Here is a 72089-nt window from a genome sequence, read left to right on the forward strand (position 1 = left end):
AACCACCAGCAGGCACCTTTGACTACTCCAAGTAAGAGATAGAAAATCTATTCTTTCCACCTGGCCCTTTTTTTTTCTTTGTGCTTCTGTCTTTCTACTGGTATCTTCCTTTGTTTTCTCTCTCATTAACAAGGTAAAGGAAAATTATGTGACGGATTTGTATACATCAGCACAGTATTTCAGTCTATCATGTTTCTTCACATTGAAATCAATTCTGCTTTTACAGGAAATTATCCAATCAGATTAAGAACAGGTACAGTGATGTTCTCTGCCTGGACCAGTCACGAGTTCGACTCTGCCAGCTGTCTGATGATGAGGATGAGGTAATAGTTGATTAATTGATTAATTGATTAATTAAACTTCAATTTTTCTCCTATAATTATTTCATGCATATGTTTGAAAATATTCCTTAATGACTTTGTTGATGATAGGTGATTTTATAAATGTTTGCTGCTAAATTATGGGACAGAGTTGCCAACATCAGTCATATTCACTTTCACACAAAAAGAATGTATTAAACTATAATGTTATATGTTGCATATTTTTTTCATAAGTAATTAATGGTCAGCACTGAAGTGATCAGCAAAGGATTGGCTGTAGACATAAATGTGGATTTGATGTTGCATTAGCAGTTACATTAGATTACAAGACTAACATTTGTGTGTCAGCAATTGGGTCTGTTGTTTATTATGTTTTCACCTGTGCTTGTCTGCTGCATCTGATATGTGTGATTGGAAAGTGGAGCCACTGGCAGTATTATACACAGTGGCTTTTATGTGGTTAAAAGGAAAGGCCTGTTTTTGGCAGCCCGGATCTTATTTTTGTAAAATGAGCACTGTGTTATAATAGCTAAAACTATAAATATAAGACCCATGTTGTAAAAAAATCCTTTAGAAGAATTAAAAAGGTTATTTGGCTGTAGAGCAAATGTTGAGGTTGGCAAATGAATGAATCTCATTAAGTAAAGATTGACTGGACCCGCTCTGGATTCATAATGCATTGTATATAGTAGCATTTTTGCGTGACTCCAATCTAAATGTTTAACCATTTACTGCAAGTAAGTGGCGGGCATAAAATGTAATTTTACAGAGAAGTCAAAGCTATAGTGATGTAAACATATGTCAGCCCCACTAATAAGACTAATGTTGAGTCCTAACATCTAGCAGCGAGTCTCACCACATCTCTGCTGTGTGTTTTTGCAGACATCCGATTACATTAATGCCAGTTTCATGGATGGGTACAAGAGGAGCAACGCTTACATCGCAACTCAGGGTGAGCAGCTGTTGAAACAAACTCTTAATTATCTTTATATAGTCCTTCATGCACATTACACTTTTTCTTCTCCAACCTCACTCAGTTCTCCTTAAACCATAGTAGGGAACAATGTGGTGTTACCACGATCTGACTGACTTCTGTGTCCCTCAGGTCCTTTGCCAAAAACTTTTGGTGACTTCTGGCGTATGGTGTGGGAACAGATGGTACTTATCATTGTCATGACCACCAGGTGAGGCTTATTCACCTGTGATTTCAGGAGTGTATTATGAATTGAGCCGGGCAGTCACTGTATGGATTAAGTCTGATTTAACCCTTAATTGGTTAAATCAGATTCATGAGACATGTTAAAGTCGCTCAGTTGATCCGTACAGTGTGGGCATAGAAGTTAAAGGTTCTGGCTTTGCAGAAAGGCAGGTAAAAAACGTGTAGTGTGAGTTAACACTACGTACAAGATTAACAAAAAACGCACAGTGTCTGTCTAGCTTTAGAAATGCACAAAGAGTGTTTGCATAGAATAAGCAATAACATGATGGGGTGATGATGAGATTAAAAGGTTGTGATTTGTGTTGTGTGTCTCAGGGTCGTGGAGCGTGGACGTGTCAAGTGTGGTCAGTACTGGCCTCTTGAGGAGGGCAGGACCGAACAGCACGGATACTTCTTGGTCAGGAACACACATGTCCAGGTGTTCCAGGATTTCAAACTCTCCCATCTTGAACTCTACAACACACAGGTAAGTCATGGTGACCATGTTAGTACCTGAAAATTTCTTAAACTAGGTCTGTTAATCTAATATAATAAAATGGACCTCAGAGTATCTTTGATGGCTCTAGAGGTCTTTAAAATTGAACTAAAGATAACTTGATATGTGACTGTGAAGACTTTAGATTGTGGGATTGCTTTTCTTGGTGGAATCTTTGTAAGATTTCATGCAATCTGCCAAGAATACTTGGCATGAAAACTGTCCCACAGGCTCATACATGCCAGTTGAAAGGAATGAGCCTAAAGTGTAGCTCTATTCTTCTTCTATGAACCTGTCCGACCTTTTGTTAGTCTGGAGAGAGACGGGAGGTGTGCCACTACCTCTATGTCAGCTGGCCAGATTTCGGGGTGCCCAAGAGTGCTTCTGCTATGCTGGACTTCCGTGAACATGTACTTCAACGGAGGGAGGCTGCAGTTCAGAGCCTGGGATCCAGCTGGACGGGGCCTCCAGGAGGCCCCCCTGTGGTTGTGCACTGCAGTGCTGGCATTGGCCGCACAGGTAAACACAATATTAAAGGGTGTGAAATGTTGTTGAATGCGTCAAGTTCAGCTCAAATGTTCTTTTTACTATCCATTTAGTTATCTACTGTCTTAGATGCACTTTACTCCACCTTCCCTTTGAGTTATATAGTCTTTTCTTGTTATACAGACAGAATCTAGAGATGGAGTAACTGTTAAAATAAATGGAAAATTTGCCAAGACACATTTGGCCACTGAGATTGTTGTTTAAGGTGGGTTAGTGGCTCCAATATGTTTTTGAGCCTGTGCTACTAAGAAATCAGACAGCTCTGAAGGAAAAAATTGATCTCAGAACTATATAGGTTTACCTGACACATAGACTAGGAGGGTAAGAACTCATTTAGTTTTCCCCTGTTGCTTGTTTGTTGTTGTAAGTCTTCCTTATGTATCTTCTCTACCTTGCTCTTCTTCCCTGCTTTCTGTATAGGCACATTCTGTACACTGGATATCTGCCTGTCCCGGCTGGAGGACATTGGCACAATAGATGTCCGTCAGACGGTGCGGCGGATGCGTACACAGAGGGCTTTCAGCATCCAGACCTGGGACCAGTACTACTTCTGCTACACAGCAGTCATCGAGTATGCCCAGCGCCATGGGAAACTGAGCCCAGTGCAGTGGTCTGATTCAGACCTAGAGACAGACAGCGAGTGAGGGACACATGGAGGCATAACTAGACAAATGGGATAGCCAACCTAAACCGAAGTAATAGGGACGAAAGACTGAGGAATGACATTTCAGAGTAGAGGAGAAAGATGACTCTTCTGCCAAAGAAGAGACAAAGGATGGAGATCTTGTTTTGGCTCTTGATGTAACGACACGGACTCCCACAGTTGCTCTTCCTTTACACGAGTAGATAGACGGAGGAGGTGAAGAGCTCCGGAAAAAAATACAGGGAGTGGAGACTGTACGTTGCATCACTGATTAAGCAAGCTGTCCTGCCAATTTCCGAGCCCCTTTTTATTTAGCAAACTACAGGGGAACTTGGCCTGCCCTGAACCTGTCTTGTTGACGAGCGTTGTAAGAGTTGTAGCATTTTTATATTGACTTGCACATGAGGAATGACAAACTTGAACTTTACCCCTTGAAGCCCTCCAAACCCTACTCTTTTTTCCTCTCTGTATTTCTGGTTCCTTTTCAACCCTGAACAACTCTGTGATCACAGATAAAGTGTGAGGGGTATGAAAAGGTGAAACTTGAAAACTTTTTTTTTTTGCTTTGTGTTTGCTCATTTTTTTTTGAGAGGAAATGGTTCTGTGTGAGCATGTGGCCATAAGTGATAGTTGATCAGTGTGTGAGCCATTTAGTCCATTTCTGTTTTTACTTTTATTTTCCATGTCCTTTTTTTCTATGGTGCATTTTCTACATGTGTTTCATATTTGTGCATATGTAGACTAACTTTTCAAAGCCAAAGTCCTCACCTTGAATGCTTGGATGTACTCCTTAGTGAAATATTATAGACTGAAGCCCATGTATATTCTTGTAACATACATTTATACATTAGTGTGCATTATAACAACCTCTGAGAGAAGAGCAAAAAAGCCGTTTAATATAATTGACCTAACCTTGAGAAGAAATATCTATGTAGCGAGCCAGGCTATGACAAAATATTGAAAAGAGTTCTGGTATAAAAACTGATATCGTAATGCAAATCTGTGTGATTTGTCAGGTCTAACATCATTTTTACTGTTGGAGAGTTCTGAATGGTGGACGATCTTAAGTAATTTGGCCTTAACTTGATTCACTGCCTTGTCGTTCTCAGACCTAAACCATACCTGAAACTGTAAACTGTTTTATTTCCCCTTTTGTTCTTTCCTTGTTTGAATCTTACTCCCTTGATACCACAACTGTTGTGTTTGATTCTCGAGGCATATTCTGCCTCAGATAATTGTGCCTTCAAGTTTTCCTTAGCTTAATGTCTCGCTAGTATAGTAATAACACCCAAAAAACTAGTGCACTTGCATAGTACACACTGACTATGTGCCACACAGGACACCCACATTTTGCCTATAGTCCTGTACATAGTACACTACTTATCAATAACATAAAAGTAGTGAGTTATCCGGGACTAAGCTCTGGTTTGAGACATGGCTATTCTTTTATCATTTGACCTCAGGGGGTAATTCTAGTGTTTTTTGCCTAGTGTCAAAGATCCGTTTCTGGGTTTGCCTCTGGTAAATTATCATTTAAGAAAAAACTATATCAACTTTATTTTGTATTTTTTACTGTATTGTATCCTACTATATTTATGTCTTTGTAAAACTTCTACAATATTGAAATCAGTGAATGTTGGTACGATGCTACAGAGAAAACAAAACCAGTTATTGCATTTGATAAGCTGAACAAATCAGATGGGGAGTGAAATATATTTTTTGTTGTTCACAATGAAACTTTAGTGGAAAATATCACTTGCCATTGTATTTTCAGAACTGACTTGTATAAATTGTGACTGTTCAATTCTAGGGCAGGGAGGGTTGGGGTAGGGGATGTGGGTGGGTAATGTGGTAATGCTTTTAGAGAGCTTATTGTTAAACTCTTCAGTAACAATGACATTAATGTCTTACTGTCTGGTACCCAATGCCAAGGACAACGCAAAAAAAGAGCTATCAAGAGGGAAAAACAAGCAAAAAAGACAAGTGGCTGACATTTCTGTTCACAAAAAATCCAGCATGGTGTCAATGAGTTAAAAAAAGAATATATATATATATAGAGAGAGAGAGAGAGAGGGAGAAGGGTTAAGGTTTATCAGCATGATAAGAGAGCCTTGAATGTTTTTGGGGTAATGGTGTCCAAGCAATTTTGTCAGACGTGGATATTATTGGTGAATGTGGACCCTGCATCCCTCAATGCCAAAGGCCCAGGCTCACCCAAAAGATTTTTTCCTGTCACACATCCTCAACATCCCACTAGCATTGACCTACCAGTGCAGCCTTGCATCCATGGACACAGACTCTGGAGCAACACGGGAACATTACTGAAGATTATGTATAGCTACAAGATGGGAGAGTGTGTATGTAAAAGAGTCTTGGTCCCCATGCTATTTTTAATTTGTTTTTTGAGAAACAGAGAATGCAATGTGCATTGTCATTGGTGTTCATTTACTGTTTATTTTTGTGCTTTAAGTTCTCGTGATTGAATTATTGCCTTTTACATGCTGTCAGCCCGGCTGTCCCATTAAAGCAATGGTATTACTATCTTGAATGAGTACAAAGCTAATGCGATCTCTTTTTGACTGAATGGAGTGGTGCAAGTGCAGTATGAACATGTTCACCATGTTTTCAGTTCTGTGGGAATTCTTTTCACACATAGTAGATGGGCAAGGAAGGAGAATTGCTGTTTTTTCAGTGTATTGGCAAGTTTTTCTGCCCTCAGTCAACAAAAGCAAACAGCTTTAGGCTTGTAGATTTAGGTTTGAGTCTGTGGACTTAGTGCTGCACTTATATTCAAATTTGAGGCACGTGTACTTCTGAGTTGAGTGTTTTTGGTGCCACTTTCTGCTTCCATTCTACAGTACTTTTTACTCCACATTATTTTCCAGCTATTATTTAGTACCAATAGCTGTAACTTTACAAATTATGACTTTACATACAAAACGTGATGAGATAAAATATGAATCTTTGTTATAGATGAAACTACCCAGTGTTATATAACAAAGCTAAAAAATTAGATCCACCTCAACCAACTAAAACAGTAAAATACTTCTTAGCCTACACGTGAATGCATCAGCTATTAAAAATTAGTAAGATATAGTAGTGTAACAGTCAGAGGAGGCATTTTCTGCATCTAATACTTTCACGTTTGATAACTCAAGTATCGTGTGTGGTGTTAATGCATTCACAGTATTCAAGTGAAGGATCTGAATTCTTCCTCTGTCAGTGCCTGGCACACTCAGACTTTCGGCGGCGTCTGGCAATCTTTTATACACTTTATTTTGTAGAGGAAACAAAGCACACATGAGAGCGCTTATAGAACCTTCAGCTTTTTCCTTAGAGCTGTAATAACAATACAAACTGACTAGAAAAATCCGTAAATCATATGATAGAGAGATAATGCTATCAAGCCAGTTACTGCTGCTGTAAGCCACATGACCAGACATTTCTTGGATGGCTTCACAGTGCCATATCAAATAATAATATAATTGAACAAAAACTTAACATCTAAATATAAATCAGTATAAACCCGATAAGGGTTTGATAAATTTGTCAAGGAACCATTGGAGCCTAATTGGATTGACCAATAAAAGTTCTTGTAAATTACTCCCTGTCAAACCGCAACTCCTCATTTTTCAATTTTTATGTTGTAGTTATGCAGAGTTTATTACTTATGGACGAAGCCAGGATAGCAGTCACCTGCTTCTAATCTTTCTGTTAAGATAAGCTAACCAGCTGCTGGCTGTAGCTTCATATTTAGTGTACAGATATAAGAGTGGTGTTGTTCTCTCCTAACTCTAAGCAAAGAAGAAAAAAATTGTTTGTTTTTAAACCTGATCAAGATCAGGTTGCCGAAAGTAAACGAATAATAATTAGTGTTTCTGAACTCATGTGTAACTAGTCATGTTTTCAGCATTTAATGTAAAATTGACCATTTATATATATATATTTTTTTTTTTTTAAGTTATATTTTTGGGTATTTTTTTGCCTTTATTTGGACAGTACAGTGAGACATAGACAGGAAATTCAAGGAGTGAGAGAGAGGGCATGACAGTAAAGGGCTGCAGTTAGGAGTAAGGGTGAGCCACTGAGGCGCCCCAATTAGACAACACATAATTGTTGTTTAAACTTCGCCAGATCCCCATCTAATATTACCCTGTGATATGTAAATACTGTACATACTGATCGGTATCATCTGAGACCAACTCTCTTACAATTGATGCACAAGTTCTCGACAAGTCTTCGTCTGTGACAGCCTTTAACCCTTCTCACTATGTTAAACAGATGCAATTTGCCAATCTGACCATCCATTAAAGTGTCTCTTGATTTAATTACGGATCACAAGACCACCGCTTCCTAAGTTTCCTAACTTCCTATGGCCAGTGAAGTCAGTTGCATGGGGTGTGACTAGTTAGGCTCAAACCACATTTTGAGACTTTTTTTTGAAAAACAAAGATGCCATCATGTCACTTTCATGAACAGTGTGTATCCGCAGTGGCATTTGGCAGGGCCTCTGAGACTGTTTGCTGATTCAAGTAATTTTAGTAACCTCTGCGATAATACAACAAGAAAAGCTGAGCACCAGAGGTTATACACTTTTTTTTATTAAGAATAAATATACAATATAAGTAGATCACCAAATGTGACCAGTCCAGTATGAAAACACTCAGAAAACACAAAACCTATACAAAGTGAAATTCTTAGAAAGTGAGAATTTTGTGACTGTGTTTCAGGCTATTTTCATCCAGTTTGGTTTCAAATGAAACAGCACTTCAACAGCAGTATTCATGCTGTGGTGAGTGTATGGCCATGTTCACAAAATAGAAGAAGCCGGTTGATTACCTGGTCAGTTAATCTGTTGCAGAGTGAGTGACGGAATATTCAACTATAATCTAAGCACTGAGGCGCTCTCCAGACAGAGCTAGGTGTCCTGAGGCAGCATCACCTGTGGATGTGGTTCTTTTCAAATAAGTTGGGGTATGTTTTCTCGGCACGTGAGCAGGAGGTGCAGCACACACTTCTGTAGTAAGGGTAAATGCAGAGTCGGGCTTGAACCACCACCATACAGTTATGATACTGGTCACTGCATGATGGATCTGGGAACAGAAAAGAGAAACAAGGTAGAGAAACTGAGAAGAATTAAGGAAGCAGAGCAAATTTAATTCTAGGCTGATTACATTGTGTCTTGCTCAAAGCAGAACTGGATTTAGAATCGTTTTAATGGGGGGGGGGTTAGGGGTACAGTTTTGAATAGGCCCCTCTTACATATGAGCAGAAGAACCAGAGAAGACAGCAGTGTCGTCTGTGGTTGTCGTGCATCACTTTGTAGTTGTTATGTATCTTTTTATAGTTGTTTTGTGTCTCTTTGTGTTCATTTTTTATTGTAGTCATTTGATTGACTTTCCAACAAGAAGAGAGAGGCTCTGGTACAGGCGGCCTGACTCGTGCCCATTCAGTAATCCATTCACAATATTAATAAGCCAACGATCACCTCCTGACTCTGGTAGGGGGGCGACATAGATGATCAATCAGATTTCCCAGGCACAGGTCTCCCTCTCGCCTCCCTCTGTCCCCACTCCTAGTTGTAAGTGTTGGCACCAATTCACAGACCTCAATACTCAATAGATTCACCAAAGTGATGCGGAATCTGAATCAGTCTTACGGTCTCAGCACTGAAGTCAGAATCAGAGACCGAGTAATTCCCACACAATAAATTCTCACCAATACATGGCAGTATCAGTACTGCAGTATCAGTACTGCAGTATCAGTACTGCAGTCGTGTTGAGAGTATGACAACATGTTCCTGCTAAAATGAACCGAGAGTAAAATTCACTTTGTTAACTCTAAGACTGAAAATACACATTTACTGATGTGAAAATGAAAAGCGGATTATTCTCATGACAATTATCTGATTGCCTGTAATCTTTCAATAACTATTAAAATCAAAAATATTTTCTGATGCATGAGGGAGGATTTGCCAGTGTGTGATCTCACACAGACACAGCTCAGTGTTGTTTGTTTTAGCTCGATTAAACTGACATATAGCTCCACTGTTCCGTCACCATAGTGGTGCATCCATGAACCAAACATTGCAGAGCAAGTTGGTCAGTGAAAGCCTGATTGATAGAAGAATCACATTAATATGTTACAGGTTATTAATTAAATGCTTACAAATCGTGGTTCAAACACTTGAAAATATTTTGGCATATGGAGCTGCTTTCAAAGGTACAAGACTGTTTTTTCATTGAAAATATAAGGTCACATATCTCACTCCATCTAGGTCCTCCCTGACCCTGGTGCGTGAACTCAACTATACCTGCCTTAGTGCAACACTACTCGTTAGACTTACTTATCTCAGCTACACAAGGTTGTTTGTTGCATTCTTCTCGACTCTCTGGGGTCGAACTGGGGTCACACCGGTCGCTTGGGGCAATGTTGTCGGCAAGACAGCGCACCTCTCTCACACGGTAGCCACCGTTGCAGGAACGAGAACACTGAGGTGATACAAAGAGAGGACAGAGGCAGAGGTAACGGATTACACTCACGACGTAATCTGAGGATTGAGAATGTGAATGAGGACACCATTTAATCACCTTAACTCATATCATATTTATGAACTTCCTTTGAAATGCCAGTGTTGTAGCATCATACATATAACATAAATATATTCTACGAAGTTGGCACTGGTTTGTCTTACTAGGCAGTCATCATTTTTAAAGGGTCCACCGAAATTCAAGAAAAAAAAACATATTTTCTAATATACCCCTAGTGGTATCCGGCCATGCAAGTAGTTTCAGTTTTATGTGTTGAGATTTTGAGACATTCACCTCTGCAATGTCTGTTTCTGCCCCAACACAGTTGAACTGAATTTCACTTGCACAGTTCAATACAATGAAAAATTACATTTTGTAAATCTCAACAGCCACATATCTTTCTAGATTGTCATGGTTACTCTAGATAATCCGCACACATCACTGAGAACAGTTTTCCAACTAAGAATAGTCCCTATGAAACTGTTCAGATTATGTTCTGTGGACTATCCAGAGGTTTTAATATATTAAGATTTGACAAAAAAAAATCGCAATTCAAGGTTCACTACTATCTTCTTCTAGGAGTGGTCTTCCTCAGTGGATGGAGTTTTCTCTGTTGTCATGGAGATGGAAGTGTTGACATGTGAGCTAAGCAGCTCTTATGTTTTCATCATTAGAACTTTTAGCGACTGAGTTTTCATGTCAACAGCAGGTCCATCTTCATGACCCTGAGCAGACTCTATCCATAGGTAAAGACTATATGATACTGTTAAAAGCTCTTGAAAAGCTAGTAAGCAGCCCTTTAGTTGGGATTGTTTTGTCAAATGCTTATTTTTGTTGTTGAGGTTTTTTGTTTCAGTTATTTTCAATACTCTTCACTGAGTATCTGGGTGAATTATGGAGTCTATCTGCATGGCTAGATGCCACCATAAATAGATAAACAAAATATGTCTTTTTGTGTTTTGGGTGAACTGACCTTTTAATACCCCTGTATGTTATAATCAAATGTCCCAAATACTGTGATTTATTTATGTGTCTGACAACATGGGTTCATAACATGCATGGTAGACGGACAGAGAGAGTTTGGGACACTTACTGCACTCCACTCTGTGACATACCACTGTACACCACATGGCTTCAGTCTGCAGGTCTCAGCTGTGATTGGCTGGGGCAGACTAGAACACTTAGACTTGTCCATCACCTCCATGCGACCATTGTCGTTGAAAATACAAGCCACGCTCCTGGTCTGCGTGCCATTCCCACACTCTGCAGAACACTTAATTAACCCACACATGTAAGGTGAATGAATGGTGTTTGAATGGCGTCTCTGAGTACTACATGCATGTATATATGTGGATTACCTGACCCCAAGGTCCTGTATACCACTCCAGCTGGTTTTGGCATGGGCCTGAGTCACAAAATATCAATTCTGGTGGGCGTTCCCCTTCACAGTTGCCCAATGGGAGATCAGTCACATGATCCATCAGGCATACTGCTGTCCGGGTTCGATTACCCGTACCACACTCTGCAGAGCACTGAGGATTATCACACACGTACATGGCCAATCAGTGCAATGTCAATATCTCAACATGAGTTTACTTTTTTTTTCTCTGTACACACACGCACGCAAGCACAGACACACACACACACACACACACACACACACACACACACACACACACTCAGGTACACTGTATTAATATTTTCTATTTTACCCGTTGGCTCCAGAGGGAGGTGAACCAGCTGCGTGCACAGGCTCCCATGTCACAGTTTTGCAGTGTGTCTGGCTTTAGCTTCATGTTACACTCCTCATCCTCCTCCACATCACCCTGGTTACTCAAACACACCACCTCCCTGCTGCGCTGGCCCACCCCACATGGCACTGAACACTGGGGGAGACAGACAGAGGGAGAGAGAGGTATATTATGGCATTGGGTATGGACGGAGTAAAATAATGACCAGAGAATATCAGTCAGTGGTGAAAAATAATTAAGTAGATTTACTCAAGCATTGTACTTATAATCTGTTTGGAGGTACTGAAATATTACCTTTTATTACTCCACTAAATTTATTCAACCACTGTTATTAGTTACACACAGATTAGTTATTGCAGATTAAGATTTTTTGGACAAAACATATGATCCTGTTGTTAAAATATGATCTGCACCTGGACCAGTTATAACATTAAACTGTTACTTTAAATCTAGGATGCAGACTTTTTATTGTAATTTAATATTTTTACATCGTAGTACTTCTCTTACTACTACTACTACTACTACTACTTTCTCTTACTTTTACTTGGCTCAAAGATCTGAAGACTTTCTCCGCATCTGATTAAAGTAAAGGTCTATTAGTCATCATCGTGCATTATAATACTCAGAGGTATGTGTGTGTGCGTGTGTGTGTGTGTGTGTTTTCTCACCGGGCTCCACTCAGATCGAATCTGCCACTGGCTGCAAATTTTCAGCTGACAGGTTGACTTGGTCACTGTTTTATCAGACGACCCACACAGCTCTGGTGCCACGGTAACGGAGGACTCCCTCCCATTGGCATGGACGTGAGTGACCTGGCGGCAGATGACCTGGCGGTGCTGAGTGCCAGGTCCACACTTCCTGCTGCACTCTGACCACTCCCCCACATCCCAGCTGTGAGACAATCAAAGATGACACAGAGAGAGAGAGAGAGAGGGTGAGCAGAAATAAAGAACAGCCTGCGGTCCATCACAAAAAAATGTGGTGATATATGAGTTTTCAATGACTTTTCTCAAGCATGTCCCAGCTGTCTGTCTCCAGTTTGATCACAGTTTTTGTGTGTGGATTACAGGAGGCATTTTAAAGTCTGTTGTTTCCTTAAAAAAGAGATCATAGAGGAGTCAAGCAAAATAAGCCAACATGTGCTGCACAAGTTCAGATGTTTCTCCTCCCTCTGTTACCACTGAAGTTTCAGTTTTTCAGTCCTCTGTTGCTGCTGCATTCCCAGTGGAAACATATTTATTTCAGATTGACAGCAATCATGGATCACCGACACTCTGGGCGAAATATCTAACAGACCCACAACCAAACAACACAGTCAATGCACTAGCACCCTGCTACATCTTGGCAATGGTAAGATCTTGTGGTATTTGCCACAAGACATGAAAATCAAAGCCACACCAAAGTGAGTCAGGGTGATTGACTGTGACTGGTGACTGACTTATGGCTGAAAAGTGTGTGAGTGACGGAGGTTTCACCCTGAAAGTCAACAGCGTCACGTGGAACTAATACAGTGTACATGTGTGTGTGTGTGTGTGTGTGTGTGTGTGTCTATGTGTGTCTGTGTGTGTGTGTGTATGTGTGTTACTCACTATGCAGTGCAGGGCTGGGTGTTGCAGTCTTCTTCCCGGTTTGTTGGTTCAAGGGCAAGGTCACAGAGGTCAGCAGCAACAGTCATCTGTGAATCCTTCTCAACACACTCCCAGAACACCTGACGCCTGCCTGGCAAGTGCACACACACACACACACACACACACACACACACACACACACACACACACGCACACACACACAGAAAAAAGACCAAGCAAGTCAATGTGTGTTTGTCTGCAAACATTTGACTGTATACATACACGTGTTGACAAACAATAAAGTTATTTACATGAATTGTACTGATGTATGAGGCCCATGTATTTTGCCAGCAATCTTGGCCCTATAGGTGTGAAAACTGCAGTGAACAATTACAGCTTTCAGTGACATTTATGTGTGTCATCTCTGATTCTGTAACATTTTTACTATCATTTGTGTTTCCTTGCTGCAGTGTAGAGATCGTAGATTCTGAATGGTCTTAGGTCTTTTTTGCATTGGCAAGTATGGATAAAGCAAAGCCCCAAATATTTATTTAGCATAAACAAAAAAGTGCTAAATAAACAAGTATACGAAGTAAAGATTTGGAAAGCATTCATTCAGTGTGTGTACACCATTTTTTTTCTTTGTGTTGTACATGTTTCCTCACCAGTGCCACAGGTTGTACTACACTCTGTGTGCCCACTCTTTGTCCAGGTATAAGTGGGCCGAGGGTCAGAGTCCCCGTTGTGGTCAGAGGAAACCTGTTTGGGATGGGGTGTCTCCTTGGTTATGTCATTGTTGGTGATGTCACCTTGGTGAACTTCCTCACCTGGGTTGGATGGATCTACTGCCTCCGCTACGAGAAAGTGGTAGTTTAAGGGGTGGAGCAAGAATGTTCACAGGCACTTACGTGAAGAACGGCAGTGAAGTAAAAGTAAAGAGATGGAATGAAGCATGAAACAAAATTCAGTAAGCGTTAAAGGCCCAGCACACCCACACAGGTGATTTCACTTATGGCTGATTAGATGTGTTTTCAGGACTGTGTGGGTGTGTAAAGGCTGTTCTAAATCCCTACCTACATCCACTAATTCTAAGCAGATGAGTAGCGTGTCCACATCGGTCAAAAAGTTTACTCAGTCAGCATGTTGACTTTTGAGTGTGCTGTTGATGTATGATGTATGCTACTCTCTGGCAAAGCACAAAGCAAATGGAAGAGTTACTTACAGCTGGAAAAAATCAAAACTAATTGTGGATGTTGGCAAAACAGCTCCAGTAACACCTCAGATCATGTCCAGCGGAGCACATATTGTTTCATTTCTTGTTGATATAAAACGTTTAAGTATGTTGATTTGTTGTATACAAACTGGAAGAGAGTATTGTACGAGAATATTGTACATAAAGTATACAGTATGTACAGTGGGTGGGAGAAAATAACTCCTTTATATTCTTACCAATACATGGAGTCGGATGACCAGCATCTTCCAGCACAGTTCCACCCACCTTCAACCTTTGCAAAGGTCTAATCAGCCAGAATATTTGAAAACGCCTGTGGGGTTGTGCAGGGTCTTTAAGAATATTTGCAGTTTCTTGAGATAGATCAGGAGATTTATTAAAATTAAGTAATTATTTGCCAGCGTCGGCGGATGCAAATTAGACTGCTTCTTTAATCAAGGTTAGATATTAGGTAATGAAATGAAATGTGGCCCAAATGACCAATTATTGTCTCAGAGCGTGGTGAAATGCTCTTTTCAAATGCTCTGCCAGCATAAGCTTTGGATTCCTATCTGTATCAAATTTGATCAAAATCCTAATCAAATTTTGCAAAAGGACAGTTTCTCTCAAATGTACCTGCATGAGGACACAAACAGAGGCATGTGTTATTATCCTCGCAGGCAAACTAGAATATTTAGTGTGTTATTGTGAGCACTCACACAGGGGAAGTATATCAGAAGGTGTATCTGGCTCAGGAGTCGGGTGTGTGTTTTGTAAGGGTTCACTGTATTCATAGTATACACCGGGACCTGGTTGCTGGTAGATCAACTATGGAAAAGAGAGAAAGAGATGAGTGGTAGACCTTGGTATGTTGTAATATTGTTTTTGTATTGTAGTACAATGTATTATGTACTGTATGTATTTATGCATTTGAACAAGATACAGTTCTCACATAAACATGCAGGTCCTCAGTCAGCGGCCCAGGTGCAGTGATGGACTCTCCATTGCGAGAGCGGATTTCATTGGGTCGTCGGTAGATCAGCTGTGTTCCTACAGCAATGAAGATCCCAGGCCGGTCAATCACCCAGTTTCCATTGATGATGGAGACGCCAGTTTTGGTCTGCAGAGCTGGAGGAAAACCACACGTTCATCCATCACTGTAGTGTTTGTCATGCTGAAAAAATGTTTCTGTTGTTAGATACAGTATGTGTGTGTGTGTGTGTGTCTGTGTGTGCGTCTGTATCTATGTGTGAGTGTGTACCCAGGTAGTTTCGACTCTTCACTGTCTCCTGTATGCTGATGTTTCGTGCTCCTGCAGGAATCTCTGCAATCTTATGGTAGCCAACGCGGAGGAAAGTACGAGAGAAATTCCCCTTCACCACTTCATACTGCTGCCAACACACACATTGACACGCTGTTATGCACACAAAGCCACCGGGCACAAACACTGTATATGCCCGATTGTGTACATGCACGGACGCTCTCTGCATGCTCTCTGTACCACGGTTTCACCATCACAGGCATGTGTTTCAACAGTACAATCATAAATTCCGCTGGATCACATTGCTGCTCTTTTTCTCTCATTTTCACTCATCCATCCTGCTCTCCAACTCTCTCTCTCTCGCTCTCTTTCTCTCTCTTGCTGGAAATCCCACAGCTCACTCAGTCCAGTCCAACAGTTGGTTTGAGTTGGGGAACCTTTCTGGTCTTCCTCTCCATTCCTCCTCTGCACAGATCTCCATTTTGCAAGTTTACATTTTTACCTCTTCTCTTCTTTTCACGTCATGTCTTTCTCAATGGGCCTCTCTTTTTTCTTCCCCTTTTGATGCTTTATCTATAATCTGATATAGCTTGATCTGTTAGTGATTAGTTTCCCTGAGTGACAAAGATAGATATAATCTATAACAAACTGGTGGGCTGCCATGCAGTTGTGTCCGTCTGCCAGATTTTGGTTTGATTTTACTTGTACTTGATTTGACAACAAAACAACATTTGTAAAACACTGACATGGCTCTTAAAAAGTTTGCATAAATGATTAAATTACAGCTTCAAACATTCATCTAGCTACATATGAATATGAATTACATTTACACTTCTTTCCTTGACTGTGTGGATTTCTTACCTCCAGAGGGGATGGGCTGGCTTTGGTATCCCAGGGAAGAGCACCTGAGGGTGGGTAGAGAAGACAAATAAAGTGGAGGAGAGCCAGAGCTCGACCCTGCCGCAGGGAGCTGCGCTGCTGCCACAATCCAGCCATGGAGAAACTGAGGAAGGACACTCACACACACATATACACACACATGTTTAATGGGGGAGTGTGTGTCTGTGAGGTGGGGTTGGCTTGAGGGGTGGGAGGGAAAAAAGACAAAGTTTGGGCGGGATGTAAGGAGAAATGTTGAGAGAAAGTGCTTGAAAAGTGTAGGCACATTTTTTAAAGTTATTTCAAGTTGAGGTCACACCCATCTTGCACCTCAGTATGAATGTTGTGATAGCTCATGATGTGTGTGTGTGTGTGTGTGTCTGTCTGTCTGTGCCATGTGGATAGGCTCCTGTAGTGTATTCTAAAGCTCATCCAAAACCAATATCTCTGCCTGTGAATCGTCATGCAAGATTGTGAGGCTTTGGACACACATCACTCTTGATCTTGCTCTGACTTCTCCACCCACTTCTTGTTTTTTACTTTATAAGGCTCGTCTAGTTATTCCATTTTTCATTTCAGCAATGATGGGGAAAAAAATGAAGGCTAAAAAGTCTGAATTAAAAATACCAATGTAAGAAAGGGCTGGATTGAGCATAATCAATAAAATATGCTGAATCTATTCACAGTTTATTAAATTCTCTCTCTGTAGTGAACACAAAACTTGGAAAGTACCATTTTTCTCTACAGTGATTCCCAGTTTCCCTTCATCAGTGATTCACACCCAAAAGATGCCCACCACCATACCATGTCGGGGAGAAATTCTGATTCAGAAATTACTGTAAATCCACTGGCAAGGAATCAAAACCCCAAAGTTACACACTCCCAACATCTTCATCTAGCAGGGGTATAATAATATTTGCATGGACATAAATGATTTGGTGAAGATCAAACACATATGGGTGCAATATATTCCCCTGGCTGAATGTTTTAGTTCTGGGCACAGGACTGTTTTATCCCTGTAAACACACAATGTAGTGTAGCTTGCCTGGCTCTTTAACTTTCCACTGTTTTATGTTGGAGAGTGTGGAGAGATACGAGTTGTAAATATCAGAGGCTACTTTAACTGCCGACTCTAACTTAATGTCATGGAGAAAATTAGAGTGATGGAGCAGAGATAATATGTTTTTCCCACCTGTTTCATGCCTGTATTGAGTAGCACAAACCACAATTAAATTCTGAGAAAGAACTTTTCCCATAGATTGCCAGCTGATCCGCACCGCAGCTGTTCACAACATGGGGGTGAATTTGCCAGGACTGAGAATTTCACAACTCACAACTTTGTGATTTTGTGTGTGCTTGTGTAGGTGCATATGTTTGCATGTGAACTCTACAGAGGTATACGAGCTACATATGTGTGGATAAAGCACCATGATGCAATGTCCACAGTGCACCGTGAATCGATCAAGTGAGAAAGACAAGTTTGACTGTGATCCTGCAAAGCTCTGCGAAGCCTCACGAGGACACTGGAAGCAACACTGAGAGAGATGATGCCAGTAAATAATTTCCTCTGTCTTTATGTGTCTGTCTGCGTCTGTCCATGTGAGTGTTTGGCACTGTGCCCTTTGACCTGAGACACACAAGGGCACTGATATACTGCAGCACGAACCAAGATTATAAGCATAAACCTACACACACAAGCTGTGCGTCGTTTTTCTTTCTCCCCCTCTCTGGTGCATAGCCAGACGACGCTCCCTTACAGTGAATGCTTGGTAGTCACGTAGCAATGACATGGGCATTCTGGGAGGCTCCAAAATTCTGTCAGGAAATACTGGGAATTCTGTGCAAGACGGTCGCTGTTAGGGCTACAACGTCTGTTTTCCAATGTGACAGCTTAATAGCTGCCATGTCTGATTACTCACACACACTGTGAGGCCCTGAGAGCAGCTGGAAGTGGCACAGCAGCTACTTAACACACTGATATGCTCAACGAATGACATGTACAAGCATAGAGCCACAAACACAGGCACTATACAGATAACCTTATGCTTCGTCAAACTGATAACACACATGTTAATACTGCAACATTTTCTAAAGATGATGTGGTTATCATGTTTTGCAGCTATTGGCGCGATTATATTGGGATTTAGCTAAAGACGCTGACATGCCCGACTGCTGCGGTTCAGTTCTGAGGCTTGTATATATGAAACTTAACTGGCAAAACCTCAGGCCCTCATGCAGTCTGTTAAAACCATTGACTGCAGCAGAACTTATCCTCAAAAGCATTACAACAATTTATTCTTTTTTTTATTCATGAACAAAAGAAAGCATTTCTCTTGAGTCGCATCTTATAAAAGGACCCAGAGGGGGGAACACCCACTGGCTTGCAGTTTGCTACAGTACATTGAAAATATGTTTCAATGTGCAGTAAAATGTGAGCTCATGCAGATTTGGGATTTTCTGTTACTTTCCCGAGAATCAACCATATTTGAAATATGATTTAGTTTGTGTGTGTGTGTGTGTGTGTGTGTGTGTGTGTGTGTGTGTGTGTGTGTGTGTATGTGTGTGTGTGTGTGTGAATACACCTGAATACACACTTACCCGTGCAGACTCGTGTCAATGTGGGGACAAAAATTGAGGTTAAGACTTGATTGAAGGGCTAGAATTAGGTTTTGGTTAGGATAAGGGTTGGGGTTAGGTGATTAGTTGTGATGGTTAAGGTTAGGGTAAGGGGCTAGAGAATGCATTATGTCAATGCATGTTCCCCACTGGGATGGTGAAAAAATGTGTGTGTGTGTGTGTGTGTGTGTGTGTGTGTGTGTGTGCATGTGTGTGTGTGTGTGTGTGTGTGTCTGTGTCCAGGCTGGCCACACTGGCCACAAAAAATGAAGAAGAAAAGAAGACAAAATGGTAAAAGACAGAGAATGAACAATACAGTCACCAGAAATTTAGCTCACCACTGAAATCAAAGATTTCTCTCCCTTACATTCCCTTACTATTGATTTTCCCCATTTTCCTCTCTTCTCCATGTCCCTTTTTTTCTTCTCCTCCCTTCCCTTCTTCTATCCTTTTTCTTCTGTCCTCACGCTCGCCTTCCCCTCTCTTTTCTTCCAGCTGTGGGTTGTTTGATGTCCCTCTGTCCCGTCCTGGCCAGCTGCCCCAGAAACCAAATGAAGGGTTCTGTCATCCCGCTGACACCTGGTCGTCCCCTAACCACCGGTTACTTCCCTAACGACCAACTCTTTCCCTAACGACCATGAGAAACACAGGACGACCACTGATCAATCACTAACATTCCTCTGCAGATGACTGTCCATGTTGGCTAAGTGTCAGGATGTAATATTTTCACTCCATAAACATCTCATACGTGACTTGGATGGCCTGTTCTGTGAGCTTAAAAGCATCATGTCTTCCTACTTATTAGAAATTCTTTAGTTTTGAGTTGATCTGTCTCTAATTGACAAGAATAGGCGCAGTTAAGTTGTACCATGCCAATGCATTCAATGGAGGACAGTAACTATAGATAGAAATAGTTACTGTGGCATTGACAGCACAACAAGTAAACTGCGACAGTGAGAGTGGTTGTATACACTCATTACAAATGGCTGACAAGTAAGCAGGGGTCTGTTAACATGCATTCAGTGGTCTTTGTGCTCACCTCTCACCTTTTCATAATTACAGGCTTGAGACTAGTTCAGGTGAAGACACACACACCTTCTGACGCCATAAATACACCTCTTTGGTCAGCTACTGCAACTGCATACCTACAGGGTCAAGCAGAACAGTTTTTACATTACAACATAGAGAATGCTTTCCATCCCTCAGGTTGTGTATACCTGCCCACGAATGCACATGGAAGCGTGTGTGCAGGTAAATCTTATAACTAACCACTACCTTTTAGAAAGGTGTAACTGTCCATTTGCCATATGGTAGACTGCTTTGTTTTATTTCATTTTTAAATACCCCAGTCAAACAATGTTGCACGGAGGGTGTACATAAAGGGTTTATTTCTTTATAAATGACTGTCTGTAAGAATGGATGTCTTGCTACATACTACATATATGTCAGTCTTGTGATTTACCAGCGACCTGCCTGCAGACCATAAGGGGGAAAATAATGGATGGGTGAATGGAGTATACATGTACATTTAGAGGCAGGTTACAAGACAAATGATATCCTAATAAGGTATTTGGCCACCAGAAGCTAGATGAACAGATTCAGTGCTCTTTGATTTATATCCTACAAGACTCTACTAGAGGGATGAGCATGTACCTTTATTTGGTTTTTTGATGATGGCGGGGGAGAGCGCTGTCTAACATACATATAGTTGGGTTGAGATCTGGTGAATGATACACATCATTTTGATACTTATAAAACCATTCCATGACCCATAATGTAAAAGGCACCCTACCCCTCCTACAGGAGCCATTTTAAAAGTCTTTGTTGTTTTTTTATTAATAATAATAACAATAATAATAATAATAATAATAATAATAATAATAATGATAACTTGAATTTTTATAGTGCCTTTCAAGGTACCCAATGCTGCTTTACAGAGTAAGAACACAAATAAATAAATAAAACTAATAAATGAAAACAAGACGAGACAGAATAAAGATGGCAATGATTGGAGGAGATTGTAGGAGATGAGTGAGCTAGAGGCCATAGGTGGGTTTTCAGCAGTTTTTTGTAAATGTCCAGAGATGAGGCCTTTTAGGTCTTTTATGTCTCTTTGTAGTTCATAACTTTGTAGTAATTTTGGGTCTTTTTGTAATTGATATGTGTCTCTTTCAGTGACATTTTGCAGGTCAAGCCCAGGCTGACCCCCTGACCTTTGGGGTACCTGGGCCTGTGCCCAGTAGGCCCACTCAGTAATCCATCTATGATAGTATATAATTAGATATAGGCTAATATACACTCATAGGAGCCATGTCTCTGCAATGAATACTGTTACTTTTTATACCTTTTGATAAGTCCATTTTCATTAAGCCTACTTAAGTATTTTTACAGTTTGGTATATGTGCTGTTATTTGAGTAAAGGATCTCAATACTCCACCAGTGGAGAGATGTTTCTAATATTTTTCCACCCAATCTACATTGAGTGTAGAGACCATAATGACCACAAAATCACCACGAAGGTGACTCAACAACTCTGCAGCGCTGTTTTGTTTTAATGGCTGCAGTAACTGTTATTCGCCACAAGGGCGCGGACGAAGCAACAAACGGAAACAGGAAATGCAGTCAACGTCGACGTACGAAATTCAAACTTCTGTAACAAAACATCTCTGTCAGAGGGCTTCTCCATATGGTTGTTAACTGATTTTTACCAAATTCCTTTCCCGTTTTCACACAAACTCAGGTAATGTCGACCATTTAGCTCTTAGTAACACTGCTTTTACTAAGGGTACTTTTGTTTTGTTATTTGTGGTATTAACGACTTATGTTGGTAACAATTCTGCGTTAGTTGAGCTAGCTAGCCAGAAAATGTTTAACGGGCAGAGTACAAGTTAATGTTAATGTTGAACACAACACAAGAGTTTTTCAGTCAACCGAGTGTCTTAGTGAGTTGAGTGCTAACGCTGCTGCTACAAACCCTTTTCCCTCGCCGCAGAGAGGTTTTTCGTCGTGCGGCTGAAACAGGGAGGATGCCTGTGGAAAGGACGGAGCACCGCGGAGCCGATGAGCTCTACAGATACTATGAGGTTTACGAGACTATCGGCTCAGGTAACGTCGATATTAATGATTAATTTACAGCTTTCTGTCAGTGTCGTATCCCCCCGCGGTTTGAGTTGTGAACCTTGTGTATTTTTCAGGAGGCTTTGCCAAAGTCAAGCTGGGACGGCACATCCAGACAGGAGAGAAAGTTGCTATTAAAATCATGAATAAGAAAGATTTGGGGGTGAGTCAGAAAGAGACAACTTCACTTACCAGGCTACAGAAAATTGAAAATAAAACATCTTAAAAAGCTTGACATCAAAGCAACAGCAGCAATTATTTTCATTACAAACAACCACTTTTAGAGATTGCACAGATTGTTTCTAACAGTTGATGACATTTCAAAGTTGTCTTCAGTTAGCTTTCCGTTGAGTAACATGCCGATAACTTGAGACTCACTTATTTGCCATCATCACTAACTAACCAACTAGTTTATTAATATTTATTTAAATCTCACTTTCTTACCACACACTTTGGAATGTTGATAGTAATTCTGAGGTCTTCATACAATAATAGTACAAGAATACAGAGAAAATTAAAATCCACACAGTAGAAAAAGGCATACCATATATTACAATCATTACCAAAATAAAATAAACTTAATAGCTACTTAACATAATGAAAAAACGTGTGTGACCTCTCTCCCAGGATGACCTGCCCCGTGTAAAGGTGGAGATTGAGGCCATGAAGAACCTGAGTCATCAACACGTTTGTTGTCTTTATCAGGTCATAGAGACCTCCACCCAGATCTTCATGGTGCTAGAGGTAAGCACACATACACAAAGAAAATTTGTTTGAGTGTGTATGTGATAATGTCATATTCATCCAGTTGGCTCCTTTGTTTCCCTCCCTCCTTTCTCTCTTCTCTCAGTATTGTCCAGGGGGGGAGTTGTTTGATTACATCATAGCAAAGGACCGTCTGTCAGAGGAAGAGACCAGGGTGTTTTTCAGACAGATTGTGTCTGCGCTGGCTTACGTCCACAGCCAGGGATATGCCCACAGAGATCTAAAACCGGTAAAGGCAACCACTCACTGACTCAGACAGGAAGTGCAGTAAAATGTGTCTACTTTTCTGTGGTTTTATATCAATTAAATCTCTGCTGCGTGTTTGTCTCTCTGAAATGTAGGAAAACTTGTTGATTGATGAAGACCACAACTTGAAGCTCATAGACTTTGGCCTTTGTGCCAAACCTAAGGTACAACATCACATTCCCTATCCCACTTCTGTGTGTATCAAAAATATTTAACTTTTAAGGTATTTGCCCAACTAATGTGAAAGAAATGGAAAATTATGAATAGAAAAAAACATACCATATTTTTGGTTAGATGCAAATCTAAGGGGTCAGTCAGACAGACAGACAGATTTTACACTGAGAAATACTGGATCGATCATCTCATAGTCTAGACTGTTTCTCTGTTTCGAAACATATTTCTGTGACCTACAGGGTATAATAGAGACAAGCTGATACCCAAAGAAAAGTGTATACATAGGTAGTGGTTACTGAATAACAACAAAGTATGTGCGTGCATGTTGTGTGTTCTGGCTATCATGTGGTTGTCTCTCTCCTAGGGAGGTCTGGGTTATGAGCTGATGACATGTTGCGGCAGCCCTGCTTATGCTGCTCCTGAGCTCATCCAGGGAAAAGCATATATTGGTTCAGAGGTGAGAGATGTATGCTGTTTACATCTTTTACAACCAATGGGGTTGCAATTTCAAGATGTGTCCTTATTTAAACCCACAAAACCTAATTTTTTCCCCACTAAGGTTGATGATTACCTGCCTGTTCCACAATTCTGCTTTTTCATGGTGTCCTGATCATATTTGCTGGTGCATGACTCCTGGCTGTAACACTTGAAGTTGAAAGTTGCTGTGTGATGTGTAACATCCAGGCTGATGTGTGGAGTATGGGGGTACTGCTGTTCGCTCTTCTCTGTGGATACCTGCCTTTCGATGACGACAACTGCATGGTCCTCTACAGGAAGATTACAGTAAGAGAACTGCTGTGTTAATGATGATTTAAGGTTTTTCTGAAAATAATTTGAGGTCATTCCTCAAAGTTGTTGTGTGCCCTTAAAATCATATTCACTGTTGAAATATTACCACATAAGCAAATCCATAAACTGAGGAAACCTTTATGTTTGTTCGTGGTGTATTTTTGTTTAAAGGTGTGTTTGTCTTTTATATCTTCAGAGAGGTAAATACGACAACCCCCAGTGGCTCTCTCCAGGTAGTGTTCTCCTCCTCAACCAGATGATGCAGGTACATATTCAGTCATCCAGCTTTTATCTATTTGTTGTTTACTCAGCCTCTTGGTCACCAAAGTTTATCACTGTAGTGGATCAGGATTTAAACTTTGAATAAAGGTTTTATTATTATATAAATATATTATATTTTTATATTATATTTATAAAAATTATATTTAAATTGAATATGATTGATTTCTTTTTTGTACAACATGTGCAATATGTTTTGTGGAGTGTGTAGTCTTGTTGCATGTTGAGTTGTAGTTTCTGTGTGTGTCCTTTAGGTGGACCCCAAGCGGCGTCTTACTGTTCGACAAATGCTGGACCATCCCTGGATGATGAAAGACTACAACAGCCCTGTGGAGTGGTACAGCAGGCAGCCGGTACACTCACACAAACACACACACACCTATAAACTGTTATAAATGCATACATAAACAAATCAACAGAACCGCACAACTAGAAGCACTGCAGAACCATATACAACTATATGGTGCTGCAAACATGCAATAGGAGGTACACAAACTATATAATCCTCAATATCAACATTATTTTGTGAGGATTGTGATTTTAGTGCTCAAACATACAAAAGTAGTGTCAGTGTTGGATTTTCTGTTAACAGTCTCAGTCTTGTTTTGTAGCTTGGACACATAGATGAGGACTGTATCACTGAGATGGCAGTCAACATGAAGCGTTCGAGAGAGAGCACCACAGCACTGGTGAAGGAGGTGTGTGCCATGTTGTATGCACATTAGAATGTTAGCATTGATGTTTATTATGCTGATCAGTTCTTTGTATGTTGTTTTTGATGGTGAAATTCCAACAATTCTATTATGTGTAAATATAATGTGTGACAAAGTTTCTGTTACAGTCTAATACATCTTAACTTCCATAGTGGCGGTATGACCAGACCACAGCCACCTACCTGCTTCTGCTGTCAAAGAAACGGAGGGGAAAGCCTGTCCGCCTGTACCCTGAGCCAACTGTCTGTGAAGACTCCTGCTCTCCTCTGCACCAGGGACTTCAGGTCAGACATGGGACCACAACTCCCACAATGCTCTGCTCTCTTTCTGGGGCACTGACTGTCTGTACAGCTATCCTGTCTCGGTTTTTACACCTATACCCTGAACCTTAAATATCCACTGTTTCCCAGTACCAAGTGTTGTTGTGGATCTTTTTTTCTTGTTGTTTTTTTCCATTTCTTATTTTCTGTCTCTCTTTCAGTCTAGGCAAGCCCTTCATTTTAGCGAGGATGAAGATGCTGTGATTGTGGGGTCTTTGGACTTTTGTTCAGAATACATTGATGACTGTCCGTGGATTTCAGTCACACAACATACATCCCAGGGGGTCAGAGGTCGGCCAGATGGAATCGCAAACAACAAAGATACGGTATGTGAAAGTTAGGATGAATACACTTTTGCTGTGTTTCGTGACCATATAAAAAGAGGTTCAGAAAAAGGAGAATGTGTAGGGTTTTAGCAGTGAAGGAGAAGGTCTATGACTCTTTCAGATAAATATACTCATACTACATTTCACCCTTCCTATTAAAGAGACTGGCATCTCCATCAGTGGAGAAAAGATGTGCTTATACCACAACTCCAGAGAGGGGGCGAACGAATGCACAGCACCGCCAGGAGAGGAGAGAAAGAGACCAACACCGAACCAGTGAGAACAAGGAGAATATTGCTGTTCAGGAGAAAGATGTTGAAATTTTTGCATTGCCTCCTCCTCGAACTCCAGTGTCCAGCAAGAAGAATGCACGCCCCAACAAGATTGTGTTGACCACACCAAATCAAAATGCTAACGTCATTAGCAGCAAACCCAATGCAGTGACACCTAAAGGTAAAAATAATCTCTTGGTTACTCAACAAATGGCTATTTGTATACTGTAATTGTTTTGTGTTAAAGACAAAAAAAAAAGATTGAGGTACAATCTCTATTAGATTATTTGCATTAGCCAATTGCCCCTCTCCACATTGCTTTTTTTCATTTATCTGTCCCTCTCTCTCAGTCTCATGCAGCTCTCATAATCACAAGTGCCACATCCACATGCCACACATTTGCAAGTAAATTGTCTTCTGGTAATAAACTCATTTATGGGGCCTGTTTTTATCCCAAAGCCACTCATATTTCTATGATTTAGTTGTCATTATGCCACTGAAAATGGACACACACACACTTATCACTGTCAACTCAAAGGTGAGGTTATTATCAGGAAAGCTAATTCTATTCACTTATCTGTAAATGAAGGACACTAATATGAATGGAGAATCATTAAAGTCTTAATTATTTGTCAAAGTGAATTCTCTGCTCAGATGTCCAGCCTCATTAGTTTCCACTATAAACTCGGCCACAAGCCGGCTAACACGCTGCTGCCGACCTAGTTGGTGTTAAACCCTCCTGGCTCGGTCCTGCTCTCTTTACAGCCGCCTGCTCTCTAAGCTACAGTGCAGACATGCTGCTTCTGACATACTTGTCCACACACGCGTGCACCGTGGTCTGTGTGTGCCTGTCCCTTGGCGTGTGCTGTGACAGGTGTAGCTGTCTCTTTCCTCTGCTCACTGTCCCACGTGGGCTGTAGTGACATGTGTTCTCTTGCCACTAAAGCCTAGCTGTGTGTGTGTGTGTGTGTGTGTGTGTGTGTGTGTGTGTGTTAGACTGCTTGTCTTTGTGTACACCAAAGCCTTTGTGTTCACAACTTCAATGTGAAAGCCAGCTAGTTCCATGCATAAGAGCAAAGGGCTGTACCCATAACCTTGTACATTTAATCCCATCCCACACCGTTTTTGTTTTTCAATTCCTCTTAAGAGATGCTCAGGTTGAAAAAATCATTTGTATTCCTGTGTGTCTTGCAGGTGAAGGCAGTGCCTCTAGAGAACACAACAAGAAGAGAACAGCAGAGAACAAGGAGCCTGCAAACATTGAAATACTGACCTTCAGTCCTGAGAGAAGGTGAGTGGCCTGCAGGATGGGTAATACTCGGAGCACACTGCCTACCTTGTGTGTGCCTGGCAGCTGACTTGTTCAGACCAGCTGCGTGTCTGCTGCGTCGCTCTTTGAACATTGAGTTTGCCTTGAGTTTTGTTTACCTTCGTTTCAGAGCAACACACACACACACACACACACACACACACACACACACACACGAAATGCACTGAAATGAAAACCAAGATGTTCCGCACACGCCACGCGGGCAGTCTGTTCCAGGCCTAAGGCTCTGAGGTGAAAGAGAGGACGTAACTGAATAGGGTAACTTACTGCTTTTAACTGGGAGGGACAGGTGAAGACGACTTAGATCAGATGCCAAGCTAGAGCGATTAAATGTGAAACCCCATTCGCTCGGCAGGTCTCGGTCTCTGGACATGGCCGTTATGGGAGACAGTGGGAAGAAGAAGAGAGGAGGGAAGATGTTTGGTTCTCTGGAGAGAGGTCTTGATAAGGTGATCACCATGCTCACTCCCAGCAAGAGACGAGCCCTGCGTGACGGCCCACGCAGGATCAAGGTACATGCATGTAGACCTCATCACCTGTTCTGTTTCTTGTATGTAGTATAGTGGTACAGACTAACTAGTTAACTATTGTTTTCATCGATTCATTAATTGGTTGATTAATAATTTAGGCTGAAAAAATGTCAAAATGGTTTCATAATGCGGATGACCAATGTTTTTAAATTTACAAAAACACAGAAAAGCACTAATCCTCACTTTTGACAAACTGGAACTGAAAAATGTTCAGTATGTTTTTTTCTTATGTCTTAATTAATTGATTATCAAATATTCTGTGGTTTTAACATTTCGGCAGCATTTCTGATCAGTGTCTGTGTCTTTCTGTAGGCACAATACAATGTGACTTTGACTAGTCAGACAAACCCAGACCAGGTGCTTAACCAGATCCTCTCCATCCTGCCAGAGAAAAATGTCGACTTTACACAGAAAGGGTAAGAGCACAAACCTTTAATCATTCCATCTTTCCCTTTTCCATTATTTTGACTAGACGGCTCAGTCTTCAATCAAATCCTCATGTTTGTTTTCTGTTTTTGTTTTTTTTTCCTTCGCCCTGCACTCAGGTATACCCTAAAGTGTCAGACCTGGGGCGACTTTGGGAAGGTGACAATGGCGTTTGAGCTGGAGGTGTGCCTGCTGCAGAGGCCAGAGGTAGTCGGAGTCCGCCGCCAGAGGCTGAAGGGAGACGCTTGGGTCTACAAGCACCTGGTTGAGGATATCCTCTCCACATCCAGTATTTAAGTAATGCACTTTTCTGACCATGTCATTTCCTGTACAAAGCGGACACTGGCCAGTGACTTGACACCTCTATCTCATATAAAGATTCTTAGCATTTATGATCGGTCCTTCACAAGGAATATTCAAAATTGTCCTAAGGCCAGCCTGCAATCCCTAGAGTACATGTTACATTGAATTTATGAGCATTGCATGTCAGGATCTTTTACACAATAGCTTGTTTTATGTAGATTGTTGTTTTACTTTCCTTTTTCATAATAATTAAGCTAAATAGGATCAGTCAACCCTCTTGAGATGAATGTGTGCGTGTGTGAAATGTATTTATAGTATACCTTCTGGCTGCTTATTACCATATTTATGTCATGATGTTGTTATTCTCCCCTGGAGGTGCAAAACTTGATGTAATAACAAATAAGCAGAGGATTACTAATTTACTGTCATTGTTTTTTTATGTATGTGTTAACAGTTATTCCATCATGTTTTTACATGGTTATATGAAGTGTCTGCTTCTATTTCTTATTGGTGCTTTTCTTGTTTTCATTGTCTGTCACATTGTGTCTGTAAGATTTTTACTGACGGTGTAAAAGGAGCAAAAATAAATGATTTCTGTTAAGTGTAACATGCCTGTATTTATGGAGACAGATGATTGAGGTGGATTTGGGGACTTGGTTGACATCATTGGTTTTTACATTCATATGGCAGATTGATGGAGCAGTGGTGTGTTTAACACTCTGTCATCATCCTTATGTTCATCTTATAGTCTTCACTCCTCTTCAGTAGAGAGATTGATGGTGATAGTTTGTCTTAGTGACTGTGTTTCTAAGCATTTACCACCAATAAAATGAGAAGTGAAAGGTGTCACTGTTTGAGATTTCAAACTTGTGTTGCTCTCTTGTTGATTAGACTCGTTTAAATAATAGAAACTAAATACAAACAGCAACAACGTTGTGTTTTCATCATTTTTATGTTGTAGGAAAAATTACAACTTATAGTCATTGAACTACAGGCCTTGGATGTTCTGTGTTCTGAAGTAAATTAATAACTATACTGAAGGGTAATGGATTAGCTTTGATGCTCAAAATGGTGGATGATCATTGTTATGGCACAAATGGCTGTAGGAGTGTGATTGTTATGACTGACTGAATGACTAAATAATGATGATCATTGCCTGCAACATCTGAACAGAATAAAACGGAAGGGTCTGAGGGCTCCCCTCTCCTCTTCTCCCCTCCCCGTTCCAACACAAGATGCCACTTTGTCACGACAGTGTTGCAGCTGATGGGCATTTATTTGTGGCAGGTTCTCCTTGGCGTCTCAGCAGGGAGGGGAAGGGTAATGGCGGGTTGAGGTGGTGATAAGGGGGGGAGTTTAACCTTAATGGATTCTGAGACAGGGTGGGGGGTGGGATGATAATAATGTTGGAGTGGTAAAAGAAAAATCCTCCTAAGCCCATATCCTCTGTATTATTCCAGTGGTGGTAATGATTCCTGCCAGGTTGGACGATCGGAGCTGCGTGCGTGCGTGCGTGCGTGCGTGCGTGTGTGTGTAGTGTGGACAACAGCTGGACAAAAAGCAAGCTCTCCTCTCCTCCAACTAATTGTTCAGCAAAGCCATCAATCCTGTGACTTTTGCTGAAATATTTTTGATTCTGTATCATAAAGTTGCTGTCATATTTTGTTTCATTCACTCTGTCCTCTTAGTGGAAGCAAAACTAACCAAGTAGGTGAGTTACTCGAGTTTTTCACTTTTCAGAAGAACGTCCTAAATCCTGTAGTGGTCTGTGAGTCACGACATGCAGCATCTAAAATGATTGCAGTCATTGTTCCTCCATTCAAACAGGGGGCACTGCAATCCCTAAACTCAAAGTGTGTAGTTCAGTCCATGCCTTTGAATACAAGAGCAAAAGAGCATGCCTTGCACAAACTCCTGAAGAGCATTAATGAATTAAAGCTGAGGAACTTTTGCAGAATGTAAGGCAGTGGGAAACAAAGGTGGAAATTTTTACCTGTATCAGGAGCAGACACACGGTACATCCACTTTAGTAGCAGTGTTGGGTGAGTAGAGATGTAGGTATTTGATAAACTGCTGTCATCAAGTTGATAAATTGTACAGACACTGCCCTGCAATCACATGCAAATACTAGAACGGATTAGAGTGTATTTGTGTTCACTTCTTTGTTTTTTGGTCCTCAGTTTTGCGAGTGTAGAGGCGAGTTGGAGAAATGAGGCTACTGCTGGCAACCGCTCTCATTCTCCTTTTCCTATGTGAGTATTTGTTTCTTGAGAAGTGCCATTACACTGATTCCGTCCAACAGTTTTGCTTGTTGTTTTTGTGAGGTAGCTGTATGACACATCCATTTCTTCCTTTTCTTTTTTTTTTGTTCTTCTGTCTGCATATCTGTACATTGCTCATTTTTCAGGGCTACACAAGGCGCAGACATCCAGTGATGCATCGCATGGAAATCATTGTGAGGTGAGATGATGAAAATATATGAAGAAAGTAGTTGGGTCCACATACAGTACAGTGGTTTCCAACCTATGGCTCTGTAGCCTGAGGGGGCCTAAAAAGTAAAAAGGGACAAGTATGCTTTGTGGCTGTGATTCATTCAGACATCTTCCTTTGGAGTTGGTGGATACCAAAAAAAACACGAAGCTAAAAGACTGTGAATATTGGACTTAAATTTACCAGGTAGCCAGAAACACAACTCTAAATGAATGATGATGTTGCTCTGTAGCTGCAGGATGTGTAAATAAGCAACTGTTTGCGAACAACTTTGATTTATCACTTTGTTCCCACTGTTGCAAAGCAGCCAAAAAAATTAAGTTTCTAGTTTAAAGTTCAAAGCAAAAAAAAAACAAAAAGGAGTTGGGAACCACTGCCATCAGTTGTGCCATTAATATCAATTCCTTCCTTTCTATATATATATATATATATATATATATATATATATATATATATATATATATAATAATAATATCATAATTCTCTTTTTAGGCTGTATCCATGTGTGAGGCAGCAGTGTCTCTCCTCTTGTCTCCTCTGTCTCTGTACTCCTGGTTGACGTCCACGCTGCTCAGACTCGTCCTGTCTGCTCCGGCTCTTGTCCTCAGCTCCCTCCATCACACCCTCCTGCTGCTCCTGGCCGGGCCTTGGTGCGTCGCCACTGTCTTCACCTCGCTGCTGCTGACCTGTCTCCGCGTAGCCCTGTACCTGCTTCACCTGGCCCTGGTGGTTGGGGTGGTGGCCATTTTGGCCCTCACGCAGCACAAAATGGCTGACAGTGACACGGCTAATGAGAAAGCGTTTTACCGGCAGAAGACACTGGAGCGACGTCGCACCAAAACCAGACTGAGGATGTTTGGTCGTACAGTTGAGCATCAAGAGTGAGTTCTCCTGTTATTGTGTGTTTCTTTGAGTAAAATTTCATCTCAGTTTGTTTGGACCTGCTTTTACCCTCATTTATCTAATGAACGTACAACTGTAGTTGATTTTTACATAGATTCTGTGTTTAAATTGGTTGTGGGGTGAAAAAAGCACTGATTAGTGTGCGTCCTTGTGACCTAAATGAGGTTGAAAATACATCTGCTAGTTGCTTCTTTTACATCAGCCTGCCGTTGTCCACTTATCTATCTCTCTCATTTTCTCCCTCCTCTTCTTTAAATGTGGCCCCCAATTATCTGTGGATTGTTGTGCTGTTTTCTTCCCATCTGCAGATGTTATCATTAGACATGTCCGTCAAATGTAGAGGAGCAGATAAGAGAAAAAGAGAGGCATAAGAGAAAATCTTGTGCATTCATTGCGTCAGTGCTTTTAAATGTGTGTGTGTTTATACAGTGCCGTCCAACAGTGCAAGGCATGCAAACCACATTCCTGAAAAACACTAATAAAGGGAGTTAACAGGGAGAGAAACTAGATGTGGTGTAGGCGTTGAGCCAAAGCGGCGATTGCTCGGCCAACCAGTAAACAGTATGTGCTGACATGCTTTGGCTCTCAGATCTCAGAGAAGCATTAGAAATTGCAAGAAAAAACAATTTTATCAAAAGTATTAACACTCCAACCGAAGGGTGTAGCTATAAAAAGTAATGGGTGAACTTTCTAGGCTGGTGTGTGTGAGTGCGTGTGCTAAAGAGACAGACAAAGAGACAGAAGGGAAATGAGGCTGGATCATAGAGATTTATTATATGGCCGTGGCATCCTAATTAGCATAAAGACTGGACCGGCCCACTCAAGCAGAGAATTAAAAACCTTAATTGTGCTGTCAGCCTTCCTCTCTCTTTCTCACTGTTGACTCTACTTCATTCCACTCGCATTTGTCTCCTCCCGCTCTCCGCACCCTCTCCTCTCTGCTTATGAAGTAGCCTGCGTCCATGCTGTTTAATTGTTGGTGATAAATGGGAAGTGGGATGTTTGTAATTGTCTCAGAGATGGGGAAAGGACGACGGAGATCGTCTGGAGGGAGGAGAGGAGGAGGATGGGGAGAGTTTTCCTATTTTGAAAGTGGAGAGCGACAAGGCCATTTATCAAATGTTTGTTTGAAGGAGGAAAATTAGCTTGGCAGACACAAGCGAGGAAGTGTTAGTGGGGATTTGATCACAGGCCAGACTGGAGCTACATATGGAGCCAAGGTTTTGCAGTATATTGCTGTGTTCCTGTTTTTAGGACTTGCAAACTTTCCTGTTATTAAGTTAAGACAATTGTATGATTCTGCAGTTGGTCAGCTGAGGGTTAAAACCAATGTAATTAACGGTATAGCACCATTCATTAAATTTGTCTTTAATGACTTGAACAACTGATTTGACGTGATGATGAGAGGCATTCTGTATTTTTATTATTAAGTGCCAATTTTGAGCTTTAAGAAAAATACAACTTCCCTTCTGCTAATTAGGACTTGAAATTGAATATAAACACTAACAAGTTAGACACTGATTTACGTTAACTCTGACAGGACATAAATACAGCACAGATTGGGGGGAAAAAAAGTCTAGGATTACGGAGCTCAGTATCAGCATCATGTAAATTTATTTGATTGTTAAGTGTTTTTGTTTTTTGTTACCAAGCTATATCATGTCGTTGTGGCCTGGTGTTCAGGGATACTGAGCCACTGCACCAGCAGACAATTTCTAAACTGGGAAGAACTCTCAGGACTTCTGGTTGTTTTGGGGAGTCCTTGTGAGATAGTCCAGAATAAATGGGGGTAACGTTTATGGAGTAAAAAAAAAAAAAAAACGCACCAAAGCCACTTTACGGCATTCACCACTTTGGTTGTACCATACAGTCTATGGGTTGGACACATCAGTTGAGCAGCTGCCAATTTCAAAACAATGGCATTAATAGGAAGTGGGCAGACTCTCCATAGAGGGGCTCTGGCACTAGTTTAAGATAAGATTTTTGGTGTTGCTGTGGTGTTTTTTAGACTGCATTTCCCAGAGATCGCCAGTGTTATAGGCAGCACTGGACACATTTTCTTTTTTCTTTAAGTAGTTTTCTTTTTTTATGTTCTTCTAGGTCTGTGCACCTAGGTTTGGCAGCTGCTGTTAATGCTAACTTACCCAGTTCTTCTTCTGCTGACAAACCTGCTGCCGCCACAACCTTACAGCATCACTGTCTGGCTCACAGGAGGATTTTACCTAATAGAAACTAGACACTGTCTAAGAAAAATAATTTTTGCGCCATCACTGACAGGTGTCACATAACTGCAATTTACATTTAGTAACATTTAATTAAGGCAAAACATTGCATTGTAGGCTTTTTAGCAGTACATAATAAAACATAAATGTGCTGCACTAGGTAGAAAACTGGCAGCGATTTCAAACACAGCAAGTGTGGACAATAAAAGGTGTCTTCAGATGTCTGAAAGCTGCATCACAAGACAAAGACTAGAACTTAAAAAAAAATTATCCAAGAAAAATAAACAAAAACGTGTAATATTGCCCACACTCTTTGATCTAGGTGGTCTCTGGGAAATTGAGTCCAAAAGCACCACAGCGAGATCAATAGCAACAATCAGTCACCGATGCCTATATTAGCAAACACTAGTACATTTAAAGTGCCATTCAAACCTAATGTATTTGCTCAACTTGGGATGGGAAAAGAGTCAGGTTGCTAAAGTATTAAGGACTACAGAATAATCAGCAAGAGGGAGGGAGGGGGGACATGTGGAACAAGGAGCCCGGCAGTGAAAGGTTTCTGTGGAGGAGAAGGAGGGAGGGTTTTTGCGAGGGTCAGTCCTGTTTGTACGTCTCTGCTGTCAAAGCCTCTCCTGCAGCAGCAGACGAGGTTAAGACTTAAGAGGCCGGCCCCTCTCAAACTGCCTCTCCCTCAGTACTGACAGCTCGTGCACACACACACACACACACACACACACACGCACGCACACACACGCACACACGCACGCACACACGCACGCACACACACGTAGACAACAATACTCCCAACATGCATTGTCTTAAACTACGCACTTTACCCCAATCCTTCTACCTCCTTTTTAACCTATCTGCCCTTCCTCTCTGTGTCTTTCTCTCCCTTTGCTTCTGTTTCTTTTATTGTTTTTCTGTTTCTTTCTTTCTTTCTTTCTTTCTTTCTTTCTTTCTTTCTCTCTTTCTCTCCCTCTCTCTCTCTCTCTCTCTCTCTCTCTCTCTCTCTCTCTAATTGGTCTCCACTAGGTTAGCTTAGACAGGCCTATTCATCATAAAACTATCCTCAGAGACGAACCCTCAGGGAGCGAGGGGGAGATAGACGGAGTCAGACGGGAGGGCGAGAGGGTCTGCCGCTTGTCAACCCACTCCTCTCCTCTTTTTCCCCTCCTCTCTCCCTTTTCTCCCCTCCCTCATCTCTCTGCTCAGTTTATAGATGTCAGTTTTGCAGAAGGGAGAGGTGGGTGAGGGAGGTAAGGAGGGGGGAGGGAATGTAGACACATTAGTTAGGCTATTAGTTCAACAAGCTGCTTCCATGCCTGTCAGTGGTCTGACCTACACTCACACACACACACCATCATGTCTGACATTTGTTACATGTAGTATCTGTGGGAGAGAGCGATTGTGAGTGACGGGCCGAAGAGGGAAAAAAAAAAAACTTTACATGGAACTAACATGTCTCGTCATTTCTGGTGTCCGGGGGCCTTAATGAGTAAAACACAGCACATAAGCACTCTGTACAAGCATCGCTCATCTTTACCACTGTCACTCTGTAATGCATCTCTGGGACTTCAGTGTATGTGTGTGTGAACATGGACACTGCTGTAAAGGGCAATGAGAAGCATGTAAAGGCTCATTCTGTGAGGTCCAAATGTCTTCTGTGATAAGGTCAAACCACATTTTTTCAGAATGTCAGAGAGTTTCTCCTCTTTTGATTAGCCGACAGTCAGACCAGCAGAAGACTTGCTTCTCTCCGATTCTGTGAATGATTCTTTTTGCTTGTTGCTTGAGTTGCACAGTGATAAAACCAAATGATTAAAGGTGATGATAGAAACAGGTGTAAGGTTCCTTTACAACTATGGTTCCCAATTTTTTTTGGCCCTTAAAATGAAGCAATGTTGGGGCGTCAAGATGTCAAATCGTCAGTAATTTCCAAACAAAAAGCACAGTTTAGAAAAATGTCTGAAAAATGATCAGAACTTTTGAATCATAACATTGAACCCTAAGACAATAAGAAACAGCCCTTTGTAATAGGGATCCACTGTATTAAAGTTAAATTCTGATTTATTAACTTGCACCTCATTTTGACCATCAGTTCTGACGGTTAACTACTCACCAAAGTAATTGTTGAGATCTTAGAAAACAGTGACATTGCTAATGAAGTCAGACAGTTTAGCCAGATTATCTTAACCATTTCATTTGGAGGTAAAAACAAGCGTTAGTGCCCCTAAAAAATATTGCAGTAATTCCTTACTTAAGAGTGGGAGGTTAGAGTCTGGTCTCTAGACTGAGAAGGATGTTTTATCACAGTTTGGGGGAAGTTTGGCTATCCTGGGGGTTTATTTAAAACCTAGTCATCCACAATGAACAATTCCACACTTCACTATTTATGTCAAATCCCATCATTTAGAGCCAATGCAAGAAGTAAGGCTGTCTTTCAGAAAGTAAGGGTATGGAGTTCCAGCTGGTGGATGGGTGCGCAGAATGTCTTGAGTTTTGTGCAGGAGAACTGAGTTTGTCGTGGACCTGCAATTAACATTCGCCTTCTTACAAACCACAACCACAGTCTTCCTCAAAGCTTAATCATACTGTAGTTCACATGTACAGTTATTGTAGAAAGCAAGAATTTTAAAACATGTTGGTATCTGACTTTAAACCAAAAACATAATCAAGTAAACATACTGATGTTCTTGTCTGGTGATAGTGTTGTTAAAACTGCTTGTGTTTCTTGCCACTTGCCCACTTAAATCTTTATTTATTCATTAAAAATGAAAAACACCAAACAGTGTCAGCAACATAGAGCAAATGGTGCTTGGGAGATATATTTGTAACATTCATACAGCTCTGTTGATGTTGCCAAATTGATTCTGGTATACTCTCAATTTTTGTCCAGTTGTGCTTTTTGTTGTCTCCTATGTGTGTCAGTTTCTTAATGATTGTCAGCTATTGGTCATTTGTTGGTGGTTCTGTCCTCAGTTCCCCATCATAGCTTTTCACCACCCAGTTTTTCCTGGAGAATTCCATGTCAATGAATTGGGGGATGTGTGATGGATCTTCCACGTTTTGCCAATCACCCTCTGTAATTTCCATATCAAGCTCCTTCTCCTGTTTGACTTGTTTTAAGTTCATGTTTACACTTTCCCACATCTCAGAAATGAACTTGGTGAACACACTATTACTGTAACTAATATGAGTGAGCAAACCCAAGTTGTAATAAAACAGAGGAGTGCTTTGAATAAATGAATACAAAATAGTAAATAATATCCAGTATCTATGTGTCAGGTGCACAACTTCAGTAATGTTTCTTCCAAGGGCGTAGGTTTGCATATGGACGGTAGGGAGATGCCCCTACCTATATATATATATACACCATGACATTTTTATGACTTTTTTATGCCTTACTATATTATGACTTATCTTATGACTTTCTATACTATTTTGTTTTATTGACTTTTAATGCCATACTATACTATGGTGTTTTCATAACTTTTTATACCTTACTTAACTATTTTGTTTTTATGACTTTCTATGCCTTAGAATACGAATATGTATTAATGGGGCGGCTCGGTGGTGCAGTAGTTAGAACTGTCACCTCACTGAGAAGGTTCGGGGTTCGAACCCCTGTTTGGAGATGACATGTTCTCCCTGTGCTTGTGTGGGTTGTCTCCGGGCACTCCAGCTTCCTCCCACAGTCCAAAGACATGCACATTAGGTCAATTGTCGACTCTAATGACTTATTATACTGTGACTTTTTTTTTATGACATTACTATATTATGACTTTTTATGCCTTACTATATTGTGGCAATTTTTATGATTTACTATACTACTACTTCTTTAATGCCATACTAAACTATTTCTTTTCATGCCTTACTATACTATGAATTTTTTTCTGCCTTACTATGCTATGACGTCTTTATACCTTAGTGTACTATGATTTATATGTCCCTATATCAAGAGTGATGTTACCATATGTGTCACCTATAAGAGGATATATTATTATGACATATATACATCATCTGGAAATATAAGTAAGTTTATAACATGAAATACTCATAGAAAAATGCTACTTCATTAAAACATGCTCATTAAAATTCTGTGTATATGATTTTTTAAATAATCTCTCATTAAATTTAAATGTGCATTCATCAAACGTACATATTTTATACTTATATATATATAATATGAACATATACTGACATGCTTTTGGATGGATATATATTCATGTAACATACTGTATGTCTATAATATAATAATATAAACAGACATACTAAAATACATGTCTCTATTAGACATGTCAATATATGATATTGTTCCAATTTCTAACAGGTTTCACATGTAATGATTTTACTTCATATGTACATATAGTTCATACATGGAAATTCAACACAAGTACATATATTACATTTGTGTCTGGGCATTCCTGGATGTAAATTCAGATCTTATATCTTAATAAACCGTTTGGTTGATGGCATTGAAATGCTAATCTCTTTGTTTTGGGGTGGTGGGGTTGTAGCGTCCCTACCAATATCGAGACCAAACTTACGCCCTTGGTTTCTTCACTCAAACAAAACATATGAATGCAGGAAAAATGCACTTGGAGAGAAACAGTAAAGAGTGAGGAGGCAAAAAACTAGCAGTCATGAATATGCAACATACGTATTAGCACTCTCCCTGCTCCATCCTTTTCCTCTGTATGTTGTCAGTTTCTCTTTTCCTTCTCCTCCTGTTTGATTCAAAGGCCGTGCTCTCTCACTCCTAATATGTCTTCAGCATCTCTTCTTCTCATCCCCCCTCTCTCTCTCCTGTATGAGCCCCTCTTCACTAATCAGCTGAGGCCCAATTATACTCAGTTGGCCCCACACATCCTCCCTACAGGGGCTCTGAAGGGCCAAAATATACCGATGCTGACTGACGTTAATTTGCATGACTTCTTGGCCTCCATAAGTACCACTGTTGTCTGTCTTCTGCTCTTGTATAGGAAGCCAGAGGAGTTGGGAGAGGAGGGGATGAGGAGGAGAGGTAGAACGTGTCAGTACCTAGTCATGTTATGTAATCTGGAGTAAGAGAAGGAGAGTAGAGGTGCAGAGGGTGTCGCGCTGCTTTCTAACTAACTAAACACTGTCAAACCTTTATCTTTCAAGCAGACATTGATCTGACAGAGAATACACGAGCGCTGCATCTGTCAGACAAACATTGTTTCTGACAGTCAAACCTTCAGCCAAATCTCGGTTTAAAATGAATGATTTATCATAAAAATCCATGCCTATATCTAATGTCCATGTCATCATTGCTTGTATCATACCTGATGCCTGTGTCCCTGAATGCCTCAGATTGTTTGTTTGACCATTAGTTTTTAGCCATTTGATGATGTGCACCATGAAAGTACATTACAAACTGAAATGGTAAGAGATCCTATTGGCTCCTGCTTTTTTACCTTTATCTTGACACCTGAATTGCAGAGTGGCCCTGTGTCAAAATTCAAAACTTCAATATTTTAGAGATATTTTAATATTGTTAGAGACATATTAACTAATAACCCATATTAAAAAGTGATCAGGAAAAAAACGAGTATAAGGGGCAGAGCTTTCCTGACTTTTAGTCCCTAGAGTCGAGTTCTAAAAACATTGGGTCCTACAATTCCCACAATTCAAGTAGATGTCATCTCACTAAAAGGGTCACACCTTTCAACCTTCATGCCCTTCCAGAAATGGACTTTGACATGTAAAATCAGTGCAGTGCTCCTTTTAAATAAAGTTGTTTTTAAACAGCACCTAGGGAAAGTAGTATGAAGCACATATGGATATTGGCTGGTGTGTGTGTGTGTGTGTGTGTGTGTGTGTGTGTGAGTGTGTGTGAGTGTGTGTGTGTGTGAGTGTGTGAGTGAAAAATGGCTAATTACGGGTCCACAGCTCATTTTTGCCCTAACGCCCCCTCTTGAGTTCATCCAACCCTGATAGCTGGAATAACACACCAATGGTCAACTTTTACTTAAGTGTTTATCCTTTATGATGTGGTGCATTCTTACACAAGCTTACCGGGTCGCTTTTAGTTGGCAAAGAACCAAATTGAGCCTGGACGCGCACACACATGCACACACAAAAGCGCACTGTGCCATTCTGGTGTATTGGGCAGGCACCCAAGCTGCGGACAGCCCGGCCTGTGTCTCAAGCTGGGTATGTGCTGTTTTCTGTGTGTGCGGCGTGTTGTCGCCATGTCATGGCTTGTGTCCTATTATCACCCCTCTCCCCATACCTCCTCCCCCTCCCTTCCGCACACACACACACACACACACACACACACACACACACACACACACCTCTGCCCCCTCCTGGACTCGGCCAGCAGCCAAGACTGCAGCACTGGGACACTCCATTCACTCAGTTTGGTGGGGTGAGGCGAGGGAGGGGGGTTTAGCCATGTCCCTCCCTTCGCCCCCAGACAGATGCCCCAAGATGATATTTGCATCCCCAGGATGGAAGCACAGCTGTGGGGTCACACTGAGACACAAACAACCTCCAGCTCTGGAAGTCTCCGACTGTCCAGACTGAGGTTGGATGTCGAGGAATGTGACATTTACAACAGCAGTAATTATATGTCTGTATTGTTTTTATGCATGTTGATGTCCATTAAAAATGCATGTAAATGTGCAGCTAAACATTGACACAGAACCTTTATTTTCCAAAAAATTATTTTTTATTCTGAAGGACCAATAAAATTATGGCAAATATTTACAAATAATTACTTCTTAGCTTCACATTACAGGTACATAAATTGAATAATTCACCAACAACAGTCACTCAGGTGGACGGATGGACAGGTACACAGACTGAGTATGAAGAGATGCATCAAGCAAACTGCAATTTAATATTTCACAGTAAACTCAAACCCAGGAAATAAAATAACAATATTAACAATAGAAATATAAAAAATAAGCATAATATCAAATTCACCATTTATTTCCAGTTTTCTGAACAAAATTGGTCACAATTCAGGAACAAAAAAAAAAAAAAAAAAAAAAAAAAAAAAAAAAAAAAAAAAAAAAAAAAAAAAAAAAAAAAATCAAGGAGAGAAATCAAATGATATGATATCTTTGGCAAATTCGCACTGCAGTAAAATACATTCAAATATTAAGACAACACACAACACACAAAGAGAAAAAACACCAAGTTTTTGTTTGCAACTACTAGAAAATCGAATAAAAAACATACACATTTTCTTAAAGAAGCATTTCTTTTACTTTTTTTAAATCCTCCCCTCCAGAATATTTGAAGGCATTTCTTATCTTCATTTTGTGTTCGTATCTGTAAGTCTTTTCTGCTATTTTATATGTTTTTTTGTACAAGAATCTATCATTTAAAACAGGCATCACAGGCTTTGGTGAATGTTACAGATATGTTTTCTTTTTGTCGCATTTGATTTTGAAGAATAGAGTGAGATGAATCGTTAAAACCTAATTTCGTCTTTGCGTCTGTCTTTGCGTTCTGGTGTATTTCTTTCTGTCATTTGTTTGTTCATATTTTTATTTTATTTTTTTTATACCAAAACGTCACAGATATAAATATCTCTTTAACACCCCAGATAGGAAGCCATGGACACAAAAAAACTCCAGATTGTTACACGAAAGGCCACAGTAAGGTGAAAAATCATGTAATTTTTTTTTTTTTTTTTTTGACTTTTTTTTTTTTTTTTTGATTGAAACATCTGCTTAAAAAGCACAGTCGATTTTTGTAGGCTGAGTCGTGTGTATTTCTCCTCTTCCACAGTTGAATAATATTAAGATGTACAGAACATAGTAACACTTCAGTATGAGATCTGTCCAGAGCCTAGTTATATCAGCAAGCATGAAACAGATTGTGCCACTAATTGCTGTCAAGATGTGATGCTGAAATCCCCTCAGGTTTTACAAAGGCAGTAGCCATCTTCATGGATTCATATTGAGATACAGTCAGGCAGTGCACACTCGGTGAGAAATCATAATAAAGAAAAAAAACTAATTTGCATTTATTTCAGTTTCCTATTTGACTTGGAGCTGGGATAAAAATTCAGGATGCAATTGTATTTTCATGGACAGTAAACTGTGGCAGTGCTGGAAATAAAACGTTTTGGTTTGATCTGAAACTGGTGTTTCTTTGTGTTTTAAATGCTCTTTAGCCGCATGAGGAGAAAACAGAGAGCGAGATGTGATCTCACGGAGTATTGTTGGCCAAATAAAGATACTGGCAGCAAAATTGCCATTGAAATGACCTCACTTTGGCACAAAACACACTGCTTCATTCCTATGCAGAATTTCTGACAGGACAGTGAGCATCACGTCTGAATAGTCGGAGAGAAAAGTAAGACGAAAAAAGGATTAATAGGGCTGTCTGAAGAAAGAGGGAGGACTTTTTGAGGAAGGTCATGGGCCTGAAATCAACAGAATAGTTTTAATATTCCTAATCCTGGTGGTGTGGCAGTGCTACAGGAGGGGAGGAGAGGAGAGAAAGGGGAAGACGATTGCATGAGATATGAAGAGATTAGGGCTGAGGGAGGGGGAGAAAAAAGCTGGGATGAGCTTCTGATGGCACAGCAGGTTTGGACTCCCCTGGGGAACACAGGGGCATGAGAGGAGGGGCGATCACCAGTCTGCAAAGGACAAAGGGAGGGAGAGTGTGTGTCTGTACTTACATTTATGTGTGTGTGTGTGTGTGTGTGTGTGTGTGTGTGTGTGTGTGGCCTCTGCCCGCCATGCTTCCTACAGTACCACCCACAATGACAGTCCCCCCTCATCGCTACAGTCAATGTCATGGCTGCCAATCGAAACGACTGCGGGCCAATGAAAAGCCATTCTCTCCCCATGCGAATCAGTTAGGTCAAAGCAATGGCAAGGCAAGCTGTGTCACTATGAGATGCATAGTTAACAAATAATCCTGTTAATGTATCTCTGGATTCTTGGCTACACCGGAGAACGGGCGTCAAAGTTTGTCCTGTTTGGTGTCGCAGCTTCTCGTGAGCAGAGACAGGAGGCTCGACCGGATTCACCTCTTCAAGGAGAACGACTTTCAATCAATATTTCTTCATGTTTACAGTGGTGTGTGTGTGTGTGTGTGTGTGTGTGTGTGTGTGTGTGTGTGTGTGTGTGTGTGTGTGTGTGTGTATTCGTGTGTCTGTGTTTGTGGAAAAGGGGCCTAATTCATTTATAAGATGCTCTGGTCAATTAAAAAAACAGCAATATTGATGAACAGACTTGATATATGTCTGTTGCTTACTTGGTCTTTATTTATATTTTGTGCCTTTCTTTTTTTTTCAGTATTCACTCCTTGTCAAGCCAGTGGGGTTCTGTGTAGCCCCGATCCAGGGCTGTACACCATGTATCGTGGTCCTGTATGATACCTCACAGAATTTGGACATTTCAGTCACAGACATTGACATAAATATTTGATACTGGAAGAATACCGAAAATATAAACTCTCCTCTGGGACTTTTAAAGCTGGATAAAAACAAGGATATCTGTTAAATAACAAGGCTAATGGTCTACAGCTGTGCGGCTCTGTTAGGTTGTACTTAGATACAGCTGTGGTTCGAGCTAAATGCTAAGACTGGCATACTGACATGCTCACAGTCTGCATTGACAACATGCAACGTTAAAAAGCTATAACGTTTACCACGTTCACTATTTGTTGTCAACAAATTAGATGAAAAGTCAGAGAATCACCAAAGTGATTACAATTTATCCTGAGGGGGACCTGAATGTCTGCACCAAATTTCATGGTAATCCATGCAACAGTTGTGGAGATTTTCATCTTGAACTAGTTGCGAACCTCATGGTGGCGCTAGAGGAAACGTCAGAGAATTATCAAAGTCAGTACAATTCCTTGTCTGGGTTGCATTGAATGTTTGTACCAAATTTCATGGCAACCTAGCCAATAGGTGTTGAGATATTTCAGTCTGGACCAAAATGGGGGACTGACCAACTGACAGATGGACCAACACTGCTTTCCCCTTACACCGGCAGCATGGCTAGAAACATGATTTATTCCAACAGAAAAAAGGTCTCTTTATTTACATTAATATAAGGCAGGACTCTTTCCTCACTCACTGACTGAAGCGCTGAGTGCTGCCACTGGTGGCCGGAAACTATACTGCAGTATTACTGGCAATTAAAAGTGTAATCTAATTTGTACACTTTCCGGCTCAGCACCACTCCAGTGAGGAAGGAGTCCTGCACCATCTTTGATTTTGCATGTCTTATATTGATGAAAGAAACCATTCGTAGAATAAATTGTGTTTTTGTTGTTTTACAGCTGTTGGATGTTGGGTTTTTTTTTTTTTCAAAGCTGGTGGATGGCTGAGAATATTTCAAATCTGATGAGTTTGTATTTTCAGCGTAACCCCTGTTACAAATTTTACGAGAGGATCTGTGACTGAAATGTCCATGTGATGGGAGATGCGCAGGACGGTGATGCATAGTGTATGGTGCTCGATCGGGGGAAGGTCCTGTTAACACAGCTGCACTGCTGCTGTTTATATTATGAAATGTCGTCTGACGTTGGTATTGAAATAACTCTTTGCTACTTATTTGTGGAAGGCTTTATATAATCTACAAACCTGTCTTGCGCGGGCAGATAGAGTTTCGTTTAAGGAATTGCAGGGAGGGACGCTGAATCTTGTTTTAGTGACTCGTGGTCAGTCAGGGGCTTGTTGACATATAAAACTAAAGGCACTGTCCTTGTTTTCAGCTGGTGTGGTTCAGGTTCAATAATGCCTCAGAAAGATCAAGAGAGAAAGACAGAAATAAGGAAAGGCTCCTGCTGCGGTGCATGCTGGCAGCGCAGCAGGTGAGCCATTATAAGAATCTTCTTTAGAGTTGTGTATGCACAACTTTTAAGGTCTACAAATGTAAAAGGAGCCACTCTATCACTATTTCAAAACCCAGAAACAACAAAGATTGATAAACTAACAGCTTTGTTCAGTGTTCATAGGTATATGTTTTATAGCTATATTTTATGTCTCACGCTGCAGATTTGGTGCCTCCAATCTGTTAGCTAGTAAAACTACACAGTAGCAATGAAGCGCTACGGTCAGCCACACATACCCAAAAACAAACAAACAAACAAACAAACAAAAGATATGTAAACACTTGCAGACGATGGCTAAAACAACACCACACACCTCTTAATCTTTTTATCGTAAAGAAAGCTCCATCACTAAAATCTAAAGTCAAATGTGAATAATTGAAATTGCTATTGACATTGTGACTTCTCTTCTCTTTCACTGATTACTGTACAAATCTTGTATGGACATAAGTGAGACAGGAAGCTACGTACAGGTTTAGGAAGATATTGCCCTCTCACAAGATCAATATCGTGGGGCCCTCAGACATTTGGGAGGGGTAACACACTGATCAGATCAGTGCTGAGGGGCAATTCTGTCCTACTGTGTCTGTACATTAGGTGGGTAAGGCCTCAACCCTGGTGTCATGCATTGTCACAGTGCAGAACTGATGTAGGAGACAAACAAAAAAAAAAAGAAAAAAAGAAGAAAACAGTTTCACTTGTTTTTTTTTCACGAAAGCGATGCTTTTATAGAAACAATTTCAGGATGTTTAACAGCACAAGGACAAGCACTCAAGAAGGGGAGAAGAAGTACTTCATGGTTCTAAAAGGAAGTCAAAAAAAGTAAAATGGCGCCTTTAAATGATGATTGAGTCTCTTTGTGCTTTTGTAGTTTGTCAGCCGATCCACTAGGGGGGGCCCATCTTTGGGGAGTTTAAAGAGAGAAATAGAAAGAGAATGAGAGCGAGAGAGAGAGAGAGAGAGAGAGAGAGAGAGAGAGAGAAAGAGAGGGTGCCACTGCTTCCTGGCTCTTCTTTTGAATATTCAGGAAGCAGATAAAAATGGCGACTTATTAAATGGCACCTGTGTCAACTGATACCAGGCAACAAACTATAAACAAGAAAATTGCAATCGGATCACATTTATAAACAAAGACTTCTTCTCAGATTGAAAGTTTTTAAGATTTCATATTTCACTGCATCGTCGTCATCATCAGCATCATCATCACTATTCTAGCACAACAGCGTGACACATATTATAAATCATTACAGGCATTCACTCTCATCACGGAGTGCAGCGCAGAAAAGCTTCTTTATATATTACTCTGTGTCTCCTCCATTATAAATAGCTCTTGATCAGGACTAAATCTTGGCTGGGGAGGTAGGATAGCACCTTCCTGTTCAATGACACTCCCTGGTTGATTTGATTTTGGTCTGATGTGAACATGTTCAACACTGTTCTATTTACAGTAGAGGGCTCAGATTTAATGCTGTGCTTTATCCATTGGTCAGTGGCATTCAAACCACTTCAAATGCAAGTATGGATGTGAGGATACAGACTTCCCTGTTGGACAACTGCAAACACATTAGGATGTGAATACAACCACAGAAATTGACTCGCCAAACCCCACCGCAAATGTCAATTATCCCATCATAGCTTAGCAAGTGTAACTAAGCATGGCAGACCTGTCAAGCTTTGGATTTCTCCACATTTTTAAGTGATGTGCATGGCAGTGTAGTAAGAGCGATACTCAGCATTTAAAGAGTTTGAAGGGTCTTTAAGTCTTTCCGAAACCAAAATCATTAAGTGTAATATTTGATTAAACTATGTTTATTTACTCAAAGCTACAAATGTTAGCATTTGTGGTACTACCTACAGTGGTAACCTCCTGTTACTTACAAGATAATTAACCATCTACATGGTTAATGATCTACAGCCCCAACTGTCACCCATGACAGAATTACATTTGCCAAAGAAAGTCCTCATCCTAAAAGCCTTTTCTTTTGTAATGTTAAAAAGTAAAACATACTAAAAGTATATGCTAGCTAGCTTAATTAGCTTGCTAGCTGCAGCTGATAAACTCTTGAACTCTAGAAAGCTGTCAATAAGCTGTTTTTGTTTACTTCTGCATATGTACCGAGCGAGAACACAAAGCTTGACAGGCATAGTGACAGTGATAGAGGTGGGTGGGGCTTGGCAAACATTGGTGAAACTGAACGCTCCCATTGAAAATTAGGGTATCCCATTTATTAAGCATTGTGATCCCAGGGGAAATGTGTTGAATCTACAGCAAAGAGACTAGAATGATAATGACATGGGTGATTTTGGTCATTCAAAGTTATGAGAGTTGGATTGTCTTTACTTCTCCGTAGCATGGCATAGAAAATTGATTGATTGATGTCAGGTCATAAAAAGACTGTTTGAAAAAGTGATTTTGGTCTAATCAGCTCAAACAATTTCATCAAAAATATTCCCAACCTGAAAACACAACATTTTACCCAGAAGATCACAATACAGATTACAGTTTCAATCACTGCTGCGCACATAGTCCACTGACCTCTTGGATTTGTGGATGATTGGTTAAAAACACGATAGGGATACCAAGCCTTGATAAGTCATGGGAGGGTCCAAATTTACTTGCTTACAAATCTGAGACTATTGCCATGCCTGTGCTCATCACAGTAATGTAATACCAATGCAGTATGTCTGTGTTGCAGCCCAGCAGTGCAGTTGTTGGCGTGTCAATCAAAGAAAATTCAAACTTCACTGACGTCAAAAATACGTGCGTAGGCAGGCTTGTACTGAGCGGTGACGGTGCTATCCATCCCTCCCTCCCTTCCTCCCTCGTCTCCTTCTCCTCATCCTCCTCTTCTCTCAGAAGGAGGGGTCAGTGGCGGTCGTAGGCGGAGGCTGTTGCAGTGGCTGCAGGGCCCGCCCCCCGTGATGTCGCGCTGTAGTAGTACGGTGACCCTGAGAAGAAACAAAGACACGTTTTATTCAATTCGTTCAAATACTGCAAGGCTCAACAAAGAAATAAATATAGTGCAGAATGTGAATGTCTTTAGGTAAAAGATGAGTCCAGTGCATTACAACCTGGGTTTTGTTTTTGTAGTTGGCCTCATTTCCGTAGTCACCAAACTGACATGGTGAACATGGTGACAACAAATCCAGCAGGTTAACCAGATTATTTAAACCTGAATTCATTAAAACTGGCCAATAGGGGGCAGCACGACAAGCTGAAAAATGTTGACATAGGCTGATGAAAGCTACGAGAGTGAACCAAAACAGTAAAGCTGCTTAATCTAAAACCAAAACTACAGACTCAAAAGACGGTGAAATGTTCCACAGAGCTGGGGAGAACTGAATCAGAGTTGGATTATTATTCTCTGTGGGCTCATTGCTACAATTGACAGATGATTGTCATGTGGCTCCGCTCAGGTTTCTTTCCCAATTGAACTTCCGAAGCAATGTCGAGGCATTCACAGATCTCAGCAATTACCTCGGTGAGTGCAAGTCTTATTACAGATAGGAATGATGTTTAAAAATGACAAAAATAAGACCCAAGTTGTAATGAATCAGAATTATCCTTTAACTACTTGGGGTTACTGAAATACAGTGTAAATGTGGAATGAGCAGGTTCAATTTTCTGTCAAGATTATATTTTACTTTGAACGTGAGTAGTGAAAGGCTGGGATGAGATGACATGAGCCGATGAAACTAATGACAGAAAAAATTAGTCTTCCTTTCATGTAAAACCAATAAAATGAACTCGGTCTACTTCCTTACAAGCTTCTCTTTCAATGTCGCCCTCCTCTCGCTGTCTCTCTCTTTCTCTCTCTCTCTCTCTCTCTCTCTCTCACTTACACACACACACACAAGATCTAAGTGACAGTCTAAGCTGACACACTGAGTACAGCTCTACTACTACTGATCCCTTGAGTCTATTCTCTCCTCAGGGAAGAGGTCAATTCAATACTGTAACCCCACAGACACACAGCAACCCACACTCACACACCTTAATACACACAGAAAAAACCTGCTTACACACACACACAGACACACACCTGTCTCTGTCACTTCCATCAATCAGCCAAGCTGTGTTGACAGGTTATGTCTGTCTATAGTCCAGGTAATCTCAGGAGGCTCTTTGGGGAAGTGAGGCATTAAGCCGGCCTGACAAACTATTTAGTCTCACTCAAGACTTAAGACGCCCTCTCTCCCCTTTTGCCTCTTTATTTAACTCCCTTTTCTTTCATTTGTCACCTCTTCTCTCATCCCTCCCCGCCTTTCCTTTGCATCACAGCGTCTTTTGTTCCCCTGCCATCAATCTTAAACCTTTCAGTGTCTCCTAATGTGCATCTTGTCCTCATATTATGTGTCTGCTCATCCGTTATCATACTAAAGTCTCTTACAGTTTCTCTTCCTCTGCTCTACCATCATCTGTCCTAATCTTTGCACCTTCCTCTGTACATACACCTGAATCATCCCACACACTTTTAATTTGTCTTTGTTTTTTCATTTGCTCTCTCTCTTCTCTCTCTCTCTCTGTTTTTTTTTCTCCACCTACCTTGCATCTGTCCTGCCTGGCTGGTGAAGAGACTGGAGGAGCAGCCAATTTCCGTCCCCAGGAGAGACCCATAATCCTGCTGAAACACTGGGGACAGAGGGATGGAGGGAAGGAAGGGAAAAGGAGAAGTGAGGAGAGGAAAGGGTGGGGGCATACTACAGGTCAGCACAGCACTGACCCCTCTCACCTATTGACCTTTTACACCGTCACCCCTTGACCCCTTCACCTTTAAACATGACCCCTGAAATGGCTCCCTAGACATTGACTTTGACACAGACTATTTTTGGTCTCAGGGTTCATTTGTCCTGTTAAACATGGATGCAAAGGTGTGAAGACATTGTTGGGATGTTACTTTCTGGTTTGGATTTCTTTGCCATAAGGTGTCATGAGTTAGTCACTGGTATTGTTATTGATTCATTGACATTAAATAATAAGGCTGGTGATAATCTATAATTGTCTTATTGTCAATCAATCCCATAAAAAGACCAAAACTAACAATGTGTTAGTCTGTCTCTATCCAGTCTGTGGCCCCGAGCCAAGTGGTTACTACTTAAGGTTTAAATCTTTAAAAACATGTGTTTCAGGTAGTTTCCTAAAACAGGAGTATATATTGCATTTTCGGCAATGGATTTGGTGCTGTAGTATTTATGGCTGCAGTAGGTAGAGACTCAACATAAACTACTTTCTTGGGGTTTGTCGACAGTAAAAGAAATACAGTATGTCAGGGCCAAGCTAGAATAAAGATTTTAAGCCCCTACACAAAAACTTTTATGTATTTCTGATCTTTGATTATTCTCTCAGACATCACTCCAGATTGTCTGTGTTGTCACTCTTGTCGTGTCACGTTGCCTCACAGTGTGAATTAGCTCAAAGGCTGTGAGCTAAAGTTGTTTCTGATCTGTTGTTGTTCAACATGTCACTGCTTGACGGCAGCTTGAGTGTAATAAGCAGCAATCTGATCTCCAGTTTATCATATCAAATTCTCATAGATTGATTGATGATCAATGACTAGCTCAGCCCACCATTGATTGAGGATTAACATAAGAGCGATTGTATGAAAAATTAAAAATAAGTGATCAGTGTCAGCGTCCTCCAGAGAAACTATAACATCAAAACCCACAAATTCCAAAATGCAATGCTGATGAGATGCAGATAAACGCCTCCTAATCTGTTCCTTCCTCTCTCTCTCTCTCTCTCTCTCTCTCTCTCTCTCTCTCTCTCTCTCTCTCTCTCTCTAGCTCTCTTCTGTCCTCTTCTTCAAATCCATTCACACCCCAAACTGCCAGTCTTTAAAAAAAAAAAAAAAGAAAGAAATCCTTGCACAGAACCATTAGTATGTCTATGATGTATTGTACTGTACAGTACAATACAGAATGAAATGTAATGAAAAAATGAACAGTCGAGCATGAAGATACATATTACAAGCGAGTATTAGACAGGCTGGAACTAGGATGTGAGATAGAATGAAATGAAAAATCATTGATACAATTATTGATCCAGTTCTGGTAAGCAGAGGCTGGCTGGAGAGATATGGGATTCACCTACCTAATAAACTGGGGTTAGGAAATCTCCACGATTCATTGTATGTGGAATACTGAGGATGGGAATATGGACTTCCGGAAAAATCTCCACCTGAAAGAAAAAGACAAACAGGAATAAATTATGTTTATGAACAACAACAAGTATAAAGACAATTATCCTACCTGTAAACCTTTTCCTTGGATATCAAAGGGGCAAAACACTTTTTATTTATTTTTATTTTACTTGTGTTTTATGGAGCCCTATACTCATCAACTTTTTTTTGATGCCAGCCTTTTCTCAGAACAAGCAAGCTGTAGGGGGAAATCACTGCACGAACAAAGGCTAGGGAAATGGGGAACACGAGAATTGAGTGTTATCCTGGTTTTATTCCATTAAGAATATGATTGAAAAACAATGAAACTAGGTGTCTCATTTTGACAAATTTTCATGTTACGAATCCCTTATTTTTGTAAAGACTGAGTCATCTCAGTGTTTTAGGAAGTGCAGAGTTTCTGGCTGCTGAATTGACCACTGTGTTAGATTTAGCATCTCTCTCTCATCATCTGTAAGGATTGATGAGAGAAAGACCAGACTTTAATTTACCTTTTTAATGTGGTCAATACATTATTGATCATCCTAGTTTTGTTTCACCAACCAACCAATGTCTCTGAATGCCGATGTGCAGATTCCACAGTGATCAGAAACCTGGATGAGGCATTCATAGCCTATACCAAAGTATCCTGTGTTTTATTAGTACTCCAGCTAGCATATTCAGACTAGCTAAACCGGGATGGAGCCCATTGTTCAAGTTTCAGCTTCTGACAAACAGCATGTTTTACTCTGAAATGTTAATTGCTGCACATTATTAAAAGCTTTAACTATATCGTCTTGCTCTCAAGACACTTATCCATGACTGGAACATTCCAAAAAAATGATCATGGGATACATGTTTTGTGTATTTCTTGTGGCTGTGTAAATTATAACAGTTACCTGTTATCTTTCTCTGACCTTTACCAAGTCTTTTTTTTTTTTTTTGTTCCTACACCAAACCAAACTTTAACCATGGTGGCGGTAGATGTGTTGTCTTTAAAGGTAATGAGGAGCTACTGTTCTGTGTTTTGTACAGAACAGTTTGCAGACTAGTTGAGAGTGATTCAGCTGGAGAGCTCAGCGAGTCTGTAGTGGTCATACAGTGGATGATAGCTTAGCTTTTCTCCCTCATTTACTACTTACTGTCTGGGGTCTACTCTCCCTCTTGTCTTCCCCTCCCACTCCCTCCCTCCCATCACCCCTTCCTCTTTATTTTTCTCTCTCTCGTCCTCTGGCCCGCCTGACTATAGCCTGCTCGTCACCCTTCACATCAAAACAACATTCTTTCCCATTTCTTCTCCTCTTTTTTTTTCCATCTCTCCGCTGACTCGCTCTCTTTTTTATTTTACACTCTTTTGCTCTTTCTTTCTTTTCTCCTGAACCTTCACTCCTCCCGGGGGATCCCTCTCCCATAGCTGACAGTCACAGACCCTGATGCCCCCTCCCTCCAACCTCCCCCCACCCATTCCTCCTCTTTCCCTCTCGTTCTGTCGGTTCTGCCTCACTGCTCTCCTACACCCCCTCTGAGTGTCAGCCCCCCTGCTGCAGAGAGAGAGACAGAGAGACAGAGGCAGAGAAGAAGAACAGCAGAAGAGAGTTGCTTGCTTAATGAAGGTATGATATTAGACAGAGCGGACAAAAAGGAGAATAATTTGCCTGAGAAGTGCTGAGATAAAACATGGTGAAGCCGGAGAAGCAAAGTTGAGAGATTATCTCCTCCACTCACTCTAGTCAGCTCGTAGCTCGTGGATTCAGGCAGCTTCGAATATTCACTGAGAAGAATTTAGATGTCGAGACTGTGTGTGTGTGTGTGTGTGTGTGTGTGTGTGTGTGTGTGTGTGTGTGTGTGTGTGTGTGTGTGTCTTTGGATGCGCAACCCAAGTTTTCTTTCTCGCACTACCCTTTGTGTATGTGTGTAGTTATGTGTGTGTATGTTTAGCTGTCAGGTGGGGTCGGGATATGGTCTCCATGGCATCCCTGGGTGCGAACATCCTCCCCTTGTCATCACCGTAGTGACGGCAACGTGTCAGGTTGTTTAGGAAACGAGTGGAGGGAGGGAGAGAGGGGGTGGGGGGGGCTCAGGGGTCTCCCTTGTGTAGCTCAGTGTCAAGGTCGCACACACACACAGGCGCGCACACACTCACACATACACACTGTCAAAAACAAACACACATGCGCACAAACAATTGTATGCCAACACACATAAACATACACCAACAAAAACACACACACACACACACACACACACACACACACACACACACACACACATACACAAATATGCTGTCAAACCTGAGGACAGGATGGGGTGAGCGCAGGGGGACAGGCCGACAGGGTCACCCATCTTTAGACGTGCTGTTCCTACATGTCCACTGAGAGTGTGTGTGTGTGTGTGTGTGTGTGTGTGTGTGTGAGAGAACCCACGAGTGTGTGTGTGTGTGTCACAAACTGAATGATTGGGAATACACAGAGACAAGAACTTGTAAACAACATTGTTTTGACTTTGTTTCACTGCGGTTGTTGCTTTTGTGTTTCTCCCTTTATTTCTCTGCAGTATACTCCACACTGACCAGGACCACCACTGCAAGACTGAGTGAGTGAGAGAGAGATAGAGAGAGAGCGAGAACCAGAGAGCAAGAATGGCGGTCCAGGATTGAAACACAAAAGCGGCGTAGAAGGCGGAGTGGAAGGGAATGAATGAATTAGTCGTGGGTCACTGGTGATTCTCATTAAAAACAAATTACTAATGTTGAGGAGGGACAGCTGTGCTACTGTGGCTGGTTTGTAATGATACACACACACACACACACACACACACACACACACACACACACACATACACAGAAACACACAACACAAGCACAAACACACACACGCACACACACAGACAAACAGACACATGAATAGATGTACACAAAAACACACACACGCCACCCCCCGGGAGCGCTGTCAGCCATGGTGTAGACAGACAAGAAAGAGGAAGTAGTAAAGCTAAGTACACCCCCTAAAGACACCCGCACACACGGGAAACACTCCACACATGCATCCAGTGGGGATTCAAACAGATATGTAAGTACAGTTACACATCTGCTGAGAAGATGGCGAGAGATGAATGAATTACTGGAAAGGAAAGGCGAGTACAATGGCATTTTTCTTAAAACTATTATAGTGTAACTAAATTATCTCTCTCTCTGTCTGTGTGTGTGTGTGTGTGTGTATGTGTGTGTGTGTGTGTGTGTGTGTGTGTGTGTGTGTGTGTGTGTATGTATACTCACCAGGTACCATGCCAGTGAGGGAAGGGGTGGAATAGCTGCCCTGTCCAGTGGGAGGAACATGAGGAGGGTAGCCTGGCAGAGTGGTGCTGGCTATGTCTCGACCTGTAATGACACACAAACACCAGACACACACACACACACGTATGCTGTCATCACCTTCACTGGTATTAATATCATAATAAGTGTCAATACTGTCACTAATTTACCATCATCATTTTTATACCTCATAGCTCTATACTGTGTGTTTCTCCTGCATGCTATTGGCACATAATTGTTATTGTCCTATATCTAATGTTCTTTAATTGTTTCATGCTACATATTTGTAGCAACTGACCTGAACCAGTGAATTAATGTTTTACATAATTGGATTAAGATTTTGATTCATGAGATGTAAATTCGAAGCACGCTAAAATGGCACCGTCCCTCAAATGTTGCATATGACCTTTACCATTAGGGATTACTTTGACAGAATTACAACAGATGAGTACAGTAAAGATACAGTATAGTAAATACAGTTTTAACTACACTATATCATTGTCAGATAAACTGTTATACTTTTGTACAATAGCTATGAATGCGGAGAACACTGTAACCATAGAGATTGCAAACTAGTCCCTCTGCATACAAATCCCATCAAAAGCCCAAAACCAACAATAAATTGATCCTATCGATCAATGTGAAGTATTAGAGAAGAATTATATGTGTATCTGTAGCCAAAGCCTGATATAGCTTCCACTGATCTAAAGCCATTAAAAGCACATTGATGAGCCACATTGTTGAACTGAGTGACATGTTCCTTCAATACGATGTAGTGTATTTTGCGGCAATCCCACATTCGCTGTCCTGCTGCTGTATATACTCAGTAGCAAAATAGTCCACCAACAATACACAGTTTACTTCTGTTGGCTTAAAACTACATCTCCCAGCTGCTTTAGGAAATTATTATTATTTAATTTTGTAAAGATTTATATTTATTTATTTTAAGCGGAGGTGACATGTTCGGGACCTATTTGTAAGATTTATGTCTTCAGTAAAAACAATTGTATTTGGGTCTGAGAGCCACGGACAGGATGTCTGAGAGCAGGGAGACGTGGGCTTGGAGGTGTCCGGTCTTTTCATGGGATTTACTGACAATAATAAAAACATGGAATAACCCCAGCAACCTTATAGCTCTTTCTCAAACATCATTCTCAAAAATGCTTTCTCAGAGATTGACTTTTAAGAGAAAAGAAAGAGGTTCAAATCAAATCGTCAAGCAGGAAAAACACATGTGTAACTAACTTCGTTAACAAAGGTCCACTAGGCCATTTGAATGAGCAAGCCTGCACAACACCAGGACTCTGCAACTGCCACACCTGAATGGACTACAGCCATTATTTACGTTATTAGTTAAATCTATTCTATGGAAATGGCCAATGACAGTTGCTTTCCACTCCTGACAGCATTCAAAATGAATGTAGTAGTGATTTACTAATAAAGGGTTACAATAATCACCTTGAGAATGCTACACGTCATGCAGGATCTTTATTGAATGCTTGCCAAAACACATTCAGGGCGACCCTCTTTTGTTTCTTCTCTCCTTGTTTTCCATCCACTGGCATCTATTAATTTACTGACTCCCCCCTCCTCTCACTACCCCCCAACCCTGTCTGTCACTTGGTGAATAGGATATATAACTGCATTAGATTACATGACAGTGTGTCAGCCCAAATCATTTCTCTGTGTTTGCACGCAGTAGACTGTAGGAGTGCGTGGAGAGGGAGCCCTCCATTCATCATCATCATACACACACACACACACACACACACACACACACACACACACCAATGCCCTCCTCCTCCCCTGCCCCTGCACACACACATTTATCATCATCATAAACTGCTCAGATGCTAACACCATCAATCCCATTCACTTCCCCTCCACTTAACCACCACTAACTAACTGATAGGAGGAGGAGGAGGAGGAGGAGGAGAAGGAGGAGGAGGAGAGTGAAATTGAGAAGAAAATATAAAAGACCAGGAGAAGGGAAAATGGTGTGAATTGAGAGAAAAAGTTAGACTAAAAAACGGAGGGAAGGTTTAAGTGGAGAAGGAGGACAGCAGTGGTGAGGGAAGTTTCTTTACGACAGTCAAAGTAATACCACAATATATAAATACTGCATTACAAGTAAAAGTCCAATTAAAGTAAAAGGTGCATAAGTATTATCAGCTGAAGCCAATCCAAGTATCAAACGTAAAATATTCATTATGTGATACGGTCACTTTCAGAATGTTATACTATAAATTATTATTGGATTATTATTACGGATGACTTAACATTTAAGCAGCATTATAATGTTATAGTCAGTTGCGGCGGAGATGATTTTATCTTGTTTATATTCCATTGGATAGTTGGATCCATAAAAACTGCATCACATTTTATAAAATGATCATGTGCTTTGTATGTAAAATCTTAATCTGCTCAGTATAACTAGTAACTATTATTGACAAATAAATACATATGCTAATGAATATAGGTTTATACAGGTAATGTCGTACAGTATAGTGAACTTAATGTATTTAGTCATTTCCACCACAGGAGAATATAACTACACTCATAAATGCTAACAGGCTGATGTTTAACATGTATAATGTTTACTGTGTTAAAGCAGTGTTATAGCAAGTAGCATGCTAATGTTTGCTAATTAGCACTAAACTCAAAGGACAGCAGAGGCTGATGGGAACATCGTTAGTGTCTGCTGGTAATTAGTCTTAAACCACAGCATAAGAAATGTTACATTTTTGACATGAAGATTATAAGTTATGATGAGGGGGAGTATCCACCCAAAAGTTGTCGGGACATTTCATTCAGAACCAGACATGTCAACCTCATGGTGGCGCAAGAGGAAAAGTCAGGGGATCATAGGAGTCATTAGGATTCATCTTGTGGGGACCATGAATGTCTGTACAAACCTGAGATACTGCAGAAATGACCAAAGTACGACACTGCCATTCTTAGAGCCACGCTGCAGCATGGCTCCGTATGGAAAATGTTTGTTTATGATATGTGGATTGGTCAATACATTGTTGTCAAATTTGTTTTAATTCTCAAGTTTCAATATTGGTCAACCTCAACTATTGGGCTTTTACTGGAAAAAAAAAAGTAAAGGGGAACAAAAATGGGAGAAGAAATGGAGTTGATATGAGACAGTGGCATACACAAAGAAAAACAGCACATGTGGTTACAAATCAGCCGAAGATCCAACATCTTGTCCTCTCATATTTCTGTTCTCTTAATACGTGATACTTGCATCCACCCCTCCCTACTTGTGTTTCTCTCCCACAGATCCCTTCTCTGCTCCAGCCTCCTCTGTCCCTCTTCGCCTCCTCTCTCCTGTCTTGGTGTAGTAAAGTTTTTCTTGGTGTTTGACGCGACAGCGAGGCATTAGTGCAGACGGGCTACTCATCCGCTCAGGGTCAGTGCACAGGGCAAGGAGGAGAGGGAGGAGAGGGTGGAAGAGAGGAGAGATGGACTCTCTACAGCCCAACTTAGAGGGGGCAGACAGGGCCAGATCCTCTGAGGTGTGTGTGTGTGTGTGTGTGTGTGTGTGTGTGTGTGTGTGTGTGTGTGTGTGTGTGTCTATATGTGTATGTGTGGGTTCCTGTGTTTCTGTGTCTGTGCACGCAGTGTGTGTTGTGCATATTTATGCCAGTTGTGTTGATGTATCTGTTCTCCACAGCTTTGCCGTAGAGGTCAACGAACAAGTACAAGTCTCCTCCGTGCTCACTTGCAGCTACAGATGAACACACATCCTGTGCGTCTCTTTCTCCCTCACTGTCTCACTACCTAACTCTTCCATATCAAACAGCCATCAGAGCAACACATGTCAAACCTGGAGGGATCGGGGGCGTACAGTGTGTCCCTTTGTGTGTTTGCACTTGCGTAGCCCGGGTGAAGTTCAGGGGGAAATGAAAATGCCCCTACAGATTTGGAAAGACCTCAGAAAGGAAGATTGAGTGTGTAAATGTGGCTCTTCAGTGTGTGTCCAGAGTATCAACACTTCAAGGATGCAATAACATTGCGTCAAACACACAGACGTCTGATCCCCTAGAGGGAGCTCTATTCTGAGGGAAAAGACAGGCAAGGAAATGCATGCATAATATTCAGAAAGTGTGTGTGTGAATATGAATGTGTGTGTTTGCATGCATAAGCAGAAATGGAAATTTTTCTCTCTCTGTCTTTTTCTCGCTCTCTCTCTCTCTCTCTCTCTCTCTGTCTCTGTCTGTCTCTCGGTGTAAGCAGGTAATATTCCTCGGTGGTTTCAGAGGGCAAAAAAAAAAAGAAAGAAAAGCCCATTCCCAGATATCCCCAAATTCCCAGCTCTATGATTCCCCTCATTACAGATGGGAACGTCGAAGCCTTGTCCAAGTGCTCCCTGGTCTACTCTTAATTAACCACTGCCTCTCCCAGTGCCCCTAAATGGAGACAGAGAAAGAGACGAGGCGCTCACTTTTCCTCTAAGCTTCAACCTGTCTTTTCTTCCTTTCCTCCGGGCTTCTCACCTCTCCTGAGATCCAAAGCTCTGAGCTCTTTAAACAGGTTAAATCAATCGGGTTTGATTGTAAATTCATTGTAAAATGCTATGTATTGAATTCTCCTATGAAATATTGTTAAGTGTGTGTGAATTATGGAACGACAGAGGCAGAGCTACCAAATAATGTCTTCATCATCGTTCCCGATGAGAAAAATTAGAGCTTTCACCTTTAATTGTCTCTAAGTTCCTTTTCTTATCATTCACCTTTTTCACATGACCATTAAAGAGGACATCACCCAACATCTGACCATTCATCTCTTCATGATTGGTTTTATGGGAAATTACTAAGATGATGAAAGTTTGAGTGCTGCCGTGTAAAAGTAAAAAAATTAATGGTCTCTCATTAATAAAATGTAATCGTACTGGACATAAAAATTGATGTCGCTGACCATGCCCCCACTATTTCGAAAAGCACTTAAAATGCACACTAGACTTGTTCAATGAGACACAGTAGTGTATGCACAACCCAGTATTGTGGTGAGGTGTGTGGACAAAAAGGCAAAAACAATAATAATGCACACTGAGGAGACGCTCCCAGAAATTATTTATATTGAATTCAGATTGCCTGATGAAAATATGATATTGAAACAGAGTTGTACTAAATAAATATTTTTTTTGGGAACACCTGTTAAATTTGTGTACACCTTTTTTTGTTGGTATAATTAAAATGAGTCTTTCTTACCTGGAACTAGTGAATAGGACTGCGGACCGGAAACACTGGCTCCTAACTCTGCCCCTGTACCAGGATTGGCCAAACTGTTCTTCATCTCGTCCAGTCCGCCTGCTAGTGAGGCCATGGCCGAATAATCTGACGTCTGGGAAGAAGCAGGAAGTGGTGAAAGTTCAGTAAGTCCGAACAACAAAGCAAATCACGACATCTTCTGATATAACATGAATATATACAGCAGTGCTGGATGTTGCTTACAGCTGTGATCAATCTGTCTGATATATATTGCTACATTTCTGACATGCTTCCTTATAGCAGAGAGCAAAGAAGCTTTAGTGTGAACACACACACACACACACGCACACGTACACAGAAGCACCTACAGCTGAGAGTTTATTGATCTGTTTACAAAGACAGGGATTTACTGTACAACCAAGTCCAACAGTCTATAACCACAAGATCAGCGTCCTCTTTCTCTTCATCTCTCTCACACACACACACACACACACACACACACACACACACATATATATATATATACACACACACACACTAACAAACTACACAGTGGCATCACATAGACCATGGCGAACACAAAGCCTCTTCTCTCCCCAGATACCAACAACAATAAGAACTGTGATCATCTCAGCACACGTACACATAGACTCCCAATGCACTTAAAACACACACACACACACACACACACACACACACACACACACACACACACACACACACACACACACACACACACACACACACACTCACACACACACTCACACACTACAGAAGTTTAAAACCATATAGAGAATAGAGGACTGAAGTGACAAAGCAATATCTGGTTGTTGTCTAGTTATCTATCTTATATTGTCTCGAATACAGTGTGTGACCTTGATAAAAATGAATGGCAATTAATTAAGAGAGACACATTTAAAGAAATTAGTTTTACTCAATGGCCAGATAATTCTACAGTTGCACAAGTTACAGCAAATGATGGCTGCTGTATATAAAATAGTTTAATGTAAGGATGTAATTTTAAAAAATGTCACAATTTCCCTTTTGATTGCTGCTATCCAAATTTTATTTCAAGCCAAAAGATGTTCTCCTTTTACCTGAGCCCTAAACTACTCATGTAAAAGCATATTTAAAAAACCTAGATCATGAACTCTGAATCAACCCCAATAATTCAGACAAATACTTGTTGTTTCTATCAATATCACTCCGGTTAAAGCTTGTTCTCTCACGCTCCCAAGGCGCAGACAGATGGATGGATGGATGGAAACTGTCCCCTCACCTGTGTCTGACCCCAGCACACAGCCATGATCCATCCATCCTCATCTCTCTGCCAGATCTGTGTTTGTGTGTGAGAGAGTGTATGCGTGCATGTGCGTGTGCCTGTGATGATTTAAAGTGATGGTATTGACCCTGATGACCAACTATATATGGATTAAGTACCACAGATTCTCAGGGTCGCTGTGCTCGTGATGGGCAAATGACCTGACTGCTGGCTATATGTGTGTATATGTGTGTGTGCGCCTTTGTTTGCTTTGGTCATTTTGTATTTGTCAGTGCTTGCATAATTGTGTGCTGAGAAAGAAAAGAAAGGAGAAGAAGAAAAGTGAAATTTTATCTTCTCAATTTGTGGACAAATGTAATTATGAAGAGGCATTAGCAGCACAAAAGGCTTGAACTGACAGCTCCTGAGTACACAACGATTTCCAAGCTTGGCACTCTTTCCCAGGCAGCATCAAGAGGTTTATGCTGATCTGCCTCGAAAAATGCGGAAAAGGGGAGGGACGGAGTCGCAGCTAAACAGATAATCAAATAAGAGAAATGATTTTGTTCATTTTTCAAAGATTCATCGCTTTAATGAGCTTAAAATCAGGACGTGATCACGGCTGAGGTGACACCAAGTGAGGGGAGAAAAGCTACTGATTCACTCAGTGATGATGGTGATGGTGTAGATTTGTTTGTGAACGCACTAAACACCTCTTGGTTATACATATTAATCTGCAGGTAGCCAGGTTAGTATGAACATACATGAACCAGCCACTGATCACCGATCATTAATTGCAAGGTTTGATCCCCGGTTCCTTCCTCTGTCCATATGTTGACGTGTCCTTGAGCAAGACACCGAAACCTGAATTCCTCGCGTTGTATGTGTATGCAGAAAGATTTAAATCACTTTGGACTAAAAGGTGAATGCCTGCAATGTACTTACACAATAGATATGGCTTATTTAATTACGTATAATTACTACTTGCTTAATTGAGACACTTTACATACCTGAGTAGCTGTCATTTCAAGCCTTTTTGTGTTCTTTACGCGTCTTTCTATCTGCACTTGTACACAAACTGAGCAAAGTATATTTCTCACTTTTCTGCATTAAATAGTTCCCATCCCTTTTTTCCTTTTTATTACTGCTGACCTGCGTGTGTATGTGTGTGTGTACACACTAATGACAGCAATCAGAATTTCTTTTAGGTGATGAGGTGAGAGTTTTGCACTGACCCTTTTAATACGCCTGCATCTGTGTGTGTCTATGTGTGTGTGTGTGTGTGTGTGGAGGTGTAAGTGTAGGCGTGTGTTTGTGCTCACTGACCTCTTAAACACCTCTGTGCTCGTCAACACACAACACAACCACTGGACTGTGACCTGCCAAATAAGAGCTTACACCCTGTACACTACACACACATCTCTCTCTCTCTCTCTCTCTCTCTCTCTCTCTCTCTCTCTCTCTCTCTCTCTCTTTAGGCTTCAGACACATTTTTAAGCTCTCTTTTCTCACTTAATGCCTCCCTCCTCTCCTCCCCCTCACACATCACACCTGTAGTTTTTTTTTCCACCCAATCATACACATTATCCCTACACCCCCTCCTCCCTCTCTTGGCTGCTCTCTGTCTTATTATAATGGTGTCTAATGTGTCCATGTATCCATGTAGATGGGGGCCAGGCAGCAGCAGCAGCAGAGAAGACGGGGTCTGCCGTGGTAATTGCCCATGATGAAGTTTGGCCAGTGGGGTGACAGGCCCGCTAAGGAAGATGGATCATTCTCATTCGCCCCTGTAAATGTTGTCAATTCCACCGCTCATACGGCGCCATCAGCCCTCATCAAAGAGGAGGGACGCAGCTGCCGGGCCTAGGAGGGGTTGGGGTTTTTGGGGGGGTGGTGGTGGCAATAGAGGGTGGGGGAGTTGTACGGTGCGAGAAAAGGTGTCAGGGGAAGTTGGACCTGGGGCAGGAAGTCAATGCGAGAAAGAAAGGAGGAAAGGAGGTAGGTAGATATAAATAACGTCTGTATAAAACGAGGGTGGGACTGACATGATTGAGAATATTGGCTGGAATAAGACACGAGGAAAGATGCGAGCTGCTGCTTCCTTTGTGAAATTATGAAAGGATATGCAAGTACAATACAGGCCCCTCATTCATTTCATTGAACACACTGTAAATGCATAGGGGTCACAATGCAGAGGCTCTGACAAAAAAAGAAAAAAAAGCCTGCAAAAATAAAGTGACACAGTGAAGTGTCACACACCAAAGCACTGGGATTGCCGATCGATTACATTGCTGGTAGATTACTTTGTAACATAAATAGAGTAATTTCACTGTTTCAAATCAGACTTCCTGGACTGTATTTCATCCTTTCAGTGTCAGCTGAAGCAACACATCAACCCCAATGCAGACCTTTGTGTTTATTTATTTTTTAATCTTGTTATATATATAATTTTTTTTGTTTGGGTTTTTCACGCAGAGTGATCTGAACACACAGTAAGTGTTTGACAGAAAATTAAGGCTAAGTATAATTAATTAATTAAAGTAGATTAGCTGTGATCTACTATATTGGTTCTGTATGGAGGCCAAGATTGTATGATTTGAGTAACTTTGTGTCACTGATTAACATTTTTTCCATTTGTATGGAATTTGAACCGGATTTTCAAAATAAAATTTCAAAATATCAATAAGCCATATGTTGAATGACACAAAAAACGTGCCATATTCTTTCCCCCAGAATTTGAAATATATAAATACAAATTTCCCTGATTACAGTCGGCTTCCCTACACTTTCTCTTCCAGTCTCTCTGCTTCTGTATGTAAAGAGCATCTGTAATAATAACAAGAAAGCATTAAAGCTAACAAGCTAATGGAAAAGGGCTATACACCTGTGAGGTCCTTTACAGCAGTTTTTACTTTTGTTTTCCTCACTCTCTCACTCTCTCTCTCTCTCTCACACACACACACACACACACACACAGCTTGGTCTACTGACTCAGATATGGGAAGGTAATGGTTTGGTCCAAATCTCACATCAATAACAGATGAGCCCTAATCGGCCCTCTGACAGACACACACACACACACACACACACACACACACACACACACACACACATTGGCCCTGTTGGCTTGCACCATTTGCATAATAGTATTTCCCGTTTTCTCCATTCCCCAAATAGCTCCCGATTTCTCCATCTCCCACTCTCTCTCCATCTCTCCACATTGTCTTGTGTAGTCCTGATGGAAAAAGGCTCGGCTATAAACAAATACAATTCCCTCAGAGGCCCACAAACTGAGACAGGGATTGTGAGGAAGGAATTCATCTGCGCTCAAACTGAGCGTGGCCGCAGTGGGGAGGATATTCATTTCCAGACGAACCAGACCTCAACTCTGTGGAGAGCCAGTGAAAGTTCATACATTTTGAATGAGAAATTGAAAACATTTCTAATCTATGAATACTTTATTGATTTTAATTTTGAATTTAAATATTATTGTATTGATGGTTAACACCTCTTTTGTGGTCCCAGAGTAGTGATTACATACTACTGACAAAGAACCGACAAGATGAGAGTGATATTAAAATAGTGATATTCTATATTTTTCTTATTGTCAACAAATCTTATGAAAACCAGCCAAAATGGTCCAGCACTCAAATTCACGCGAATGGCTTGTGTGTCTGAACACACCTTGATGTAGCTCGTTCTTAGAGCTTGATAGTTGTCCACAATGTTGCACTGGGTCATGTGTTGCGATGAACTTTGGTGTTGTAGTTTATTTTGAATGAATCCCACATACAACATCCGGCTGCAGTAAATACTTAAAACAGTACTAACTGTGTAGTAATCCGCGGCTGAAAATAGTCCCCAGGAGTATGCCATTTACTACTGTTTTAGTCACGTTTGCTAAAAACTACAGTGCGCATCTGTTTTAGGAAAAAAAAAAACTAAACTACATATCTGAGAGCCATTTTTTAACTAACATCTTCAGTGGGAATTATTTAGAATTATTTAGTTTGTTAACAATAAGACAAATTTTACAATAACACCAGCCTTCTCCTTGAATAATCATGTTTTTATCATCTGGTTGATGATACAGACAGAAGTGAAGGGTGTAACAATCTGTTTATAGGGCAGTTATTAAGGGTGCTAGTGTGCATTATTGGCCCGTCACCCCCGTCTGACCAGTTTAACCATCTCCATCCTTTGGAGGAGATCACCTTTGACCTCTCTGCTTCTTTTTAAGCTTTATCAATTGGGAGAATGACGTTCTCATTTTACTTCTATATCACTGTGAAGCCAAGCTGGTTGGTACTGGGGTGGGCATTTGGACCCGGGGCAGCATGGATGGGTGGGGGCTCCATCAGCCCTGCTGATTTATCACCTGGGTAATAGGAAGTGATTGAAGGGAAATTCAAATGAACTCTCTCTGACAGGCACACATGCAGACACACATATGAGCGCGCACACACAAATTAATAGTGGGGCTTAATAGACTACAGGGAGAGGGGGAACAAGAGCAGGAGAGAGAGATGAGATAAAAGGATGGCTTGTTAGGGATGAAAGATAAAGAGAAGGTCTGAGACAAACAGGATAGAAGAATAACTACTGGTGACAGATAAAATAAGATTTGCTTGTGAGGAATGTGAGCAATTTTATTTTTTATCTCTTCAAGTGAAATGAAGGAAGAAGAAATAATGAGTGAGGCTCGTGTTTCAGTGCAAGAAAGCTAAAAGATAATGAAGAGCTTGAAATAACTGCTGAAATTACAGTGTATTAGTATACCATTATAATATACTTTTGGCACCTGAAATCGAGCTACTCGCACCTCTGCTTCACTCTCACTTGGTTGCTCTCTCTACCTTTTTCTTTCTTTCACTAACACACCCACATAACTCATCTCACACGCCGTCAAAAGAACCCCCACCCACTGCAATGGCAGCAAAAGCAAGAGCAGGGCCAAGTCTATCGGGCATCTTTTAGGAATGTCAGTCACAACACACCGTGACCCTCCTTGACCACAACGTTACAATACCACCTCTCACACTCACACACACACACACACACACACACACACACACATACAAACACACACACACGCTCACAGACCTTAGACAGCCTACATACCAAAGAGGCAGAGCTGTAGCTGTCAGTGTGTCAGTGTTAAGGGTATGACTGTCAATCATTCCCTTTGGGAAATGCACGCTGGGAAAAAGGGGGGCGGTGGTTGATTAGACAGGATGAGAGAAAGGAGCAGAGGTAAAGGGAAAGATAGTGACGTGAGTGTGTGTATTTGTGTGTGTGTGTGTGTGTGTTTATGTATGTGTGTGTGTGTGAGAGAGAGAGAGAGAGAGAGAGAGAGAGAGAGAGAGAGAGAGAAAGTGTGCGTGTGTGCTTGCATCTCTTTGTAATGCAGTTCCTAAAGCCAGTTTGACCCCTGTGCGACCCAGAGTTTAAAGCCCCCCATCTCTGACCCCAACCCCAGTGGCTTGACCGGGCTCAGAGAGGACACTGACCTATGAATCATGGGTATTATAGTCTCAAGTCGTAGTCTATAGAGCTACTACAGCCAATCCCTGTCGACCTCTCGCCCTGTGCCACTCCACTCTCCATGTCGGTCAGAGGGAAGTGAATGGGCTAAAAAGCCAAACTCTGCCCTATAGGTCTAAGGCTGTAGCCTATCTGTGGTTCCATTTACTACTGCTCCACCATTAAGTGTTTGTCCTCTTGCCCTTGACATTGACTGGATAAATAAACCCAAAGTAGGGATATCTTTAAAGGTTGTGGAAACAGAAGTGTCATTTTGAGATGCTGGCAAAACATTTCGTTAATATTGACTGGACGGCTGCAGATTAGAAGACATTTGAGAAAAGGTAGAGAGAATACAAATGCTCGCTTGTGTTCGTTTTGTTATGCAGCGTGCTACTTACTCCTTTCAATTCCACTCAGATTTATATTAACTTACTGCTGGGAAAGGGCGGGAGGTCAATTTAGATGCAACATTAAGACGCACAGACACGCCGTTTCTCGTTCTTGTTTTCTAATCTTTTCCCCCCTCACATTCAAACAGCACACACATATGCAGCACATTCCCAGGATGCATCAGCATGTGGACAGCTCCATCGGTGTCCCTGAGCAGCAGGAAGTGAGGTCATAATAGGAGCCAGGTCAATATGCTCATTAACCCCTGCAGTGCGTCTAGATTATAGGAACATCAATAGGCCAGGCCTGACTGAGCCTGTGTTGCAGCCAATACATTCTCTATCAGTGCACAGAAACACACAGCAGTCTGTCAGTTTAACAACTTGATGCTGATACTTTCACATCACTCACCACAGACATGAAAGAAGTAAATACAATCTATTAGAATGAATGCACTGCTCATATATTGCTTTAGAAATCCTTAAATTATAATTTTGTTGTGCAATGTGACACATTTCATCAAGATTGGCATGGCATGGCAAGGCATAGCAGGCAGGACAGGCTTTTAGCTAAAAGCAGAGACAAGCATTTCATATTGCAGTTAGATCAAGCACACTAATATTAGCTTGCAAATATGGTAGAAAATTCTGCTGTATATCTGTGGGTCTGTAGTTTTAATGAAGCTTTTAATGTTTGAATGATTTTTTTTTATCTGTCCTTGGGAGCTCAATACATGTTCTTCTTTGTTTCAGTTTTCAGTTATGGATGTACAGGCTATATTTGGCACCTCTGTCCACAATTTTCATAGTGGTGGTCAGGCTGAGACCGCTATTCACTTTGAGCTGGTTCAAGAATTGGCGTCTTGTTCTGGCTGGAAGGTCCCTATTTTGGGTAACTCTCTCTTTAAAGGATAAGATTTGCATCATTTTATTTTATGTTACTGTCAACAAAACCCATGAAAACACAAAAAACATCAATGTCTTAGAACATCTGTCAATAGTTTTTGACTTATATACTGAGTTTCTGCTACTCAGCCCCAACACTATTTGATCCTACTAAACACATAAATCTTTACCAATCAAAAGGCTACATAAATTCTTAAAACAGTTTGACACTATAGTTTTTAGCAAAAGTCACTCAGGAGAAATGACAGCAGGAAATGTCACTAGTCCATTATAATGGAGGAACATGTCACCCAGTGAAATGGTGTGGCTCATTAATGTGTTTTTATCAATTTGGACATTTGTTCTTAAGCACAAAGGAATAAGTTAAATCAAGCTCAGTACTTGTTAGTAGGATCAGTTTCCTGTTGGTTTAGGTCTTTTTATGGGATTTGTTCACACTATGAAAAATATATATAATGACTCAAGCAACGAGTGCTAGATGAGCTCCAAGCTTACAAGTAAACTATTAGGAATCATATAACATCACTATGAAAAGTTTTAACAAATCTGGCTACATAAGTGTGTTTATGAAATTGTCTGAACTCAACACAAGGCAGCTCGGCAGGGTCGGCACAAGTGGATGTGTGCGCGTCCCCACTGGGGCAGTGACCCAAGATGTGGTGCCGTATCTGCTGGCCAATGAGGTGCCTAGGCTTTAGTTTATGGTGGCCGCCTCTGTGACTCTGCCTCTAACTTTTTCATGCACAGTTTTCCCTCTGCATCAGCCCTACTTTCCATTGGAACACCCTACAGACTTTTAACCCTTAACCTATTCCCAAACTCAGCCTCAGCCCAAAGCCTGCACGATGCCTCGCCCTTACCTTGCCAGAGTCAGGGCTCACATAGAGGTCAGAGCTGGATTGGATTGGACAGGATGGCTGTCTGTCAAACAGGCGGTCCAATACCTCGATCTGCTGCGGCGAGAACAGCTCCCCTCTCATCTGCTTCCTGAGGAAGTCCCGCCCACTGTGGCCATGCCCGTTGGCCAGCGGTGACTCCTGCAAGCCTACACAGAGAACACAGGGGGGAAGGAGTGGGGTTAGAGGGGCTGTAAACAGAGGATGTTTAAGGGAGAAATCAGCGGTTTAAAGAGGTGTTTGTTAGTCTGGAGTGTGTGACAGAGGGAGAAACAAGAAAGGAGACAGCGATAAAGGATTGAAGGGAGGAGTAAAGACATGCGTTGATAAAATAAATGACTGAGGCAGATTTGGAGAGAGAAGTTAGAGTGAAGAATAGACTCAGATGAACTCCAGTGAGCTCATTTAGGACCAAGTGACTTCATAGATTGTGGAGACTCAGAGAAAATGCTATACAAATGCAATCCATTACCAAGCATACGCTGTCTCTCCTTCTTGATCTCTCAAAAGTACACTCTCGCCTCTCATATATGCGCGCTTCTCCGTCTCCCTTGTCGTATCACCCATACACACACAGACACACAAATATATATTGCTGTGGTATCAGTATTAGACTGTGAGCTCTCGTATCCTGCAGTTATTGCAAGGCTGAGGGACTGAACGAGACAATTATAAGAACTCTGAAGAGTCGCGGCCCACAAATGATTAGAAAAGAGAGAACGAGAGAAAAAGATAAAGAGAAAAAGGGGATGAGGGTGAAAATCCCCCGCTATACAGCCAATTCATCGCTCCAAACCGCTCCTGAGAGCCTATTTTAGTCCTGGGGGTCACTGTGCGTTTGGTGTGTCTGCAAGTGTGTGTGTATGTGTGTGAGTGTGTGTCCGGCGGCTAGGGTAGTGATATGACAGACAGGTGGAGAGGGGGAAGGGGCTTCAAATTTTTTCTTTTTTTTTCCATTTGGACTGAGAATACAGATCCATTTGTGCCAGACTGTGGTCCTGAAGAAAAAAACAAAGAATGGTGTAACAAGAAAGAAAGAAAGAAAGAAAGAAAGACAGAAAGAAAGAAAGAAAGAAAGAAATATCATCTATTGTTCCACACTGATAAGGTCTGATTGGGACTGATCAGGTTTTATTTTCATGCTTTCGGCCAGCATTTCTTTCGGTAATGACAGCACTGTACGTTCCAAAGTAATTGCTGAGATCTGGGAACGCTACGAATTATGATCCTGGGCGATTCCTCACCTCAAGGTTTACATTCAATGCTAACAATCAATGCCATCGCATTGCAGGTCATTTTACTGTTCGTTTAGCGTGCAGAATGTTAGGGTCATTCCCATCATGGAATTAAAATAATATTTGGCTTTTTATTATACGTCACCACGATCTTTCTCTGACCAGTGCTCCACCAGTTTGGCACTGCACTTGTGATTGAAAAATATCTTCCTAGTTGACATCTGGCATCTACATTACCCACAATGCAACATGACAGCCAACGGTTTGGTCACACATTCGAATACTACTGAAACTGGTCACAAACTGTGTTATCCTAGCTTCAGTGGTAACCTCTTAAAGGTGATGTCTTTGTGAAATAAAATTTGGTAACTTTATATAATGATAAATGTAGGCCTGGCACACACACAAAGACCACGAGTAAACTTCAAATCATGAGACCGTATCCAGCTGCTAGAGGAAAAAAAAACCTTCACACTGCGTACCTCACAACACCTCGCCATACCTTTTCAATACACAAAACCTCTTTCACCCACTCTCTTACAAACACACTGCTTGATCATAATCTCAGTTCTCTTCTACAGTCTCTCTCTCTCACACACACACACACACACACACACACACACACACACACACACACACACACACTCATATACAGATGCTGGGAGCAGTGTGAGTGTATGGTCCAGGTCTCTGGTGACAGACCAATCAAGGGGGAGATAAAGCCAGTATGATGCTTTAGCCTGGTAACCCACGGCGACCCATTTAATCCCACCGGCCAGTCCCCATGATGGAATTCAATTGATCAATCATGTAGCTCTGATGGCACCATTTCAGCCAGCTTATTGCTTTCTGCTTTCTCTCTGTCGTGCACACACACATGCACGCACACACACACACACCCTGAAAGACTGACCAAAGCCGACAGAGAGCCCACAAAAAACCAGAGGAAGAAAGAGCAAAAGACAGCACCTACTGTAATCGAACAGTAAGAACAAAGCTTTTACCTATGATAATCAATATTGTCCATTCATCTGTATGAATGTGTGTAGATGTGTGTAGATGTGTGTGTGCGTGTGTGTGTGTGTGTGTGTGTGTGTGTGTGTGTGTGTGTGTGTGTGTGCGCGCTTGTACTTGTGTGTGTGTGTCTGTGTGCTTGACTTGTGTGTCTTGGTGTGGATGTGGGTGTGGGTGGGTGGGTAGCTTGATATCCGGCTGGTCTCATTGTATCAATGGATGGGTAAAGAAACTCATTGCCGTGACGGGTTAAATCCTATTCACTGTCGGATACACACACACACACACACACACACACACACACACACACACACACATACACATACACACGCACACACTCACAGCTGCCTCTATCTCTGTGAGTCAGTCTCAGAAGGGAAGCGCTTCTCTTCCCTCTTTTTCAGAGCAGAACAAAACAAACAATGAGCCCTTATTGTTCTCTCCTTTCTGCCTTTTTCCTCTCTCTTCCGCCTTCTCTGTCTCTCTCTTTTGCTCACTCACTCTCTCTCTCCCTACCTCTTGGTTCTCTCTCTCTCTCTCTCAATCACCGTCTCCCTCTGACTCGACCTGCCGTTGCCATTTTTCGACAACCCACGAACAGTTGAATTATTAAATCCAAATACCTCTGAGAGTTAGATGGGTTGTCACCTGTTTGTTAGTGTCAGTGCATGTTCCGTGTTTGTGTGTGTGTGTGTGTGTGTGTGTGTGTGTGTGTGTGTAGAACACCAGCAATGTGCATCATTTTGCCCTTGACATCTATTATCATACTGATAGAACAAGGTTTACAAGTCTGACCTCACAGTCACAGCCTGTGCATGCATGTTTTGTCTGTGTGTGAGTGAGAGTGTGTGTGTGTGTGTGTGTGTGTGTGTGTGTGTGTGTGTGCGTGTGTGTGTGTGTGTCCCATCTCAACTTCAGAGATCAAAGTTTTCAGGGGCGAGAGGCACTGAGAGGAACTCAGGGTGAAGAGCGGCGCTCCCCTCCCTCTTCTCCTCCATCCTCCATCTCTTCCTTACTCCCGGCGTCTTTTATCTAGTAAGCTGCTGCATGTCACAGTGGATGCACAAGGAGGTGAGAGGTCAACTTGGCATTCTGGGTAAATGCCATTGACAC

The 72089-nt window shown here is 41.2% G+C and overlaps 4 protein-coding genes across 5 annotated transcripts in view; 2 read left to right on the forward strand and 2 right to left on the reverse strand.

Annotated features, from left to right (window-relative positions):
- Positions 1 to 5: 5 nt before the first annotated feature.
- ptpn9b (protein tyrosine phosphatase non-receptor type 9b) lies at positions 6 to 5751 on the forward strand (the record flags this gene model as incomplete). Its single annotated transcript, XM_023418553.2, has 7 exons — positions 6 to 31; positions 227 to 323; positions 1203 to 1272; positions 1426 to 1504; positions 1855 to 2005; positions 2326 to 2533; positions 2981 to 5751. Coding segments are annotated over 7 exons (855 nt in total), but the record flags the coding sequence as incomplete, so codon positions are not given.
- A 2033-nt stretch (positions 5752 to 7784) lies between these two features.
- Positions 7785 to 16519, reverse strand: adamtsl7 (ADAMTS-like 7). Its single transcript, XM_023418462.2, has 12 exons — positions 16385 to 16519; positions 15524 to 15653; positions 15215 to 15390; positions 14982 to 15090; positions 13718 to 13906; positions 13074 to 13203; positions 12153 to 12375; positions 11446 to 11619; positions 11092 to 11265; positions 10827 to 11006; positions 9550 to 9694; positions 7785 to 8296 (listed from the first exon to the last, which is right to left on the reverse strand). Exons 1-12 carry the CDS (start codon positions 16517 to 16519, stop codon positions 8142 to 8144), a joined length of 1920 nt encoding a protein of 639 aa, XP_023274230.1. The 3' UTR covers positions 7785 to 8141.
- A 5140-nt stretch (positions 16520 to 21659) lies between these two features.
- Positions 21660 to 29215, forward strand: melk (maternal embryonic leucine zipper kinase). The gene is made up of 18 exons (XM_023418422.2): positions 21660 to 21758; positions 22011 to 22123; positions 22213 to 22298; positions 22763 to 22879; positions 22986 to 23129; positions 23242 to 23310; positions 23685 to 23777; positions 24005 to 24103; positions 24306 to 24374; positions 24643 to 24741; positions 25000 to 25086; positions 25254 to 25385; positions 25583 to 25747; positions 25909 to 26200; positions 27214 to 27310; positions 27705 to 27861; positions 28192 to 28295; positions 28425 to 29215. Exons 2-18 carry the CDS (start codon positions 22045 to 22047, stop codon positions 28600 to 28602), a joined length of 2067 nt encoding a protein of 688 aa, XP_023274190.1. The 5' UTR covers positions 21660 to 21758; positions 22011 to 22044; the 3' UTR covers positions 28603 to 29215.
- Positions 29216 to 41719: 12504 nt separating this feature from the next.
- The window catches only part of pax5 (paired box 5), a 57817-nt gene continuing 27447 nt past the window's right edge, over positions 41720 to 72089 (reverse strand). Inside the window, exons 6-11 of one of the 2 annotated variants that reach the window (XM_023418566.2) lie at positions 68776 to 68876; positions 59750 to 59882; positions 54495 to 54596; positions 51154 to 51240; positions 49609 to 49695; positions 41720 to 48011 (exon numbers count right to left, since the gene is read on the reverse strand). In XM_023418566.2, the coding sequence (XP_023274334.1) occupies positions 47929 to 48011; positions 49609 to 49695; positions 51154 to 51240; positions 54495 to 54596; positions 59750 to 59882; positions 68776 to 68876 (593 nt within the window). In that variant the 3' untranslated portion in view covers positions 41720 to 47928. Of the gene's footprint in view, positions 48012 to 49608; positions 49696 to 51153; positions 51241 to 54494; positions 54597 to 59749; positions 59883 to 68691; positions 68877 to 72089 lie in introns of both variants that reach the window. The other variant, XM_087177152.1, reaches the window with a different exon arrangement.

This window comes from Seriola lalandi, unplaced genomic scaffold (genome assembly GCF_002814215.2).
Source record: "Seriola lalandi dorsalis isolate HSWRI2012SDOR001 ecotype SW California unplaced genomic scaffold, Sedor1 jcf7180002054582, whole genome shotgun sequence".
Taxonomy (NCBI): Eukaryota; Metazoa; Chordata; class Actinopteri; order Carangiformes; family Carangidae; genus Seriola; species Seriola lalandi.

What these genes read in the sequence shown, in the direction of transcription:
- adamtsl7 (XM_023418462.2), bottom strand. Translation starts at nt 16,519, where the DNA reads ATGGCTGGATTGTGGCAGCAGCGCAGCTCCCTGCGGCAGGGTCGAGCT. An exon ending in TTCTGATATACTTCCCCTGT is followed by an intron (nt 13,907 to 14,981) that starts GTGAGTGCTCAC and finishes ACTTTCTCGTAG; the next exon opens with CGGAGGCAGTAGATCCATCC. An exon ending in TTCGATCTGAGTGGAGCCCG is followed by an intron (nt 11,620 to 12,152) that starts GTGAGAAAACAC and finishes TGTCTCCCCCAG; the next exon opens with TGTTCAGTGCCATGTGGGGT.
- melk (XM_023418422.2), top strand. Translation starts at nt 22,045, where the DNA reads ATGCCTGTGGAAAGGACGGAGCACCGCGGAGCCGATGAGCTCTACAGA. An exon ending in TGAATAAGAAAGATTTGGGG is followed by an intron (nt 22,299 to 22,762) that starts GTGAGTCAGAAA and finishes CCTCTCTCCCAG; the next exon opens with GATGACCTGCCCCGTGTAAA. An exon ending in TCCTCAACCAGATGATGCAG is followed by an intron (nt 24,375 to 24,642) that starts GTACATATTCAG and finishes TGTGTCCTTTAG; the next exon opens with GTGGACCCCAAGCGGCGTCT.